We start from the raw sequence: 53,898 nt of genomic DNA on the forward strand, positions 1-53,898 counted from the left end.
CACTGCAATAAAATGTTACATCAATGTATATTTCATAGTGCTTTAACCTCAATGTGTGTGCCACATTTCGAGTAAAAGAAAGTGACAGATGAAGGCCTTATAAAGAATAGATTACAGAACAGAATAGGACTGAATGACATTCAGTGAGACCAATTTAAACATGCGGGCTTTCTCAGAGAGTGACTTATGATCCTTTCCTTTGTTTTTGATGCCATGAATTTTAATTATTACCAGAAATGAGACATGAGTGGAGCTGAGTCAGGGCTTTTTTTTTTGTTTTAAATAAATAACTCAAACTGGGTGTGAAGGCACAACAGTGCAGCTCAATAGTGCAGTTGAAGCTTCCTGCAGGCTTCATCACAGGCATGTAAAAAATATTGGAAGCTGCTGCACTCTTGTGGACGATATAGTGATGTACTCGACTGTATTTTTGCCCAGGATGAAGCTGGCCAGATGGACTAGTATAAAGTAAATGGATTGTACGTATATAGCACTTTTATCTACACCCTATTGTACTCAAAGCGCTTTACAAATGCTCACATTCACCTCGCCTCATGATAGTTTTTGCTGGAATGTATCATCACAAAAATTCTGTAATTCACATTGATCCAACGGACAGTAAAAGTGGAGGTTAACAAGGGTTGTCTGCAGACTATCGAAGCAGACAGACTGGTTATTTATTGATGCAAGAAAAGTAGGCCTATCTGAAAATTTAAAAGTTTTAAATTGGGTGATTTTTCAGAAAACTATAGCGCTGCTTTCAAAAATATTATTGGCAGACAAACTCAATTATAATAATTTAATTAAAATGTGTCAATAATTTAGACTACCGGTAATTGCTTTAAAGAACACCAAAACTGTGAGGGGAAAAAAAGCAAATAACACTATTAACTGTTGAAAAATAATACTGACAATGTGAGAAATTAACACTAAAAAGTACAAGTAAATAACAGATTTTAAAGTGTAAAAAGTTCACTTTTATGTGTCAATTAAATTTGTCATTTGTAGCCTTCAATCAACAACAGGGTATGCTAACGCTAACAAGTGTATTTAAATTAGTCATTTGTAGCCTTCAATCAACAACAGGGTATGCTAACGCTAACAAGTGTATTTAATTTTGTCATTTGTAGCCTTCAATCAACAACAAATGCTAACGCTAACAAGTGTATTTAAATTTGTCATTTGTAGCCTTCAATCAACAACAAATGCTAACGCTAACAAGTGTATTTAAATTTGTCATTTGTAGCCTTCAATCAACAACAAGTGCTAACGCTAACAAGTGTATTTAAATTTGTCATTTGTAGCCTTCAATCAACAACAGGGTATGCTAACGTTAACGTAACGAGATACTGAAAAAAAGTACCTGTCTTTGCTAATGGAAATGTGTCAGGAGTTAGAATCTTTAACATAACTGAACACATTAGTTGTCTCAAGCCAGGCCTTCCTTGTTATTGTGGCAAAAGTGAGGCATAAATTGTCTCGGCACTCTTGAAGGCCTCCAATACACACAAAGTGCAAATCAGCCATCTCTTCCACTCCAATTTGATATGTGTGCTAAACAAGCTAAGCCGCACATCATCGTCCGTGCCATTTTCTCCCTTTGACGCATCATCTTGTCCCGGCAGAGCTCAATTGCTATGATTGCTATGACGGGAAAAGGTATGACAGGCCAGGGGGCACAGCAAGACAGAGGGACGCTGCAATGTGCAATAAAAGTGTCATTTTTCAACTCCTCTGTAAACAGCTCGTAATGTTGAGATGAGCCATTGCCTATTATGGGCTCCGTCCAGCCGGTGCCATCAATAAACAGAGCAGGCGAGCTCGACATGAGCGACAGCTGAACCAATGAGGAGCGCCTCGTCTGGAGTCTGGACAAGCTCGGCCCTCCGTAACGCAGGTAAGACGACGCGTTTGTTATGGTTGAGCCTGGGAACAGACGCCGCTCCACAACACTTATCAAGCTGCCTTGTGAGGCACAAAACTTTGGGCTCAGGCCCGGGGAGGTTGGATCATGAATATTACAGAGGTTATGGGGGTTATGGGACAGCTTTATTACTTTGACAAACACCGTTTCTCCGCGGGGGCTTGCTTAGGTGGGAGGACAAGACAGCCGTATGCCTGCCTTGATTGCTGCGCTGAACTTTTTACTCCTCTGTGTGACTTTGGATTCACCCTTCCGAGTGTACATCTTCACCAAATGAGCGTTCATCTTCGGAACTCGCGGTTCAGCCAGCAGTCACATGTCCTTAAATTGAGCGGGTGTGAAATATTGTGACGCGGATGACATACGTTTGGACCTTTTTTGGCTACTCATTGACTACAAATACAAATTAATCTGGCCACTTTGTGCATAATTTGGGGCTTCATCACTTATCAAGAATGATTGTCGTCATTCACTATAGGCCCACTTTTTGTCAAAATGCTGAACCTCTCAATAGCTTTGCTTCACTTGTTTGTTAACCACGAGAACCAAAATAATAGAACCTCTCAGCTGCAGCATCACTAATTACAACCACAAGAATACTGTACACATATTGTTAAATTGGTATTTATCAGTATTCAGTACATGCTTGCCAAAGGGGGATATTTATTGTTAAAATACAATTCTTGGACTGAGATCTGACTGATTGTGCATTAGAAAGAAAGGCACTTACGCCCTCTTGTGGACAATGGGAACACTGCAATGTATATACAGTGCCATACAGCGCTTCTGCTTCAGCAATGTTTTTTGGGAGAAATACAAAATTGTGCACAGCCTAGCATTGGTGCCTTGATTGTAAATCAAAACAAAACATTTTTTTAATCCTTGCTTTCCCACTTTTTACCATCTCCCCTCTTCCTGGTGAGCTTGTGAAGTACATTTAATAAAGGCGAATGTAAATCCTCACCTGAAACATAATCAAATCATTGACCTGAGGGTCACCTTGTGAAATTTAATAAGTTTGTATCTAATTGTTTATTATTATTATTATTATTAAATATTCTAAGGATGTAGTGGCGTTATTATTAGGATTGGGGGAACGATTCACTGCACGATAAAATATTTTTATTCATAAAATGCCTTGTGATAACGGCACAGAAATGACAAGGCCAGAGTGTAGACAAAAAAAACCTCTATCTGCATAGTAACACTGCTACCTAGCGTTGTAATCAGGGAACACATGTATTATTTTGGCTTTTGCCATCAGTAGTGCAACAACAATAGTTAAACTAATCCCACCTCTACATCATAGTGGAAGAGTTGTGATTTAACCCTTACCGTTAGGCAAAACCAGGCAATTGCCTAAGCTCTCAAGTTACTATGGGACCCCATAAAATTCCACACACACTAATGGTCAATACAATTTTTACTTATTTGCGCACATTAATTATGTTTTTGATCAAAATCCTTTCGCTAAAATGCCATCACAATGCTTCCCGTATCGTGCGTGTCTTGCAACACCCCAGCTTCCACGCCATTGGATCAGTCCATTTTACTGCGCATGTGCAGAAAGTATCTCGAAAGTCGGCGGTAAAACAAAGCGAACTACGCGGAAGAGCGACAGAAGAAAGGAGAAAATAAACTAAAACCAACATAAAAAGAAGCTAACCGAGCGGGGTTCGAAAAGAGGAAGGAGGAGGAAAACAGTTTATTTCCAAGTTATTAAAAATGACTACATTCTTCACTGCGTCTGCGTCAGCGGCTAGTAGCAGCAACAACAGCAACGTCGACGCCTGTTGGCGACGCAAAACTTGTGAGTGTTGTATCAAAACTGCCCAGCAAGTAATATTTCCCCTGTATTGATAAATATTTATTTATCCCATTAAACTGATTTGAAATATGTAACCAGCAACATAATGTACAGTAGTGGAGTAGAGAGTGCAATATTTATTTTAATTTTAATTTTTTTGAAATGACCTGCTGCTTTGTGTGTTGTCTTTACAAAGGATGCCATGCTTACAAAGGGCTCCAAATTTCTTAAATCTGCCCCTAATTCTGGTCATGTGTGGATTGTCCATGGGGTGGCACTGCAAATTTTCCAACAATAAATAGCCCTTTTTTCTTTTTTACTGTTAAAACAACAGATCAGCTTGACTGGCTGCAGAAGTGAAGGCCGCTAATGTCCTTCGTCCTGCTGTTAGGAGAACAGAATGATGGATTCAAGCGGCCCGCTTGCCAAACTCACAATTCTGTTCCACATTGGTGAGTGCATCAAATCTGTCGTATCGTTTTAACTGCTTTTCAACTCAACCTTTTTCCATTGTGCTCCAATGTTGGATCTATCTCGTTCCATTCCGCAGCCCTTTGCTCATTTGATGCTAAACTGACATCATGCCCAACATCATGGACCGGAGGACAATGAAATGTTTCTTTCATTCCTTTTTTCCCCGCTTTTAAATAAGAAAGACAATCCTTTAGGGACATTGATGGATCCAATGAATATGACAGCTGATAAAATGCATCTTGGCTTGTTTATCCTCTTGAAAATGCAGACAGATTTTGTCAGTGCGAGGGAAGATTACATCATCACATCTGAGATTAATTACAAAAACAGTTTGGGAGGTAGCGACTAGCGAGAGTGATTTATCATCACTGATGATTTGTGTGCTTATTTGACGTAATATGTGTATTGTCCCCCTATTTATATCCCAGTGGGGTATACAGTATAATAAAAAAGGGGGGGATGTTCAATGTGACAAGTGCAGGGTATAAAGTGCTGCCTTCACAAGTGAAAATCAGGCACGGCTGCAGTTTTTTATTTTATTTATTTTTATTATTATTTTTTTTTAATCCTGAAGGCTAAAGGAGGGCTTGATCGATAAATATGGGCGCTAAAAAAATAATTTAAAAATATATTTTAAAATATATAAAATAAAATACTGGTGGGGCTTAACTCTACAGCGCCATCCCTGGTGACAATGCTGAATAATAATGATCGCTATTACAATAAAGCGTCAAATATTGAGAAAACGTTGACCCACCCGCCAGACTAACAGGGGCTCCCCCGTACGATCACACTGGGTGGCAGAGGTTTGGCACGCCACTGGAAAGCATGACTTCTTCATGGTGTTAATGGACTTACTTAACTCCTGGGCTTTGACGGGTGTTTTCCACCGAATTAAAGTGTCAGGGCCCACAAATCAGCGGGGATGACTGTAGGGCCTTGTGGGTTGTGTGTCCTTTCTTAATGGTTTGTTCACCGGACACATGAAATTGGAGACTTTAAACTGACCTGGTGCTACTGAGGCCCAGTTTGTACTTTTGTTTACGCACACATTCTCCTATGACAGCCATCTTGCAACAAACCCACAAATTGGGATTTTGTGCACGTTATACCTATTTCCTGACCGCTGATGAGTTTTTCTTGTGTATGTTATACAATCCCTAAATTGTGGTCACAATTGAGTATTTTGTGGCAACAGATTAGCATTGTGCAAACATATTATGTCTATATTGTGGCCACAATTTATTTATTGATTTTTGGGCCTGGGATTCAATTCGGAATTTATTTTTGATTCAAAAATGATTTTTGATTAAAAAAAATTAGATTGACAAGGAATTTCTGCTTCAACCTATAGATGTGCAAAAAATAGTGAAGAATAGTTACTTGGGTCTGCTTTGCAAAAACAGAATGACAAATGGAGAAATTAAAGTGTCATTTTTTTTAAACATTTATTACATTTTGAATTGTAAGGAAGTGCTTTTTTTCCGCAAAAACAGAATGTGGACCACAACTATAAATTTGATAGTTAATGTAATATAAATAAATCAATAAATATATAAATAAATAAAATCTATTCAGATTCGCAGTAAATGAGAATCTCGATTTTTATGTGAATCAATTTTTGACACATCTCTAATACTATATTTTATATTAATATATATATATATATATAAACACACTAAATTATCATAAACATTATTGTTAACCTGCACATATACCTTTGCCTCTTTCCCCCTTGTAGAATTTTGGCAAAACGGTAACATTTACTAAACAAATTGAGTAATCGAAAAATCCCTCAGCATCCGCGTTCCCGAAGAATTTCCATATTACAGCATGCGATACTCCCTGCTCACAGCGCTCCTACGCAGCCAAGCGGGCCCCGCAACCGGATAGCCAAAGGGATTCTACTGCAGCAGATGCAGCTCGGTGGTGGAAGAAGTGATGACCGCTGAATGTCTCCTGCTTTTTTTTTATTTGCGCTCATTAGGGCAGCACATAACTCAGTACTCCATTATCACTTCAGCAAAGAGCCACTGGAGGCTGGCAACTAGTGCAACTGCTCCAAGGCTTTGCTGGTAATCAACAGTTAGAGCTTTAAATATTTTAGTTCTGAATGGACGTCTACTGGCAGGAACATAATGATAGTAACGAATACAAGAGAGAATCTCAAAAGTGATTATGTGGTTTGATTTGGTGTTTAACCCCTTCAGTAACTTTGTATTCAGTGTTTTTAAGGCCCACTTGGAAGTGCTTCAATTTGTTGTTGTTCCATTTCGACCCTGCTAACCGCCAGAGGTGGTGCTCAGCAGAACGCAATGTCCCTTTGCAATTTGTTTTAAGACCACCCGAAAACCCCTTTGAGGGCCCAGAGGACGATGACCAAGGACAGAATGACATTGAGAAACCACATTGGTGACCTCTGTCCCAATTAGGGTACACGGGTTAAATAATTAAAATGATCTGATCTTACATGCAGGCTTCCAGGAGTCCAAAAAAATAATTAACTTGTCCTACAATCATTTTCCAAATTCAAAACGTAAACCGCAAAATAGACAGATGGGTGATGGTCATTTGCCAATATTTGAGACGTTTCATCATTTTGCATGTGGGCGGTGCATGACGGTGAAGTTTGATGACTGGCTATAAAAGACAAAAGTCCAATAACTCAACTCTACAATTTCAAAGCTCGAGCCAAACATATTGTGTCTGATGAACGTCCCACAGATGTGGTCCATTCGCATGTTGCTTCAAAACCAGTGATGCAAACTAAAGTCTTAAATTGATTTTGTGTATTCAGGCAGATTATGTAGCGTGGCAGATTAGCTTTAATTTCATCAACGTGATTGGCAATCAAAACAGTCTTGATGAGATGATGAGAATAACCATTCTGGTCACTTCACTGTCACCGCTACACACAGTGACACTTATTAAAAGCTACCTAGCTACCTATCTAGCATAGCACTAGCAGTGGCTATAAAGAAGCTGTAAAGCAAGGCTTTTAATATAACCTCCACAGGTGTTTATAAAGCTAGATAAGATAGCTAGCTACCTAGCATAGCGCTTTCAGTGCTATGCTAGGAACAGTTACAGCAGTGTCTTAGCTTTAAACAAGCTGTAAAGCAAGGCTTTTAATATAACCTCCACATGTGATTATAAGTATATAGTATATCGTATCGTATCGTATCGTATAAAGCTAGCTAGCTAGCTACCTAGCATAGCACTTACGGCTATAAGCAAACTGAGATTTAGTAAAAGCACGATTACAAGAATACACAAATAGACTTTTAGTCTATTATTCACGGTTGTTCTATGTACCCCTGTCGTGTTATATTGTTTATTATGTGGCAGTAAAGAGCCATGTGAGAAAACGAGAGGCCTTTCCTAACACAAGCGCAGGCTATTTTAATCTATTGACTCAAAGGGAAGGCAATATCGGAGCATAAGCACACAAGCATGTAAACACACACACACACAGGTCTCAAGATTATTTTGGCAAACGTTGAGTTTATTATTTCGTTTTATGGGGCTGGGAGGTGGGAGTGGGGCTTGTTTTGTGATACGGCGGCTCTGTTTGTGACTTTGTGAGAAAGGAAGCGCGAGCAAGATCAATACATCCTCTTCGTAGATTTCCAGCAGTGTGTGACGTGCGTGCGGGGAAGTGAGCCCGGCCGAGGATACTTTGCTTGTTATGGATTTGACATGAACTTGGCCCCCCGCCCCTCACAATGTGATGAATGTATTATTTAATCTTCCTGTCTTTGTTAACCTCTTTTTGGCAGCAGGCGCAGCGATTCTCTCGCTGTGAGTGGATGAAACAACATCTCCAGTTTGACCTTTAGATTCTGATGAAGTATAATAATAGACATTAAATAAAATAGAAGCTCTCACTACTGGAAATTGGTGTTTGTATTTCAGGCACACGTGGGTCACCTGGACAACAGGGATTTAAATGAACACACGGGGTGCGGCATCACTCAGACAGCTGCTACAATGAAAACCTGTAAGGGTCGCAGGAAGTGTAAGTGAGTCCCCGTAGTTCTGCTTTTGTGCAATGTACTCTCAAGCGAAATTAAAATGTTGCAATCATGAGCTCAAGACAACACAAGTGTCACTTGGCCCGAAAGAGTGAGTTCAACTGCAACACACTCTGCAAACATGGTGGACAGGTGCAAAAACACTATATTGTAAAGCCTTAGGGCCTTTCTGCTGGCCTAAATGTAAAGTGACTAGAACCTTGTGTCCCAAGTCCCGGAGGATTTTTCTGTTGTTTTGTTCCGCTTTTATGCAGGTCCCGTCCCTGCAGCCAGGTTTTGTTTGCTTTTTTAGTCTAGTCAGCGAGCCAATTGGTATGGAAGACCAATAATGTAAAAAAGAAAAAGAAAAAAAAGAAAATTAAAACAGATCTACAAAAATATAATTTAAACATTAAATTAAAAACTAAATTTAAGGGGAAATAAATGCAACAGAAAATACATATAAATGAATAAATAAATAGTAAATAAAAGAGACTCAAAAAATAAAAACAAATATAAAAATAATTATATAAATAGGATTGCTGACACTCACAGCATGAAATGCGCCACTAAGTGTTATTCAAAAAGGGTTGGAGGTTCAGTTTCCAGTTTTGAAAATCTGGTCACTTGAATTTTTGTCCAATCAGATTTCAGTCTCTGTGCTGCCATGTCAAGCAGGGCTTTAATGCGTCTCCCAAGTCATTAAACACAACATTACTTTATTGTGGTCACAAGACAAGCTAACAGCTAGCCTAGCTGTTAGCTTATCTTCTATCATCTTATTATCTTATCATCTACTACTACTATTCTGTGTTCCATGCCTTGTGGCACCAGGCTGCCTCCGACAGGTCAATATTGGTACTACAACAGACAGCTGGTGTGGGGAAGGAGACAAAGGAAACAAAAAAATAGGTGCAGTGAAGAAGAAATATGAACAGCAGAGACAAAATCAGAAATAGGAATAAAAACATAAAACTAGGTCACTAAATTCAAATTAGAAAATCACTGAGCTCAACACAACTTCCACGCAACATTTTAATGCAGTTCATTCATAAAACCACAAATCCTTTTTTAAAACAACCCCTAATAAGCGTTGCAATTTTCTTCAAGGGCCAACACGAAATCTATGGAAAACAGGCGTCTTAGTGTGTGGAGCTTATGATTACATTTTCCGTCTCGGTCAGGTTAATGCAAGACATCATATCATTTTTCTTCATCTCTATAATTTTCCCTGATTGTCTTCGGGTTAGTTCTTTATATTAATGTACCTCAGTGGAATTCTTATGATTTTGCAAGGCTTCATTCAGCCCATTGTTAAGAGCTCAACTGCGCCGAAAATTTTTTGGTTGAGGCCACAACAGGATTTTTTATTTATTTTTTTAAACTAGTATGCTAACTTATCAGTCAGCGATTCATATGCAATTGCCTGAAAGTCAAATGTGTTGCTATTTGTTTTATCTCATAATCTCACTTCATCGATAACAATCACATGATTATTAAAATGACAATTTGTGCTAATGTTTTTGAAAAAAACGTGTGATAGGTTAAAGTGTGTTTTGAGTGGACCTGCGTGCGGGAAGAAGTCAGCCTAAAAATAAACGTCTTGCCAGCGGCCTCAGACAATGACAATATTCTTTGCAGTTTAGAGACGTCAGAGCTTTTGGGCACGTGCCAGTTTGACATCCTTAAATGGGAACCATCTCGGTCATCTTTGGGTCAGAGACATTTCCTTGGACACAGAATTCCATTTATGAGTTTTCAGTTACTAAATGGCTACTTTAGAAACCGATGGGACGCGGGAGTTTTGACACGTCTCCAACAGCTGTATTTACCAGTATACAGTTTCGTATTGCCACTTTTTATTGACATTTAAAGAGAGACTATAAATGTGACTATTTTTGGTCACGTGAGGCAGTGATGTAATGCATGTATATATGTAATGCATGTAAACCTGTCAAGGACTAGTCCTTGACTAAAAGGCCAACATTCTGCTTTAAGGCTTGACATAACAGTGAAGGTTTGAGTTAGCTTTGAAAACCACTTGCGAGGTGAACATAACAAAATCCATCTGCCTCATCATTGAGCGTCGACCTCTTAAGACTGCAGTTGCCCCCACACCGCTGGAGACAATAGACCACAAACCGAGCCAGGAAGCTCAGGCCCTCAGATGATTTACTGCTTTCTCTCCTCGCTTACAGAACAAACCTCTGACAAATCCACTCAACCGACTAGAATCGAAATAATGACACATTTCTGTCTTTACAAGGTTGTCCATATTAAAAAGCATTTGGAAAGAATAATTGAGCAATGCCTACGGGCCAAGATCTGTTCGACACATTTCTGGGAAGGAAGTGAATGTCAATACATATGTTTCTGGTTCTTTCTGCCCTCAATGATCCATTATATGACAGTGGATCTGGAAGCCGGAGTTGAGCGGTCTCCAACGTCCCATCATGCGCATGCCTCAACAGCATGCCCCCATCTGGCCAGGATGCCGGAGGTTTGGAGTTGTGCTCAGACTCAGTGTTGGAGATGACTTAATAAAGAAGCTTGAAATCCCCCCCCCCCAAAACTCATCTTGCACGCACAGAGGAAACATTTTCAACCAATCGATCTGCACACTTGAGAATGTTTTGCTGAGTTTTGCGCTATCCTCCGCAGTGCTGGTTCTCCACGGCCCCCCGGGGGGAGGTTGAGATTAGCTAGAATGTGATGAGATGGTGACAAATAGACAACACTCCCTCACATTGACGATCCGGTACGCAAACCACAACGGAGGAGAGGACGACTCCGATTGGGCCGGAAAGTCAAACAAAACAAAAAAAAAAAAGAGACTCAGTCAGGAAGCAAGATATCCATTTCATGGCCCCGTCTGTTTAGCTGCCACCTGTTAGACATGATCATTACCACGGTGCAAGGGGCGGGAGGGGGCTCAGCCGGCCACATTTATATCAACAAGCCGGGATAAAACTGTCTAATTATCCCCCACGGCCCCCCCTGTTTGGCCCTCGCAACTCTCCTCGTGAGCTGGTACCATTTGCCTGCCGGGCTTGCGGCCAACTTGTGCAGGATGGCATGTTAAAGCCCGTCCTAATGACAGCTCTCTTTCAATGTCAGGTTGTTGTAAAATGCTTTGGGCAGCTTATGCACATTATTCCCAACTAGTCCAACTCAATGGAGGCTCAACAATTCGCAACTGGCAATAACACACACAAAAAAAGAGCACAGTATTTTATTTTATTTTTTTAGCCAACACAAAATCAATGACAGTTTTTTTCGGAATTAAATTTTAGGCCCAGATCAAAAATGTTAAATTTACACTTGATACAAGACTGGGTTAAAATTTGATATTGGTTGGGTCCTACTTTTTTAAGTCTAGCACAAAGCACAGTCTAACTTAACAGCTAAACGTAAGAGTCTAACGTTACACCACTTATGCCACCATTTAGACTTTTTTTTTTTTTTAACTAGTCTAAAATCTATTCTTCTTTTTGTTACCAAATTGCCAGATGCGGCGGCGGAATGGTGGCTCCGTTCTTGTGTGAAGATAGCGCGTCTACCAAATTCACAAACTGGATTTGCTCGGCACGAAACAGGTGCCTGTCTGCGAAAATACAGAACACGTATTTGCGTGATCAGGAAGTTTGATAAAAAAAAAAAAAATGTTAAAAGATAAGCTAACTTGTTAGCTGCCACATTCAGACATGCTACATAAATCGTTGAAAGACGAACAAAAATGAGGTGATTTGTCTCAAGTCCACTAGTCATGCAGTGTTTTATGTGGACATGAATAAGTAAAAAAACAACGCAATAGGACAAAGGGACCATGTTGAAAGTGGGTCTTCCATGTCAGACTGAGCATGAAGTCGATTACTGAGGGATACTTTCAAGTTCCATAAAACGAGTGGTGACTCACTTTGCAACATATCAATTCTCTGTATGAGCGTAATTAGCTTCTATCATTTTCATAAAGAAACCATCCTTCCACAGAATACAAAGGAGAGGCATGTTGTTTGTAGTATACCATTCGTGAAGAATCAAATTCATTGTATTGCTACGGTTAGACACGTTTTAGTCACAAACGTCATTTAAGACGAGCACCGGTAAATATGATGCTAACGACCAGAAATCATGAAAGCTTTGATTCTCAGTTGCAAACTGAGAGAAGACCAAACATAAACACTTTGCACCTGTGCAAAGCTGACAATGAGCATAACAGTTTTGATCGCCACAGATGGAATGTGGTGGGTAGCAGCGGGGAATCCGTGTTCTCCAGGGAGGTAGCATTAAGGTCTTAATTAGGACGCGGGGGGGGGAACCATTCAGAGTACTCTGGCATGACGAGGGACGCAGCAATGGGAAACCGGAGCGGATCGTCTTTCCTAGTTCAAGGCTAATTGCTGAAAAGGGATCTGACATAGATGTGCAGGCGGTATGTAGTGTGATCATGAGAGGTCACCGCCACTGCTTGTTGGACTAATCTGTTTGTTTTCGGTAGATCCTTGTTGTTCCAGACACTTCTGATCAGCAACATCGGAAACATATTCACCCAGCATTGACAAATACATGTTTTGTCGAGAGTAGGCTTTTGTATACTCAAGCAGATTTCTTATACACAACCGGGGGACAGAAATGTCACTCACCAGAAGCTGTCCCGTGGCGTGTTTACTTCCAGGAATCCGGTCATCCCAGGATCTCTGATAAAGCGGCAGCTGTGGCAGATATGATTACTGCAAATGGCCACAGTCTGGACACGGGCCTATAGTTGCAAGTGCTCTAGAGTTTGTAGGGCATAGTATTAACAGAGTGTTAAAAAAAAAAGGGATAAACTATACATATTAAACTCAATTTGAGGCAAAAGATGGAGAATTGCATTGCTCAGGCAGACATTTTGTGAAAACGTGTCCTTGCTAGCTGGCTAACGCTAACTACGTACGTATACTTGCATTACCAATTACGTGCCTCACCTCCACCTGTGTTTGACTTCTTTTTTTTTTTACAGTTATATTTCATTCGCCTTCATACACGTCAACGCCATTAATGGCAAAGCTCACAATCACCTTGAAAACTATAAGTTAGAAGCACAATGACGCAACGGGCATGTCTTAGCGCCTAGTTAGTATGATTATACACACGTTCAGTTGCAGTGTGAATATTCACTAAAAGAATAATCAACTTATAATATAATTATTTAATTTCATACCGAGCAGTTTAGCGCTCTAATTGATTAAGGCTACAAAATTCATACAGAGTCTTACAGCCCTTAGAATTGCTTCTTTGATTACTCGCAAAATTTTAGGGAAATTCGTCATTTGTGTAAAATTTTAGGATGAACCTAAAATTCTCTTTAGGTGTACTTAATTTGATATTCAAAACAATTGATTTCCTGGTTCACTTAGAATTTTTATTGAAATGGTCCTCTTTATCACATTTTGCCTTTACGAGACCAAGATGATGACACCTTTACAATTAATCAAACGTATCTCGTCAAGTCGCCATTGATAGGTTTCAAACAGGATGTTTTTTTAAAGGGAAGTGGCCACTGAGTTTACAGAAGAGCATAGAAATTGACATCCATGTGTTTCAAAGTAATATTAAAGCAAAAAAAAAAAAGTACTTAAAACCGTGAAAAAACGGACATGTGCATTGACAAGTTTAGAGGTCAAATGAAGTTCACCTGGGAACGATTACAATGCATTTGAGTTTCATTAACATTATTGTAAAAAAAAAGCGCATGTACACGGTTTGGTTGCCAACTGCCAATCAGCTCGTTACCTCCCTGCTTGTGCTGCTCAGCTGTTTCTTGTTTTGTGATTTGCCTGTATGAGTATTTCAGTCTCCTGGTTTTGGCTGCACTCTTTTTTTGGTTGCTTGTTCTAGTAAGGAATGTGTTGAGATACATTTTGAGTTTTATCAATTTTGAATCACAGAACAAAAATGAAAAATAAAATAAAAAGGTATGCCTCTTTTCAGCATATACCGGTAAATCAAAAACTGATTGATGCCGGGCGATTTGCACTTATGTTTCCGCCGCCATCCTGAGTTTATAGCTACCTAATATCCTTCTGTGAAATTGAGGTTATGGTGCGACTGTGAATATTTTATCTTAACTGGCTGAAGCAATTGTTATGGTTATCCAAAAGCCCTCCTGGGAATATTCCTAATAAACGACATTTGCAGACTTGCTGTGAAAAAGCTTTTCTCTCTTGGCCTTTTCATTGACTTCATTTTGAAAATTTTCTTCCACATAGCAAAATTCATGGCCAAATATTACAACGTGAGCCTGGAGAGATAATTCAGTCGACGACTTGACAATTGACAGCGTACAAACTTTACCGTGTAGCCTGTAATGAAAATACAAGTGCTCATCTTTCTCTTTCAAAGACAGTCACTTTAAATCAAATTAATTTCTGTTAAGGCCGATGCATGTATTATTTATCTCTCTGACTGATTTGTCTGAAGTTCCTGTTGGAAAGACAGCTTGCTTTTGGATCCAGAAATCAAAATGTTACCTTGTACTTACTGTTTCCCCAGTAGAAAGCAAAATATCCCCTGCTTTGAAGCAGTTAGTGCATAGAGATAAAAATCTATCTGAACTCGGAAGACAGGGCTCCACTGGGAGCAACTAAATTGAATCTAAGGCTGCACCCGACAGACCACAGGATATGCCTGCAAAACGTAGAACTATCAAAATGGTGAAAAGGTCTGTTAGTGCCCATTCATATAAACTGTCTTGTAATGTTCTCAGGCCCTTAGAGGATTACTTGGGGAAAAACTACAGGAAGGGGAGAATGGTTTTCACATAAGTTTTTTTTTTTTTTTTTTTTTTTACACACACTACAGCTTTTCTCTCCTCCCTGCAGTTAAATTTTGTATTCCACCGGGTCCCGGAAGGAAGCAGCCCAGTAAATCCCTGCTGCAAGACTTAAAACGGAAACAGTATCTTAGGACAGGTGAAAAACTTAAAGATAAGTATGTCCAGGCCCCTTGCCTTTTGTCTCCAGAGGGTAATCATCCAGCCACACAATGTAAAGGCGCAGGCGTGGAGTTTAAATTTAGCTAGGCAGGAAGCTATAATGATGAAATAACACTCGCTCGTTTTTGAAAACAGAGATCCTCCTGATGAAACATCTTGCACTCGCTGGGTTATAAGCCGCCGCCTGGTTTTTAAGACTTAGTTTTCGGGCCAATTTGCAACCTTAAGCGGTGCATGTGTAACATTTAAAACCAGGGGGTTCTCTTGAGGTGGATTAGGAAGCCTTCAGTTGGCTGTAATGGACTAAGCACTTGTAAGGTTTTCTTTGGAGGAAGGTAAACAATGAGAAGGCCGTCACAAAGGATACCCATATGGTTTAATGATTTCAATTCAAATATTATAATACTTGATTGGAGCGTTAAAATGTCAGGGTCACATTTTTTGGGAGTTGATTTTAACTCCTGAAGTGTAAAGTGTATTGTTGAAATTGACACTAGTATCTTCTTTTAATTAACTCTCTACCAGAGTAAAAATATTTAGTTATAGTATTAACATTTTTAGTAAAGAAACAACTCGTTTTGAGTGTTAAAAAGTACAACACTAGAAGGTGTAATTTTTTACACAGCACACTAGTGTAGTGTAAAATCAACAATGGCCATTATTGACTAGTGTTGAACTTCAAGTACCATCAGGGTTGTTTTAACTCCATTTCAGTGTAAAAAAAAAAAACACTTTCAAAAGACCTATATAGACTGTGAATATGAATAGTTACATTTTACTCTGTAGTATTTTTTGGGGCTCTCAACTAGTGTAAAATACTTAGTTAATATTAATATTTATAGTGTTAATGAAAGCAACTCGTTTTGTGTGTTAAAAAGTACAACACTAGATGGTGTATTATTTTTCCACTACACTAGCGTGTATGTAGTGTAATACAAACAATGACCATTATTGATTAGTGTTGAATTTCAATTACCGTCAAAGTTGTTTCAACTCTCTCTGTGTAAAAAAAAAAAACATTTTCAAAGTTGTTTTAACTGTATTTAGTGTGGACCAACGTAGATACTTTTGAATAATAAAATTTTTACTCAGTAGTATTTTTTCACTGTATACCAGACTCAAGTATTTAGATAATATTAACATTTCTAGTGTATATTTAGTGTGGACCAATATAGACACTTTTGAAGTGTTAAAATGAACACTAGGTGTTGAATAACCCTGATTTTGATCTTTTTAGAGCAGAGAACTTCGTTTTGACCTTAAATATCCCAATGCAAGTGTTCCCTGTGGCTCCAGGGGAAGATGCATTCACAGGACATGGCATTAAAAAAAGATTTGAAAATAAAATGAATGCTTGCGCCCTGACAGGCAAAAATGATGTGCCTTGAATTTAAACGATCTCGAGGGCTTTCCCTACATAGCCCCGTGTGGCTGCCATGCTGTAACTTAGTAATCACTGTCGGGGTGTGTCTGTTAAAGGGGATAAAACATCCACCATCTGCTGCACTCTAAGCGCTTGTCATGGCAAGATGAATACGAGTGTCATCAAGTGTTGATGGTATCCAAAACACCGCTGAGTGCCTCATGGAGCAAATTGCAAAAGTTATCTGCAAAATGGGTGTCAAAGTTTTCAAATCAACATTGTTTCCCTGCAGTCCCAAGCAAACAAAAATGTGAAAACCTCAATAGCAGTCGCATCATTATTTGGTAGTTAAAGGAAATCAGCGGGTCGCTGTGAGCCGATGAACACGTGTTTCACAATATTTACACATCTGCTTTAATCTGAGCAGTTCATTTATTTTAACTTTATTAAAACAAACACACTTGAGTGTTGGCAGCTGGCTAACCGAATGGAAAATAAAAGAAAGTGCAGCATAAACTCATATAGTCAATTGCTTCAGGATGAGGAATCTCAAAAACTTGAGTTCAAAGCAGGAAAATGGAGATGAAGCCATACAGTACATTTTTTCTTGGGTGTATGTTGTTACTGTTACAAGTCAGTTTTGTAGATGCCACCCATTTTTTTCAGAACGGAAACTTCAAAAAAACATTTAAAAAAACGCTGTTCCAATTGTTAATACCAAAACATGCCATGACCATCTGTTCTCCCTTCCCTCGCTTTGGGGAGGATAGAAGAGGTTTGCAGTGATGCGCAACCTCAATAAAATAGCCCTGATCCAGAGAGACATCCTTCCATTTGTCCACTGCTAATTCATTTGGGAACTAATAGTGAAAGACAGTGAAAGGGGTCATCTGAAAGACATCTGTAAACATGTCAGTAAATCACCCTCAGTGATGGCAGGGAAATTCCCCCCTCCTCCTCAGAATCATCTTGTGGCTGGATGACTACATGGCCAACGGAGGACATTAAGATTATTCCCAGATTGTTTTTTCGCTCCCAATAAATGATGGGAACCTTTTCAGAGATTTAAGTTATTTGAAAAAAACAAGCAAAACAGGTTCGCAAGTTGGTGTATCTTGGACACCGACTTGCACGGCTCATATCATCTAGGTCGGACCTATTTAAGAAAAGAAAGAATAACAAACAAGTTTGAAATATATGCAGTAAGGTTTGCGTGTCTCTGTGGAGGTGAGAGAGTAGCTTGCGATTGGTGGAGAACACGGAAGTGAGGGAAGCTAGCTTGTAGCTCCGGCCGTGGGACAAAAACTAGCCTGTTTTTGTTGTTCGGTTATGTTACGAGTTACGACCGACAGTAACCTGTTGTGCTTTCCAAATAAACCTTCTGGAAAGATGTGTCTCTTTTGGGACGCTGCAATAATTATATTATAATCCTTTTGCGTTTGATCGTCAGCGGCACAGCTGTACGGGAATACAAATGGAATAAACACAAGACAACGAACAGATAATCCTGATGTTTCTGCTCTTCCAGTTCCCTTCGATCAAATATCTTTTGCCTGAGGATCTGTCCAATTCACATAATGCTAGATATCCATCATCATGAAATCCAACAAAGGATTAAGCTAAATTGCTAATGAACTTCTAAACCTTAGCTATTATTAGCATTGTAATCTAAAATATTGTATTCCATGATGAATGGCTAGTAATTGTGTACAAGTCTTTTCTTATAAGATATGCACACAGTTTAACAAGAAAATTAACCACACAATTGACGTGACAATAATAATGATTTAAATTACACATATTGGTAAAGCACTGTAGATAAAATGTCCACAGACTGATCTGTGCTAATTTGTGGCCACAAAATACTAATCTGTGGTTTACTTGGCAGCTGGGTAGGAAAATCGAGCACTCCATTTTTTATAGAAATGGTAACATGAAGAGCTAAAGGCTAAAGCTACACAATGGACAAGGATAGTATGACTGAAGTTTATTTTACTTCACAAATCATATTATTTATACTTGAAAATGTGTATTATAACACAGTTTGTATTTTTAGGGAGGAAGGAAGGAAGGATGAAAATATATACGGTGTATATATATTTTTGTTTCATTACAGTCAACCTAGCAACCTAGTCAGCGTCACTTGTTGCTGCAAAGTGGCTACTAAACACAAACAGCAATTGAGAGCAGCCCCGTAGATCATTAATTTGAATTAAAGGATTATCTTGTTTTGTTGCTGTTTGTTTTTTAAAGAAAAAATAAATAAAGGATTATCTTGTTGATGGCGTTGGCAAAAATAGGATGGCAAAAAGTATAAAGTAAGCTAGTCACAATTTAGCTAGCAATGCAAAGACTGGTTTGGGACCAGTGAAGTCTGTGTGATAGTGAACATGTAAATACAGCTAAGTAACGTAACTTGGAGTTGCGTTGGCTGATGGAAAATGTCTGTTTGGTTCACAAAATTAACATAAAATAAGTGAAGCAGTGTTACTAGCTAGACGTGGAGATGTTTGCCTGTATGCTACGCTCTGTTTTCTTAGCCGGACATCCAAGTTGTCATGCGAATGATGTTCAGATCACTAATTTTCATTTTGTTTCTTCAAATTAGCATTTTGTAAACACTATTTGTCGATATTGTGGCCACAATTTAAACTCCTCCCACCCTTCCTCCCCCCACATGTCACGTCTGGGACTGAATACACTTGAAAAATTCACAATTGTCACATCAATCTGATTACTACGCTGGAATTTCACAATTTGTGTAACTCCAAAAAGTTGTGCCGTTTCTCAAATTTGAGAAGCCAAATACTGACACGTCTGACATGTCTGGTTATTGTTGAAAAGGCATGAAAGGCTCTTCAGTTTGTGCAGGCTTTCAACAAATGGTTACTCTGTGTATCCAAACTTCATTCCCACAGTTATTCTTGCAGATGTGTATCTGGATTTTTAGTAATATTTCTGTCAATATTTACACTTTTATGTCGTCTTTTTTTTTTTCAACTGACAGTTGCTTGTTCAACAGCAGACATAACACTTGTGCTGTAAACACGCATGAAAAACGCTAAACCGTATATCAACATCCATCTAATCCATATGCTCTGACAACTTTATTGTGCTCATAAAATAATCGCAACTGCCCTCAAGCACATTGTATTTTTAGTCGTTTTAAAAAAGGCTTAAATTACAGTCCGACGGCATCAAGATGAATTTATTGGCAGCGCTAATGTGAGTACACTTTTTTTTTCTTGGTGAAGAAAGGGAATTTTCCTTTGCGCGTCCGTGCCAAGAGCGGGAGGGGGAAATCAATTCCATTCAACTATTCGTCAACTCCCTTTAGAAGCATTTAATAGTGATAAAATTTATGGTTGTAGTTTCCAAAGGATATTGCCAATGAAGTTCATCTTTATGAAAGTGGTTGTAAAATGCTACCATTGTCTCACATTTTGGGTGATAGTTCAAACCTTGGCCACAGTTTGAAAGTAGAAAAGAGTTCAGAGAGGAGAATAAAGGCCGAGATGGATGCTTATATGTATTTATCGGCCGTCTGCCTGTCTATGCACACAACATATATAGAGTGCACACCAAGCTGTCCACATGGAATAGAAGAGAGATGAGCAATGACAGAAACAGATAACTTTCAGGAATCCACTGAAGCAAAGAGTGTCCAGAATGAAGTTTCCATATGTATTAAGCGCTTGTTGCCCCAAGACGCATGACAGCAAACTCTTGTAGCTTCTCTGTTGGCAATTAAAAATTATATGAAAATGTAAACACAATAGAAGACAGCGCCCCTCTGATCGTCTGCCATTTCCTAATTTTCATCATTTGCGCAACTTTCGTCTTGCCGTTTCACCTCGATTCCAATTACTGTATTCAACACATATTATAAAAAATCTGTGAGTCATAATATGTATCGCAATTCAGAGTGAAAGCCTTTTTATTTGACAGCGTAGAGTTGCCTATAATGAAGTCATTAAAACATGGAAAAGCGTTGCAGATCCAACATGGAAGAGAGGACAAGGGAGTTCTGGTCGGAGTGAGTTATGGATCATCTAGGAGCCGTTAAAGGCCAGCGATGAATTAACATGTACTTAACTTTTTTTTTTTCCTTTTCCTTTTTACATTGACACAAGGAAAGAAATGTTCCTGCTTTTCTTCAGGATGTGCCATTTTCTTCTCTTCATCTCTCTCGAATTCTCCCGCTGAGGCGTCAAGCCGTCAAATTGAGCGTTTAAAGGCCTTTACGGCTCCCTGCAGATGCTTCCTCATGATGCCCAGAGTCAACTCGCGGGGTCAGGGAGGAATATCAACTTGCAGGGAGGAGAGAAAATCTTCCCCCAAAAGAACCTTGGCAAAACTACTGTAATTTACTTTCATATGGCCCATCAATCAAACCCGCTGTTCTCATTTTGTTGTAATTGCTGGGAAATGGTGTAAATCATGGAGAGACTGTGAAATGAGCATTGAAAGGAAGGCGCGCGCGTGAGTCACTCAATAAGATCTCATTCATGTCTACACAGTTAAAACATTGGATTATGATGATTTTATATGTGATTGTCAAATAAAGAAAAACTAAATCATTTTAAAAAATCGTATTTTTGAAATAAATTGTTGATTATGGCACTTAGTGATTTTTTTCCTTTTAATTAATAATAATGAAAATGAAATAAATTCAAATAGCTGAGCAATTGACCACATAGTAAATTCAAACTGTAATTATGTGAACGGATAGTCTCCGAGTTCTCAGAATGGACTCGCGTCTGCATGGGACAACGCCATCAACATTAAAGCATGCATCTGTCATATCCCCGGTGAATAGGAAGATCCTTTGTGAGTCAGTTTAGTGATTCTGTTCAGCTGACAGGTGGCGGAAGTAATGTTAGAGGTGTGGAAACCCCAAAGCTAACAACAACAAAATGGACTTGATGGCTTTTCTCTTAATATCCTGTTGCTTAAGGGTGTGTTTTCCTACCTTTTGTGAGTCAAGGCACATATTTTAAATTAACATTTTTAATGGCAAACCACTAAGAAAAGATGTCAGAAAAAGTATACAGTATACGGTAATCCCCCTCTTATCACAGGGGTTACATTCCACATTAGCAGTGCAATAAGTGAAATCAATTATATAGAAATACCCTATTCAAATATTTTATAGGCATGTTGTTAATAGCATTTACGACACTTTTTTTTAGAGGACTTCAAACACAACACACAAAAATATACAAATCCCCGTTCCCCTCATACTAACAAACTTAGCATCTCAACAATATACTACATCAATAATCATGCCCAAAGAAACATGACATGAACCTACAGCCGTCATTTTCTGTAGGCGTAAAAAGCAGGATTACAGCAGATGACGCTCAATCATTTTCAACAAAAACTAAGCTGTTCGGAAATACTTCCTGTTTTGTTCTTTTTCTTTCAAATTTGTCTCAAACTAAATAAGTGTGCCACCATCTGTAGTGGTCAAAAGTGGAATTACACCCAATATGATTGAGAGTTAGAGAGTTAGATCATGTCAGATCATATCACGTCTGTCGTCATCAGTCCGTCAGTACTGAAGGACGGTCCATGGGACTTGGTTTCCCTGGCAGACTGATGATTGACGGTAACTTTGAAACACTGACGGATTAAGCGCTGACTGAAATGATTTTTGGGCGGTGAGGAAAGAGAAGCATTTAGAGTATAAATTATATATATATATATAAGGATGTACATTAAAATAAAGATGACGGAGTGATGGACTGGGGCTTCCTGAGATAATGACGGACTGACGATGACAGACTTCCGGGTCCACTGCTGGAGAATGATAGAAGTTCACTGACGCGCCCACCTCTGGTTATTAACTGTGGAAATAAATAAATATATAATTGCAAATTAGCAGGACCATAAACCTGGAACCTGACTGAGTACTAAAAACTAGCAATTTGGAACGTAGTTAACAATTCTTTAAATAAAAGAGAGAAAAAAAGATAATTGTTCATGTTGGCTACTCATTAAGTTTTTGTCCCCACCTGTACTCATCAGCCCTGTTCCTTGTGTCAAACAATCAGTCACTCGTACCTGCTTCTAGTTGTGCCACGTTAGTTAGCTTGTATCCACCCCCCCACCCCCCGCTTTTGTTCAGTCTGTCTTTGAGGTATGGCGTGGAATGAATAAAAATTGTATCTCAAGGCACCAATTTATGTACAAATACATTCACATATGTGCTACTCCTGGGATACAAAAGGAAATTCCCTCATAAATCGAGAACATTGTGGATACATAGACAGCCAAATGTGCTCCGTTGGTTGTGTTTTTGCCACTTTCAAAACATTGTATCTAAATACTTCAAATTTAGTTAATGATGCTCAAGGGAATAAAAGTAGTCACATTTAGATCAATCATATATTCTCCAAAACCAGGTGTGTTTCTTCCAGCTGTAAGCAGTTGACTATGTTACATTTTATCCTCCCCTCTATAGTCTGAGAGGACATTAGGTTAAGTGTCATAAGGTGTGACCGCTCGCAGGCCAAATGGGGAAAGTCGGGCTCCCAATAGGGTTCAGCAGTGTGAATTATGGGACCAGAGAGTAATTTTCTATTCCCACACTACGGGCATTCCAAGAAGGCTCAATAATTATGAGTTTTGCCTTCTTAACTGGCTGTATTTCCTGAAATTAAATCATTAAATCAAGTAGAACCGATGAGGTCACACATGACAGGAAATCCTGAGGTAACAAAAGCTCTGTCAGGCACATGGAAAATATTGTGGTGATAAATGATTAAAGTGGGCCTCATCTTTGTTACGTTGTTTAAAACTACGCATCCGAGGCTATGCCAGAACTTTACGTTGCAGCTTTCAATGTCGCACAGAGTCTAATAAACGTCAAGTGACATCACCTTCTCCTAACTTTTGTAGTCCCCTCCACTTTGATGCTAGCGAATATGACTAGCTGCTTTCATACAACCACGCTTGAATCGATACAACTACTTTTTACCTGTAAATTACGCTTTTGTGTAGATAAATATATTTTGAATCGATACACCTTTAAATATTTTTTTGTGCGTAGGTACAATAATATCGTTTTCAGGTAAAAGGGCATTGAAATGTAAAATGCTATAAAGCTATGCTAGCTAGCATACTGTATTTGCTAAAATAGCGGCTTCCTTTGGAGACGCTAAATCTGAATTACTCCTTACTCTTAGGCTCCCCCTACAGTTAAAAATAGGTTATTAATTTTTAAGCAGAGGCTAGAAAGCACCAAGCAGCATCATGAAGCAAAATCAACTGTCATGAGATTTTTTTTTTTGTGTGGTTAAACTGCGAAAACATTCTAAAAAAATGAATAAACAAATGTATGAAACATAATATGTATGTATAATACATTTTATGCAATGTTAAGTTTAGTAAAATTTCACTTTCTGTGTACTATATGTATAAAAAGTGTCCTTGAAGGCCTAAATAGTCAGAATGGTTCCGTTTAAACATCAAATCTGTGAAGTGAGAGCTCATTCAGCCACACACATTATTATTTTTTCAGCCTAAAAAGTCAGAGCTGTTCTTCTAGCTTGAGACAAGGTCAAAGAAATAATGTTTGATCTGTTATGGCACTCTAGTAATTATTTAGACCCTGGAGGAAGAACTTTTCTTTGGCTTGGCTACTGCTATCTAATATTTTACTTGGAAGATGTGAAAGGCCGCGGTGTGTTTGCGGCTAAACTTCTAAATTATCAATTATTCAAAAGGATTTTTTTTTTCAACTTGTATGGGGAACATGCATAAATTACATTTTGTTTTGTTTTGAATCATGAATAAATGTCTCAAATAAATTTAATTGGTAAATTAAACTTTTTAATTTTATTTCAATAACTATACCATGTGTAAATTAATATTTTACAATGAAATTGATAAGCTAACAAATAATTGTATAAATGTCAAATGTAAATACAAATGTATAAAAATCAGGTAGCCTCATTCTTTTCTTTGTTGTTTATATATATATATAAAAAAATATTTTATTTGATACACCGTATTAAAAACAAAGGTCTCAAAGGGAGGCAGAAATTTCTAATTGATAGTCTTTTTTGTACAAATATTTAATTCTTAGAGTATATTATTCACTCAAAAAGACCAATAATTTTTTTGGGGTGTACTATAAAGAGGTTAAATATAAAGTTATGCTCTATAGGGTGTATTTATCATACAATATAGTTTTGTTTTTTAGGGTAGCAAATTTTCCTTACAGACACTGAAATAACTTTGCTATAACATTAAAAAAATACTTCAGCTCACCATACTTTAGTATTTATTTAGCCATGCCATATCCATAAATTTACATTAAAGCAAAAGTCCTTCCAGGACAAATACATTCTACTGCATTAAAAAAGTGAACTTTTATCATACAGTATTAGGCCGTCAGCGAAGTGAGGGCCGAGCAGTGACCCCAACATGAGCGTAGGAGGAAACTGAAAAGTGCTGTTAAAACAATATACACCTATTCCTAAAAGCCAAGCTAAGAGTCAAGCCCGTGTTATTTCATTCAATAAATCTCCCACAAGAGGAAGAGCTGGAGGGAAACGTGCATGTCTCATAATCCCGTGAACCCCGGGTATTTCTTTACAAGTGCCGGCTTATAAGAAAGTTCAGCTGCTCTGTAAGACGTCCCTCACCCACGGGTCCACTTGAATTCACGGAGAGACGGGGTTCCGCCGCAGGTAGTCTGCTCCGAGGTGGGTGACCTCTCCATTGAGATGGAATTGTTGTGAATGCAGCTGGTGATGACTTACTGCATCCACGGACGGCAGAATGACAACATGGCAGGTTTATAGGGAGGAGGAAATGATAGTAAAAATATATATGCTTGTCCAAAATGGGAAAAAAATGAAATCACTGGCAGGGATGTTCCGAAATGTTTTAAAAACCTGTCCTGTGTGTCTGTTTTTATTGCGCATATGCTCATCACGTGGGATTTAACAACAAAAAAAGGACAAGGAAGAGAAGTGACCATCTATCTTTTTATGCAGACCTGCACTTTTGCAGATGGAAAATATGATGCTTAAAAGTAGTGACATAAAACCCTTTTGTACTATCAATCAAACTAGCTTTATTAATTGAATTAAAAACTAAACCAAACAAGTATTACACGCCTTGCGAATAGGGTTTCTTTGTTGCAAAGTTTTAATACAAAGCAACAGTTACCCTTCCTCAAAATGTTGATTGTGATTGAAGATGCTTTAAATTTACAAGAATAGCAACAACATCAGCAGTTTATTAAACTGATACCCTTAAACCTAGAAATGAGGTGAAGCGTCAGAAAAGACTGTGATGAAAAATATTCATTATTTATAATACTTAATACTTCTAGAAAGCTGCGACATTTACGCGGCCGCGTCAGCCCGAAGCCCCGATCCACATACTAGCTGTGAAGTCAGACTTAAAAAAATAAAAATGAAATAAATAAAATCCTTCCCCCTTCTTTCTCTTCTGCCTTTCGCTTGGTGAAGTGTGCGCTCTTATGGCCACCAACAAGGTGTTCTAAAGCGGCCATGCTAGTGGACTATCAGAAGGGAAGATATAGTATACCTAGCTTGCTAGCTAGCTAGCAGCTATAGCTAGCTAGCTAATTGCACTTTCCAATTGCGCTGGATAACTGTGAATGCGAACAAAGGTGGGCAAGTTCTCATTTTAGTGGTGGGAGGGGTGACTCGATTATAGGGCAAGTGACACACTTGGGCTCTAATTTAGTCAAAAAGTCAGGAAAATTGAAATGGTGAAAAACTGAACTAAATGCTATAGCTCTATATTTGAGTACTAGTATACGATAGCTATCCGTCCTTGCACACATTTCGCAATTATCTTCAAACATGTACAGTTTTATGTATTTAGAAACAAATTAATTTATTTTGTAGGGTTTTTCAGGGGGGTTGTTGTTGTTGAAAATGGGCATCATAACGTTAATAATAATATGCTATATGCACCCCCACTAGTCAAAACACGGTATTCTGATTAATATTATGTTTGTGGAACATGAATGAATCCACCCGTTTTTATGACCAAACCCAGAAAACTGGTGAGCCGTGATTGGTCGTTACCTGAACCATTAGGCACTGTGATGTCATTTTCAGTCAACAGCAAGTGGCAGTAATGTAAAGCAAAATAACCACTCCCCAAAATGGCTGCCTGCTGACATGGATTTTTCTACTTAATTCATATTCCACAAAACAATATTAATCAGAATACTGTGTTTAGACTGGCGGATGCACATAGAATACATTATTCGTGTTTTTTTTTTTCAAACATAAATTACAAAACTTTGTTGGAGAATAAACCTCTCTTCACACATATTCCCGTGAACAGATCTTCTTGTCGAAGCAAGTCATTCTTCATCAAAAGCAAGAGCTCATTTCAGCATTACAAAGCATGACTGACAAAGAAGTTTGACATATTGTATGTTTGCCGACCTTTGCCTACCATACGTATTACTACTGACGCGCATTGTAAGTTTGCTGCCAAGTAGCGACGAATGTAGTTGCATGGAAGAGATTATCCGTCGACGCATGCGACCCGCGAGAGTACAACTACACGTTTCTATCAATCAATTCAAGCTCGGAAAAGTACAGCACGGACATTTCGGAAAAGTTGAAGTGATTGAGCGTGCAAGATGCGATCACTCATCACAAATGGACCCGATTTGCTTCTCGCTGGCTCTCTCTCCATCAGATGCCGCGCATTCCTCTTTGTTTGCTCATGCTCGCTCCTCCCTGCGGATCCCGGGCCTGACTTTCCCAAAGCCGATATTAATATCACAGTCCATTGTAATGGAGTTATTTTCATGGAAGCCCCGGAGGAAGTCACGTGGCTATGATTAGTCCCTGGAGGACCCGGAGCCTCCATCAAGCTCGTTGTTTTAACTCCCATAACTATCAATGAAGTGGAAAAGCTGAGGAAGTAGCGATTGCTCCGGCCGGCTGGTGTGTTTTCTAAGCACCTATTTTGTTAATGGGGCCAGAATACCCCCCCTCGTTTGCCCCCCCCCCCCCTCACTTCTTTTTTTTTTTCTCCAGGAGGGGAATTATTCTTCAACTGCAGAAAGAGCATGCACATGTGTGCGTTTTACGTTGACCCACCTCCCATTAAGATTGATAGCAAAGGGATCTGGTGGTTAACACACTGTTTAAGCTTCGAGGGAGGGAGGGGGGGGACAACATAAGGAAAAGCACAAGGACTCACACACACTCAGCAACTACACGCAAGGCTGAGCTCCAATGCATCTGCCATCAGGAAGACAACTTGAGTTAAGATGGAAAAAAAGAAAAAAAAAAGGCGCTCTGGGATACGTTTGCTCTGTCAGGTTAACGCTTAAACACACATGAGTGAGAAAAGCAGACACTGCCACATGCATGCTTCCCCTCATAATTCTGTTCACCTTCTTCTTGACCCAAAAGCCACTGAGCCACTTTAGCACCGAGCCGCTTCCAAGGAAACAGGAAGAACTGGGCCGGCGAGGCAGTTGACAGCTTTCAGATGGACTATTGCTGATATCTGCCATGTACACGGAGGAAGTGAGGCCTGCTCACACTCTTGGCCTCATAATTGTCTTGACGCCAGCTAATTACAACAGTGACATGACATGTGCGGTGGAATTTATTTCCAGTTATTTATGGTTGGACGGACTTCACTTTTCACACAATTTTGAGGAAATTGTGTGTCAATTCTGTTTTTACGCATGCTCATTTGAGACACTATAAACACAACGTTCTTAAAATACTTGAGTTTTTAAAAATCATAGTGGGCCTTATTTTCATGCCCATTTTTTTGTGGGATGGAATGCAGTTAACTCCGAATTGGCTCCCCTCATTCCCATTAAAATCGTATGCAAAGTAGGTTTATACTGGTAAACTGCAAGTTCTCCCCTTGTGGATGATGTGAGTCATTCTGAACACGTTCAAGAAAGAGTCAAGGACGCATCTGTCGAGGAAGGACGCATGAATCAATGACTAACATAATTATTTGTGCATGACTGATGCGTTTAGTAGGAATCGATGGGGACAGGTTACTAATAATGCATGGCTTCTACCAGTCAGCCGTTCTTTCAGATGGTTATGTTGCAAATAATGTGACCGATGTAATCTGTTGTAATACTATGTCAGAAAGGAAAAATGAATAAAAACAAACAAATTATGATGGACATTATTGTCACAAAATAATCTAGATTGTATTTTGTAATTTTTTTTTACAGAGGATCATTAAAAAAAAAAATGTAGTTATGTTTATTTTAAAATCTTTTTTTTTCTGGGGACCCCATTGAGGAGTCCTCGAATGTGGACCTCTTAAAACTTCACTGTTGGATTTGTAAGGCCATGTTACTTTTAAACATGTCTCTTGTTTACAGATACAACTAAGACATAAAAAAGTGGATGCCTTTTTTTCCACCTTAAAAAAAAAAAAATCGATAAAGAATCAAATCGTTAAGCAGAATCAAAAACGGAATCAGAAACGTAAAAATCTTATCAATTCCCATCCCTAATGCTCTAGCATAAAAAACAAAAATATTTTTTGGGGACAATGGCAATATTTAAAATAGAACGTTTTTATATGTTTTTGGGAGCAAATGAGTTAATCACTACGTTCAATTTTTCCTTATTAATCTTAAAATGGCTTTACCTTAACCAGAAAACAGTTTACAAATGAAAATATTCACAAATGAAAACATGCGCTAGTAAATCTGCAATAACCAAGACACAAAGTAGCGAGGCAACACTGTAAAAAATGATTTCAAAAAGGATTCAGAGGGATTGTCCCAAGCAATTGTCGCATTTATGAATGAAATACGATGACATCCACCACACGTCCGCGTACCGTTACACCACCTGCTCCACCACTTGCGAGTCTAAAATGAAGTCTACTTTCTGTGAACAAATGTGCCAGATTGTCTTCAAAAATAGGGCCCAATGTCTTAATTATGTCTGTTAGGTCCATGTATTTACCAATTAATTATAACCCTAAAGAAAGCCAAAAGCCAACATAATTACACTACAGCTATATATATCTGTAGTGTTAAATTCCTTAACATTTTAGTAGAGGATGAGAAAGAATACATTTTCCAATAAATGACGGCTGCGTTGAAAGGGGATTAAAAGAGACCATCCCACTTGATGAATGACTAAAAACAAAAAATGAACTTAATGTCAAGCAAGCGTTGATGTATTAGTTATGCTGTCACGGGCTTCCCTAAATCACACAGCACCAGCCTTTCCAAGATACATTTAGTCTACCAACAAATAAATCTGGAGTTTGTTCCCCTTTTTTTTGGGGCATTTGACAAACAGCAAAGTCATCATCATGCAAATAAAATATGACATAGGCCTTCGCATTCATATTCTTGCACATCTGTATGTCATCTAAAATGACATAAGTTCCCATCACTTTCCCTTATTAATGTCAGCTTTGTGTTGGGCGCCGAGCTACATAAACACCCACACACATGTTCATTAGACACACGCAGCAGCGACTTGATGTGGGCCCCATTTGACCTGCGTGTGTTAAACACACACACGCACCGCACGCCATCGATCCCCTTTGGTTTTCCGGGGGAAAATGGAAGATCCACATGGAGCGTGTGACACGGCGGCCCTTTGCGTTTCCCCAGTCGCCGAGACCAGAGGAGGCCGCACATTAACTGGAGCAGGTGCAGCGAGCGCGGGCTTGTTTTTCTTCATCGGCTCCTCAGGAAATCATAAAGCAAATATATTGCTGGAGGACGGTTTCGGGGTGCCCTGTGAGCAAACTGAGAGGGGAAATGGATCAGCGAGTGGCCACTGGGGACAGTAAATCAACAGGCTAAAAGGAGGGCTGGATGTACTGTGGGGGCCCCGGGAGCCCAGCTCAGGGCCAGGGCCCCTGTCAGTCACAACCTGGTGTTAATGTCTAAGCCAGCTGGACCAGGACGCGCACGCCAACGAGGAAATCATTGAGCTGCCAGTGTCAGTTGCTGATGCACCATTTGCGGTCATGGTGCCACTACCCTACTTTTATTAGTATAGTGAATCACCTTTTTTTTTGTACTTTCCAGACACATATAAAATCAGCCACTTAGAGAGACCATATCAAGAATATTTATATACTGTATAAGTATATGTGCCGTACATCTCGCTGTAAACCTTAATACTGTAAAAGTTACCAAAATTTGACAGCAGTGATCCAGTAAAGGACAGTCATTTTCTACAGTATGTGACTGCATCTATGATTTAATTTATAATAGTGTAAATCTATATCCAGTTAATTATTGTATTTTTTTAATTGTCAATTATAAATATCATAAATTACAGTATTTTACTGGAATCAGTGATCTAGTAAAATACAGTAATTTTATATACCGTATTTTCCGCACTATAAGGCGCACCTAAAAGCCTTTAATTTTCTCAAAAACCGACACCTGGTGCGCTTTATAATCCGATGCACCTTATACGTGGCTCGCGCCTTATAATATGGTGCGCCTTATATATGGAAAACATTTTTAAACAGGCCATTTATTGAAGGTGCCCCTTATAATCCGATGCGCCTTATAGTGCGAAAAATGCGGTGTGTGTGCATATGTATGTACGTATGTATGTATGTGTGTATATATATATATATATATGTGTATATATATATATATATATATATATATATATATATATATATATATATATATGTGTGCAACTGTACTCACAAGCATACATTGAAGGTTGTTGAAATACATTACCTTATCATTTTATCAACATAAAACGAATAAGGGGTAGAACTAAATACGTTTTTAACTTCCTCCTACCCATTTTCAACATATAAACTATTTTCTTTCTTCCTATTCTTGTTTTCTTTTTTATTTCAGTTTATATATTAGACTTGTAATGTGTTTTCTTTATGTTTATATGTTCAATAAAACCGTAAAACCATATTCTCACTAAGACTATTACCGCAGCTCAGTAGAGGATTTTCTCTGCCGCTTCATCTTGCCCTTAATTGTGCTGCATCTCTTCTAGTAGAGCACAGTGCTGCCTGGCATGTTGTGGTAGAATGTGGTACTACACTAAAAGTGTGCAACAAAAAAAAAACTCCCTTAAAAAGAAGGTGCACGAATGGTGAACCACGATATAGCGAGGGAAGACTATTATTTTCAAACGTTCCATTTCAAATCTTTCCATTCGTGGGAAGATCCAATTTTTCCTGACAGTTCAAACTTAGCCAAAGTAAGCTGTATTTTTCGCAAACCGCAAGTACAAACAACACTCTCGGAGATAGTCATGCGTGTTCATTTTAAACGGATTTCCAAGCAACTTTCCAAGAGCGCTCTCGAGAATGTGCTCTTTTGTTGTCACGGGTCATCACTAATTGATATGTGCTGCCTGTCGGAAATCCAGTGAGGTTTTCCTCGTCACTGTCAAACGCCTCAATGCGTGTACACACGCACACACACACATACTTTCTACTACTGCATTTGATTCAGTCATCATCGGTTGGGAACATGGGGCCCTGTAAGGCCCGCCTCCCTGCCATATGTGCTGCCACACACACTTCATTCTTGGCCAGTTTACAAATTAGAGCAGCTGAGGTTTACTGCTACTTCATGCAGGGGGGTCGGGGAAGAGGGTGGGGGCGCTCAGGCTGGATACCTTCTCAATGGGGCATTCTTATGAGCCGGAGACACGAGCCGGTCCAGCCCAATTTTTCTGATTGAGTGTTTCAACACATCATATAAGGAAACAGCTGTGCTACAAATTAGTGTGTCGTGTGTGACATTGACTAATGCGCTGCGTTGATGCAGTTCGAAGCTCATGCGCTTTCCAACGCTCGCTCCAAACCACCACGCTCACACTTACACACACGCACTCTTCTCCAAATGATGCACTTGTCAGACGAGTGGAGCTTCCATGTGGGTTCGCTGCACTTAATCATCTGTCCGTCATCCTACTTTTTCCTGCCAAAGTACTGATATAGAGTCAAATCAAAATGCGGGAAAGAACTATATGGGCCTATGCCAATGTAGTAATTTTTTCTTAAAATTGCATGAAATTAATGGCAGTTTTCTATTATAATTTCTTATTCCTGATCATAAAACGGCCACAAGAGTGAGTGAAGAATGATATTAATTAGCATTGCAAAGCATTTTGTGCGTTAGAATCAAGAAAACAGTTTTGAATGGAGAAGTCCAAATGAGAATTTGTTTTAAAATATCTACATTTAACTTTTTTTTTTTTTTTGCATATTAAAAAAAATGTTTTTTTCTAGTATCAAACATCCTTACTTTCCCTATATTTTTCAATTTAGGCTTTCAAAGGCAGTTCCTTCCAGTTTTGCATTAGTGTGTCTCTCTTTTTTCACTTTTGTATTAGAATATATCCTAATAATGTGAGTAATTTAATTTATCAGTACGATAATTGTAAGGGAAAGCTGCTGAAAATTCCATTTTGAATCTCTACTGCCACCTGTGGCTAAAAGCTGAAACTACACACACACTTCTTTACGTAGACAATGCACACATGACGTCACATCTGCAGACGGGGGGCGGGAAATTCGAACCTGAATCCAGTCTGAAAAGGTGTCAAACTCATATTAGCTCGGGATCCATAAAATATATTTCCAAGTGGATCGGATTGGTAAAATCATGGTAGGCCTATATACCTTAAAATCAATTATACACAGATTTTCACTATTTGTGGGCCAGCCCTAAATTGCGGGGCACAACTGTAAATATACTGTCCCAAAAAATAACACAAATGCAAATGGAACATAGCATTTTTATGTTGGTCTATGTTTTATTTAATCTTTTTTTTTTTTAACAAACTGTAACTTACAGTAGAGTCGTGTGTCAAATAATGACATCCATAGCAATTCTGTGTACAAGTTGCATTGTTTGAATCTAGTCCTGTAAGGTGCATTTATTGCATATTCTTTTTTTTCTCATGTTCATTGACGCCCTAAGGTTGCTTGAGTGCTTGAGTTTTGTAACCGTTTGTGGCCGTTGAAACACCAACGTGAGTCATCGTTTTAGTGTGTGCAATGCAATAAACCTTTTAGTGTCGATATTGTTGCTTAACTCCACAACACATCTCTTGAGAAGCTCCACTTGGGATTAATTTACACTCCAAAAGTTGCAAAAGTCGTAGTGAAGGGATTGCTGAAATGGCACAAACTAATAAATAATCAACGGGGGGGGGGGGGGGGATTCTGCTCCACAGTTTTGCGAGGTCAAAGAGTCAAGATCAAGTGAGGGTTTGTGCTGCATAAAGACAGAAAAACAAGAACACACACACATGGTGGGGGAGTGGGAGCAAATATACAGAACTCTCCATGTATTTTGCAACTTAAACGACAATGTGGAGCCTTAGAGAAGTGAAACCATTTTGGCTCCTGGAGCATCTGGAGGGCCCAGGCTCCAAGGTTCATGTAACAGGGAATTAAAAATGGAACTTCCCCCTTTTCATACTGTACATATTTATAATTATTCTCTCACTAAATAAAAACATACATGTTGCAATATTATAGGATGGTGATGTCATCAGAGGCACACTGGCAGGTAAGAAATAATGTAATCAACAACGTGACTGCTTTGGATCATTGAACTGGTGGTTAGCCGCTCATAATTTCATCATATAGCTCTAATGATACCGCAGCATCTTTACTTCCCTATTTTGTCAATGACACATGTGAGCATTTCCTGTTTTAATAAGCCTATTACCAGCAGAGTGGCCCACCAAAGTCTACCGTAGAACAGTCTGTACTATATACGTTTCGTAAGTGTAAATCTTGGTAAAATCACCAATTGCCCTACAAAACAAATTGAAAAAAACTGATTTTGTAGACTACACATCATCAATTGTGGCTGTAAATGTGGCTTGACACCTTTGAAAGTACAAATAAGACGTAAAAAAAAGAAAAGGTTAAGGTAAAAGTAGAAGTGAACGGAATCTACCTGCTTTAATGAAAGTAAAAAAGGTTCAAAATATTTTTTAAAGTAAAATAAAGTACCCCAATATTTATACTTTTCAAACTATGAGCGATCTAGCAAGCATAGGCTCAGTCTTTTAAGCTATTAAAACAACATGCTAGCATATCTTGGTTAATGTGGTGACCAAACTCAGGGAAAAAATTTGCATGCTAAGCTCGCAGTAAAAAATACACCTTAGCTGAACGTGATACAATGGTGGGTTTTCCACCCTTTTTTGATTTTATTAACAAACTCAAGCTTTATATTTTGTCAATTAGACGTGGAAAAAAAAGCCATATTGACTATTTCTGCTTGTGTTGATGTTTATAATGTTTATTTTGAATGCATGTATATTGTATAAATATGCATCCCCTATCCTTATGATCAGTGTTCATAAATGTTGAAATATAATTGTTAATTTTTGTAAGTTAATTGTTTATTATAAATTACATTATGGTTTAGGGTTAAATAGAGTTTGGAAAAAAACAAAAAAAGGAAATGGAGGTTTTAGGTTAACACAAGGCACAGTACAAAATATTCTCTTAAATAAGGAAATGTAGTGAATATCTTCTCAGAATCTGTTGCATTCTTTTCTTAAGAGCTAAGTACCTAGCATCATACCTTTGCTAAAGAAGTGACTGAACTAACAACAACAAAATACTAATCTAGCTAACGATAAAAATAGCTTAGCTGCATGAGTTTTTTTTTTTAAATTATTAGATGAAGAATATCTGAACACCAGACAATTTGTTTTTTTAGGCTACCACAAAGCACAGCACAAAATATTTGCTTAAATAAGGAAATGTAGTGAACATTTTGCTTTTTCTTTTTTTAAAGAGCTAACTAACTAGCATGTTAGCATAGCTTTGCTAATGTGGTGACCGAATTAAAGATAAGGCAATATAGTGAATATCTTCCTTCTCAGAATCTGCTAACTGATAACTTTGAGTAAAACTACACGGAATGTCATAAAAATAAATACTGTAAATTTGATTTAAATACAATAACAAAGTATTTGTGTCATTACTATTGCTGCATTCTCAGCATAATTTGTGGCATGTTCCTTCAAGAAGAAACATCACATCTATGTTCAAGCAGCCATGTGGCCCAGTGTTATTTTTTCCTGGCTCTCAGGGTCCCACTAACAACCTTTCTAGTTTGCCGTACATTTGACCCCGCATAGGTTCAACTTCGGGCTGTGCATCACCTGACTTGTACCTCAACAAAGCCTGCGCTATGGTCACAGCACCTTGAAACCGAACACGATACAGCCGTGTTTTCAGATTGAATAAAAAAAAGAGAAACTCTACTGCCGTGTTGAAAGCATCGCATTTCCAAGCGGCTGCGTTATGATACATTGCCCACACTGACTAAAGGCAGACCATGTTGCCGTGTGCTCCGGCCAATCGAAATAAAGCTTTGATGGATTGACTGCAACTTTAACTGACAGAAATACCCATTATTGACCACAACTCCTGAGCTGTTCAAATGTTGAGAGAAAATGGTGATGATTAAAGGTTTATTTATAGTGCAACAATTTGACGGTTTAGTCCCGAGTGGGGGCTTTTCAAAGTGGGGAACCTGACACCGGCAAGGGCATTTGGGCTTGAATATAACTGGTTAGTTGTGCAGCTTTAAAAATAAATGGTTTTCATTATTTATTTATTTATTTATTTATTTTTTAGCTGCTTCGTCACCGCTGAGCGTCTCGCACATCGCAAGATAACATTTCAGACGGTTTGGTGGTTTTGTAATTTAGTATCACTTACAGTATTATGTTTTCGTGTTCTTAAGCAATAGCAATATTACTTCTGTAAGTGTGTGTGTGTGTGTGTGGGGGGGGGGGGGGCATCATCATATAGTAGTCAGATTCACCAAGTTAAACTCTGAAAAACAACATATTATAAAACAGTCAAATGTTCTGCCTTTAATTCGTATCTTTATTGTTGTAAGTGCTATTGGACCAAAAAATAAGTTCTTTTATTTGTTATATATTTTTAAAATTAATCGGACGGTTAATTAGTTATCAGAATTTTACTTTTGCCAAATATCGGAATTAGCATCCGCCTGAAAAACAAAACAAAACAATATAAGTACATTGCACTGTATTTATAAAAAGTCTACACACCCAAGTTCAAATAACATCTCTTGCTATGTAAAAAAAAAAAAAAAGACCAAGATGACTCATTCTGGAACTTCTTAATTAAATGTGAACTTTAATATACGGTGCTCCAAAAAATTAAAGGTGCAAATTGTTTAATTGTTTAGATTTTGTTTTAGCAGTTTACATATACACAGCATATACACTGCTAAAAACAATGAAGGAAACACTTTGTTCCTTAAATTTTTTTGAGCAATATATATAACAGCAACAAAACAGGCAGAATGGACAAGTATGCCCAACATAGGCGGGCATCGTGCCACTAATGATGTCAAGCGTGATAGAAAATGGAGAGATGGGAGCAGAATTAAATAAGCTAACCACTTGATTGCATAAATATGCAAAATGTTAAAGTTGTAACGACTCTTAACATGATAACAATAATGATAACAAGCCGGAGGTCTAACAGCATCTACCTTTAATTCAAATACGAGGTCAGGAACATCAACTTGAATAAATGTACGTGTGTTACAGCACAGCCCTGTGAGAGGTTCTGGGAGTCTTTTATCACCTTCCTGAGCTGTTGAGCAAAAATAATGTGCCCTCTGTTATTCTCATCAGCGACGCAATGAGCGAAGTCTGAGGGGATATCCTGTTGGCCACTGAAACACATTCATCCTGCTTGCCGCGGTTTTAGTGACACAAGATTTACAAAAGACTCCGCCGGCCCGCACGGCCCCCGCCACAACACTCCGTATTTAGAGCAATGGACCTTGAATCTTATGTTATTAGAGAAAACAAATAATGGAGGATCCACGCTGTCGGCTTTAGCACGTGCACAAGCCAAAACCACCCATTCTGTTCGCACTTACTTTAACAGCCTGGATTTGTTTGTCTTTTCTGGCACTTTTCCACTGTGAAATTACACTCAATCTAAGCTGCAGGTGATTGCGCATGAAGCAAATTTTGGGAAATGTTTACAGTGGAAGTTGTATGTGCTAAAGTTTTCTATAGCGCTAAAATCAACACATATATATACAAATAATAAACGCCGGGCAAATTTGAACCAAGAATATTTGACTGTGAAACAGACGTGCTAAACACGAGGACACCGTGACTTCTGACTTTAATTTATTGAACAGTGGTGACCAAACTGCGGGCCAGGGGCCATTTGTGGCCCAACATCCACTTTCTAATGGCCCTCAGCAAATATAAAAAAAATAACTTTTAACTACAACAGCTACAATTTCTACTTATATAGCTTTTCTATACACAAAAAGAATGAATTTTAAAAATAGTAACATTTCTCATTCTCATAATTTCATTTAATTATTCCTCATGAATGAGTTTCAGAAACAAAAATATTTTTCAACACTTTGTGCTGTCTGTGTCAAGGTCTCATTTGTGAACATATCTTCAAGTAAACACTGTTTTAAAACTTAAATATTATTACGCTCTTATTTTATAGATAGAGACGTCAATACAACTCAAGGAGAGTGAGAGACTTGCAAAGTCTCCATATAAACTGCAGTTAAGTGAGTCGCATCCACATCGAGAATACAGCAAGATTCTCTCCGCCTCTCCTGCAGGATTCATCACCCAAGTGAGATAAAAATCAAATTTTTGAAAACGGGATCAAGACACAATAATAAGTCGAGGAATGAATAGGCTTACTGTGTTAAACAAAAAAATATGGACCAGTTAGTCCCTGTGCGGTTTTTGCTCAACATATTCCTATAAATGGTGGTCGGCCTGGAGACGCCTCGAAAAATGGAGGATATAAAAAAATATTTAGTACTGAAGGGGGATTAGTTATTTGAGCCAAGCTACCGTTTAAGGTCGGTTGTCAAAATAAAAATCTCTATTGTGAGACAACTGCCCATGGCCAGAATTTCTACAGGCCCAAATGAGAGCGTATTGCACGTAACGGGTGATAAAAGAGGAAATCTTGGAGAAGTTGGAGGCACGGGGCAGAAATCATCATATATGAGACTGACCGTCGCTTCTCAAAACCACGCGAATGATTTAGTGCGCAGGGACGCCCGCCTGTGTAAAATCAAAATAGGAAAAAATGAAGGTAGTTTCATCCAGCATAACCTGGGTGGCCTGAGCAGGGTGTCCTCTGGTTTCTCATGTTAATGTCATCGCTTTGAAGCTTTGACATGACTTCACCGCAAGCATGCTTTAGGTCAGACGGAGCGTGATAACAGGATATGGCTCGCCATGTCAAAATACAAGACTGATCTGGGTACACTTTAACACTCTAGTTGTATTCAAATGTTGAACTGGTCCAGGAATTAGAAACCACACGATGAATAATGGTTAGTGGACGTTCTGAAATGCTCCGTTCCAACGTGATAGTTCCTCCTTCTGTAGCCCACAGACCTGTTTCATAGTGGTTTGAACACTTTGCTCACATAAGTGGCTTGTTAACGCTACTTGGATACAGTAAATACAATAAAATATAGATACAGTATATTGATGTAGGCGAAAGTTCCTTTACATGCTATTCTTTTTAGCCAGCTAGGTCTGGTCACGTTTGAAAGCAAATAGAAGCCATCCGTGTTGTAACAGGCTAGCTAGCGCACATTGTGCGTACATTTTTGTCTTTTCTTGATTATTGTTAAGTTAACTATATTGTTCAGAGATTTCATGAGACCGTATCATACTGAGCGACCATGTGGCTAATTTGTTTAGTACGCTACTTTAACCGGGACAGTCCCGTTTCTGTCTCGTTTGTTATTAGTCCGGTCAACAAGCTAATTGTTTGGGCCATCACACCGTTGTCATAGCAATCCACAACCAATTAAAAATAATTTTAGCTGTTAAATTCCTTCCTGTTTACTTTTACATTCACGTTTGCCTTCCCATTCTCATCTAATCGCTAGCAGGCGTCTCCTATTTTCGACACACCCGATCTACAACTACTTCCTGCTTCCGTGCCAAAGAATCATGGGAAACATAGTCCGAATTAGCAAAATGTTGCAGTCAGACCGAACGCGAGCTGATCATTTCCGATGGCGCGTTTCCAATAATTATAACGACACAGCCACTTCCAGTAGTTGTTATCAACAAAGATAGCATTTAGCATTAGCTAAAGTAATAACACAACTATACATTAATCAAGTCAATATATATATATTTTTTTACATTTTCATAAAATAGCATCACTTCTCTTTTTGTATGTGGTCTGCTTTCTCTTAAGTCCGAGTTGCACAAACCACGCAGACAATAAAAATTCCTTTTGCTTCAAACAACATCATTCAAGCCTTTGTGGGCTTTGTAGCCGGGAGAAAGTTCACTTTTAAATCCAGCTGCGCTCTAGTGGATGGGCCTGCTCGGAATGTGCCAGTAAAGTGGAGCTGTGTGAACGTGTTTAGATTCAGGACCTTGCGAGTGCATTAAGCACAACGTAAACATGGCAGAAGTTGACCAAAAGCAGCCGGGTTCAATGAACTTGTGGAAGAACAATCTAAATGAAGACCTTCTCAAATGTGTCCATCCGGGATGATAAAAAGATTACAAAGCTAAAGGGTTAAGAAGAGGCCCAACTTCAGCGCTCCGATCATCATTTCCCTCAATGGACAACTTAAGCGATGTGTAAACAAACTTGAAATCCATCATATCAAAACCATTTTCGGTTTTATTTGGACCTCTGGTATCTCTCGGGAACATGACAGTAATTACGGCCATCGAGGTGCTCGTCTGAGAGAGGAGACTGCTTCTCCTCAGCCCATCTGACATGGACTTGTGACATCATAACCCTGCTTGTTTGGACAAAGCTTGAAATATGTAACGGACAGACAAAGCAGATTTTTTGGGAGCTGTTATCCACAGGCCTAATTCACACATGAAGTTAACTATTACTGGGAGGATTAATCCTATAAACAAGCTAACATTGGAAGGAAGGAATGTGGAGAAAAAACTTGACAGTAATATGTTCTATGCAGCCCCACTAGTCTGAATACGGTTTTCTGGTTAATATTAGTTAGTGGAATATGAGTTAAGCAGCAAAATCCAGCATTTTTTTTTTTTAAATCAGAATACGACTGTCAAGTGAAAATGACATCACAGTTGTTCAGGTCTCAGGCAACAACCAATCACAGCTCATCTCCAGAAAACAGGTGAGCTATGATTAGTCGTTCCCTGAGCGACTGTGATGTCATCTTCAGTGGACAGCAAGTGGCAAAATGGCCGCCCCCTAAGATGGATAAAAATGGCTGGATTTTGCTTCATAACTCATATTCCACAAATGAATATCAATCAGATTGTCATGTTTAGACTAGTGTGGTCACATAACATATTATTGTCAAGAATAGGTCAGGCATATTTCGTTACAAATACGTAAGGCCGCATCCCACTAACGAATGTTGTTTCACATCAAGGTCCGTTCAACATCGCAGCGTTTCCTAAACATTCTCAAAACATTCTTAATGGTTCTCTAAAAGTCTTAAAGGTTTTTTTTTTTTTGTCACAAGTCAATTTTGAACCTACAACACAAATATTGCACATCAACTCAAGCATATACAATCCAATAATATGTTAAAAACGCATTTTTGCCGTTTCCAGACAATTTATCTTGGCGCTCTATATACGTCAGTTGCAGTAACACAGACACAACAGTCTCCGCCCTGTTCCACGAGCGGCGGCCTGCGCTCCAATTTCACGCTTGTTTAAGAGTGTTGTCACTCTTTTTTTAACTTGCAAGTATGAAACACTAAACACGTGCATGAAACCTGCGGTGATTTAACAGCTATCAAATGAAAAGACAAATTATTTCTCCTCATAAAAAAAAAAAAAAAAAAGAGAGTTGACTGATTTGCAGCGCTCATTACTTGGGTGTTACTCTCTTCGGTTACACGATGTTATGGCTCATGATGTCACCCGTTCCCACGTGTGCAAGCGCTCCGACGTTTATCCTGTCAAAGGGAAATGGCGCCGCTAAATCAAATATAAGCGCTTTATGATGTCCCAATAAAGCAAAGTCACGGTGAAGGAAAAAAAGAAATCTCTCGAGAGAAAAATGTGTATCACATCAACGGTGTCTGTGAAATGTAAAATGAAGAAAGTGACCTCTTGTCCCGTCGCTTTTGCCCCACTTCCATCCATCAGCTCGGAGTCTGCACTAAAAAGTAACGGTTGCACCCGGCTCGCCTTTTAAAATATACCCGACCGGATGGACACAAGTGTCGATGAGGTGGTATTTCTCAAACCACTTGTCTTTGCCTTATCACGGGGATTTGGGCTTTGAGACTGGAGCGTGGGGAGGACTGGAGCCTCAAACTATGATTTACTTGACCTTGCTGGTGCTGGAACTCACAGCCAGAGCCTCATTAATTCCCAGGGTCACTCCGTTTGGACATAAATTGGTTGGAGATCGCAATGCGTGGACGACTTCCAGACATACACGCGGAGTTATGAAATTGTTGGCCCCGCCCTTTCCGACACTTCTCACAGCAACACTTGGCTGCTGATTTCCTAAGCGTGACGGAGTAAATCACTCGCCTCTGCATGTTAGACGGGGAGGGGGAGGGGGGGGCGGTTGGGGGAGGCTTGTGGAACGTTTTGGGGTTATTAGGCGGCAAATGTACAGCACTGGAATAAAATCACATGAAAGTTATCATGTAATGTAGAACTTTTACAAACAATGAAATGAGATTAGAGTATGAACAATTTCATTCATGTGATCGTGGAAATGTATTTGATTATCTAACTAGACGTGTATTTAACAAATATTACGTTTAATTATGCAGTGGTACTTTGACTTAGGGCTGTGCAATTAATTTAAACTCAATTACAATTTCAATTATTGCACTGCACAATTACAAAATCGGCATAATCATAAAGAAAAAGAGAATAAGAATAAGATTATTAATACTAATTTTGGGTTGTTTAAATTTATATATAAGCATATATTTTTATATATATATTTTTTATTTTATATATTATATATATTTTATTTATTTATATATTTTTTTATTTTAAAATGACTAATTTAATAAATCTTGTCTGATCCAAAAAGAGCTTGCCTAATTAATGTTTCAAATAAATTTATTTATCCTAATATATTTTTTTATATTCTTTAAACTTTTTCTTGTTTTGTACCAAGACATATGATTGCCTTAATTGTAATTTCAATTATTACAAAATTAATTGTGATTAATGTTTTTTTTTTCATTATCAAGCAGCCTTACTTTGACTTACTAGTTTAATTATTTTAAGTCAATTTTCCTCGCTTAAATGCATTGAAATGACTTTCATTCTTACATATTCCCTCAAATTCACCACAATAATTTTGTACCAAAACATATAATTGCCTTAATTGTAATTTCAATTAATACAAAATTAATTGTGATTAATGTTTTTTTTTTTCATAATCAAGCAGCCTTACTTTGACTTACTAGTTTAATTATTTTAAGTCAATTTTCCTCGCTTAAATGCATTGAAATGACTTTCATTCTTACATATTCCCTCAAATTCACCACAATAATTAGGGGGGAATATCACTGAAATGTATTGTAAAACATTATTAGAAAATGTATAAAATGTAATTAATTGTAGAAATTATATGATTTTACATACAATAGTATTCATATGATGACCTTACTTTATTTGTGTGTCTCTCTCTCTCTCTCCCTCTCTCTCTCTCTCTCTCTTTTTTAAACTATGACAGTTTCCACATAATTTAACTGTTCCTCCCCAATACTCCTTTGCTCATTTATGAGATTATCAGGAGTGGTTGATCCTACTCTCCTTTGCTAAACCTTGGCCTGTTGTTTTTGTTGCTAGAAGACCAGAGAGCTGCAAGGGCCCAATAAATAACACTAATGCGCATATTTGAAGGAGTTCATATTGCCTCTGGCCTGTTATCAAGACTACTCCAGTGAGAATGTAAACTACCACCTCCCTCGGGCCAATATTTAATGTTATCAGCCTTTTAAACAACTCCGATGTTTATGTTATGACAAATAAAGGGCAGATTATTTCAGCCTTTTCTCACTGCTTCACACAGTCTCCACAAGACTCCCCTGCCTAATGGTACTGTTGGTCTCATTAATTCCAACAGAGATAGACCCAGATTAGTGTAAACACAGCGAAGTCAGAGGCTGGTGAATCACACCTCAGGTTTATAGTGACCCACCGAGGGGGAGGATCCTCCATACGAGCCCACACAAGTGAAGCCGCCGAAAGGAAAACAAGCCCTAATCCTGCTGATAAAAGGCGGATTGTTGCGGCGTTTATTTGGACACGCCGTGCCTGGCTGAGGCGAGAGTCTAATGAGACAGCGACCCGTCCAGAGTGGATTCATCACCACTGAATCGGGGTTATCACTCACCGCCGCGCTGCACTACTTTTAATCAGGCTCCTCGCTGGTTACTCCCTTTCTGCGCCGGTTCATCTAAAAACCCGCCGGCATCCATCAGGACCCGGTGACCGATTACCTTGCGTTGTTTAGTTTCATGATGACCCTTATGACGACAACCTTGATGACACACAGTCATGATATACGTCTGATTAGTTCAACTCTGAAGGTGATTTAGAACTGTTAATGTTACCCGCCAGCATGACACGACTCGACGCGCCCCCGCCACCACAAACAATCACGCTCAAGTCACGACACCCGTTTCGTCCTGTTGTCTGGTATCTTTGTGAGGATAAATAACGTGTGGTCTCTTAACACAGCGGGTTAAGTTAAATAAGCACACATTGGTGTCTGATAGGAGGCTTAAATCACTCGGTGTTGATGTTTAGGCCAGTTAGGTCTGTGATCCCATTTGTACCAAGATGATAAGCAATGTAGCATAGAGAGCCTTTGTTAGGACAACAGGAAGTTTGCCCATTTTTTTTTTGCAGTGCGGAAGCACGCCGAGAGTTAATCCAAGCACTTCCAAAACTTGAGGTTTAAAGATTTTATATATTGTGTTTTTTTTTGGTGTTTTTTTTAAGTGTAGGACATACGGCAAATTTCTCAACTTCTACCACGCAATACAACACATTATTATCATTATTATTATTTACCGTAGATCACCGTTTATGTTGCTAGCTACGAGTTAGCTAGCATTTTTTGTTATGGTCACCATTTTGAGTTTGTAAATTGTGTTGGTGCAACACCTACTGGTCAGTGCTGTTTGCATGTGTAAAAAATAGTAGTAGAAGAAGAAGTTCGAAACAGGAAGTGTATCGATCTCACAGAAACAAACCGACAACGGCGCTCTAAAACATTTTCTTGCGGTTCTTTCTTGTTCAAGCACCGTCTGTAACTAATTTGTACGTGTAATGAACATGCAAACTCAATTTTGTTGGCTTCAAGTGATAATCGCTGATCATGATCGCTAATTGTTAGCATATGTTAATTTAGTTGGGGTTTTATGATCATTCATTCATATGTGGAGAATATATTGTTTGTATTTTGTATTTCTTGTTGCATTTTCAGACCTCAGACTTATTGTCATTTAGTAAAAAAACATTGCAGATGTCACGGAACGAAATAAAATTAAAAACAGGATAACATTTAAAAACAGACTCAAAAAAACTTTATACAATAAATAAAATAAGACTATAAATTCAAAAAATAACAAAATATTGCACTTTCGGAGGAGTCCTTGCTTATTATAGATTGCACTTGTCCCTCTCAGTTTCTATTTAACAGTTTTATGCAGGTTGGATTAAAAACTTTCTTTTTTTAATCTGTCCATTTTGCACCTCAAGCTCCGATATTGTTCTTCGCAATAGAATTAGATAACTTCACTGCACACCTGGACTGTATGTTTATCTGTTTGGATAAGCTAGCTCCTCAACGAGCAAGGCCTTTAAATTTTTTCTACCTTGTCAACTGAGAAACACACTTTTGACATGCTAATTATTGCCTATTTTATGTGTGTACATGCGTGCGAGTGTGCTCCCCCCCTATTAAAAGTGCCCCCCTATACTTCTGATGCTAGAATCGCCCCTGGTGTATGGGCTACATTTTGGTCCTCTCCGATCGTGCATTCTTTCTCGACATGTAACAAGGCTCTGTATAAAAAATATCGCCGTGATATGTTTTATATTTTAGTGTGAAGGCTTTCGTCTGGAAGTTATTCGGCGTCTCTGTTGGACTTGCAGCTGTTTTTGTTTACAGATGGCAAAGGGATTCGAATGGTAAATGTGCTTCCCTGCTGCATTTTGTCCGTCACTCTCCGATTGTAATCCGCCGTGAAATGGGGAAAAAATGTCATCAACTTTTTGCAAACGGTTTTCATTTACACAAGCTGTACCACTTTTGGCGTCACCTATGAGGCAAAGGCACGGCATCTCGTCGGGGGTCTGGCGTATCCTAATGAAGTCGTTCAGTGGTTGGACAGTTTAAGATGAATTGGACAGTTGTCTGAAAATGGAAAATCCACAATAAACCTGTTTCCCTCTTTCCCTCCCTTCGGAGCATCCTCTAGATTACAGGCCGCCTAACGTGTCCGTGCGTCGTGGCTCCGACTCTGACGAGCGCTGCTTCCCGTCAAAATGCATAATGGAAGCCAGATGTCTCGCTGTCTGTTTAAGGCCCATAATCAATAGCCTCGCTGTCGAGTTTCTCTTCCTCTCAGACAGCTTGTTGGGAGAAAATCTGCGAGGGAGTGGCCCGCCCGTCTGTGTTGCAAACAATGCAAAGTGTGTCAAGAGCGAGATGAACTCATTAGATGTCCCACGTGGCTTGTTGGAGGAGAAGGTGTAGCTAAATGACACAGCAGGCATGTTTCTTCTCAGGGGGGGTTCGAGGAGTGATAGAGGAAGGGGATTCCCGTGAAGAAAAGAAAAAATGTGAATAAATAACCAGAAGTGGCAAATGAAGCGATTTCTTTGCTGTTTGCTGTTTCCTGCAGTCTGACATCTCAATTCCTGAGCTGCTATCAGGGGAAGCCTTGAGAATTTGAGTGTTAAGCGGATGAAGGAGTTCAGTTGCTGTGTGGATTGGAGTTTGCAGGTTGTCACCTCCAGCTAGCTGGTGATGAACGTTGTGAGCTGTGAGGTCAACCGGGTGTCAGAAGAGAGCAAGGAAAGGACGAGGAATGATAACTTGAAGTGTGTTGCTGATCCGAGTCCAGCACAGGCCCAACTTTTGCATGTTCTCAACAAGCCTATGCGAGTTATTTCATTTTCTTTTCACAACAACAACGGGTAGCCGAAATTATTAAAGTAAAGTAACTACAGATGTTTGATGACAGTTTTTCACCAATACCAATACCGAGTATTGATACCATTAGTACTTTTGAAATGTAAACATTTTTACCCAAAAAAGTGATGACAAACAATTTTCAAGAAAGACCTACATATCCCAATATATCATTTTCTTTAGAATTGCATGAAATCAATGGCAATTTTATTTCTATTTGTTCATAAAATCCATAAAATGTCATAGACCACACAATAAAATGAATTTTTAAAAATAAAATGAAACTAATAAATAATCCATTGGCCAAAAAAAAGTAACATTCAAGATACTGTCACGAGTACGCTACCTTGAAAATCGACATCTATTATTACTCACCCATCCCTAAAGAACATTAAAATTGAAAATAAAATCAGTTTAATTAAGGAAACAAAACAAACAATAACTAAAACTGTATCTTATGTTTATAAAGCTAACGACAGTTAACTAGAAAATATAGCTAAATGTCCTTCATTTTCCTCTTTGTTGATTAATATCATATTTGTTTGGAAATTGTAGTTTATTTTACTACACAATACTTAATTAACTAATTTTTGATCTTGCACTTGACAAATACTCCATATATAAAATTAACACTAGCTCTAAAACTAATAAAACAAAACTAAAAACACCATTTTCTATTAAAAAATAATGAAATAAAATAAAAAGAGAAAAATTTTACCACTTGGCAGCATGGTGCACCAGTGGTTATTACACGTGCCTCACAATGGAGCGATTCTGAGTTTAAATCCGGTTTACGGAGAGGCGACACATGATGCTTTTATCATATGTTGACTTAAGCGATAATAACCCGCAGGAAGGATTTTAATAACTTTATTTAGCTCAGACAATAGAAGAATTTCCTTAAATTCACACATTTTAGTTGATGATAGTCAAATTCAAAATCTACGCAGGAACCCCCCCCCCACCCCCACCCCACCCCCCAAATGACTGAATACGCCCCTGCTGGTGGGTGTACGGATGAAATGTGAAATGACTTCAACAACCAAGAACTCATGTGCTACTATGACTTGCACGACTGAGAAACCACACAGACATCTTTGTTTTATGCATTTTTTTTTTCCGGGCCTCTGTGTTGTTACAGGTGATTTTTACAGGTGTTTACAGTAGAGTGGATTAACGCCTTATTTAAAAACGGTACCATAAACAGCTGAGCACGCTGCGGATGGCCTGGGCTTTAAACACCGCCATAAAGTGTAACAGCCTGTACGCATTAAAGCGCAAACTGACGAAATATTCCTTACAGTAGAACAAGTGGACCGGTTCGCAACACTAGTGGGAATAACTTCATTTCCTCGGCTAAAGCAGCTGGCGATGCGGACGCTCTGTAAAGTTTAATAGTCAAATATGCACGGATGATAGTCCAGCTGTGCAGTGTCATGTATTCCTAAACAAACCCCAGGGAGACCTGAACTCTCACCCCTTGCACATGTCGGTTACGCAGCTCCCAGCAGGCCTTTTTACAGACACGGCGAATCCCAAGCGCTACCATTATGGTCTCGGCGTAACCGCACCGATGCAAATAAGGACGGTAATTATGATCTCCCGTCCGCGTCCGAAACTGCCGGCTATATCGGTTAAAAGGAAGTTGACTTGAAAGGATGTGAAACCCAGCAGCAACCTGTTCACTTTTTGCTTGGTTGCCGTGGCGATGGGTCGCTCGGCGTTGCGGTAGCCTCCATTGTTCCTGAGAAATACGCGGCGGTCGCGCTTGCAAGGCCTCTCGGAGTTCCCTGCGCTTGGCTGTGTTTATTTTGGAACAAGAACAAGACAAACCCAAGTGACGTCTTATTTATTTTCCAGCTCTTGCCCTCTCCTCCCCTAACAAGCAGAGCCGTGAAGAAGAATTTCCTGATAATCTGTCAGTATCAGTGCAGTGTGTGTCCTGTAGAGTGTTGACACCGTGCGCGTTCTACGGAATGGAGAGTGACCAGGTTGGAGACAATAACACAAAGCCTGATTAAAAAAAAAAAAAGGAGGAGGGGCAGGTTGGATGTCGGGGCACCATCAGATAACAGGGCAGGGGTTCATGAGCGATGAGCCAAATGACATACTTGATTGCATCAGTGGTCCTCAGGGTGGTCCAAATACAGCAGGTCAAGGAAACAACCATGACTTTAATAACAGCTTGTATGATACACTGTAAAAGAAAACAATGACAAATGTATGTCTAGAAATAAAAAAAATTAGTAGTAGTAATTTTTTTGTCTTTTTTTGGGGGGGGGGGGGGGCTATTAAACATGGGTGCGTGTTATATACGGGTGCATATTATACACGGAATTTCATGGTATTTTTTATTGGTTACATATAAATAAACATTTTGTAATCCTACTGCCCCCAAATTGCTTATGAATAGAGCTGGAAAAAAGTGTAATTAATATCATAATCAATAGGAAAATCAATTCCAAAAAGATTCATTTGTGACAGTCCTACTTATAAATGACGGTAAATTGTGAGGCGGGTTATGCGCTAAACATCCCCATGGAAAGTGGAACCTCTAAAATCGAACTCAAAATTCAAGAAATAAAAAAATGAGTAGTATAAATTTGTTTTGTCATTTTGGGGGGAGTGTGGGGGGGGTATTAAACATGGGTGCGTGTTATATACGGGTGCATATTATACACGGGATTTTATGGTGTTTTTTTATTGGTTACATATAAATAAACATTTTGTAATCCTACTGCCCCCAAATTGCTTATGAATAGAGCTGGAAAAAGTGTAATTAATATCATAATCAATAGGAAAATCAATTCCAAAAAGATTCATTTGTGACAGTCCTACTTATAAATGACGGTTAATTGTGAGGCGGGTTATGCGCTAAACATCCCCATGGAAAGTGGAACCTCTAAAATCGAACTTAAAATTCAAGAAATAAAAAAATGAGTAATATTAATTTGTTTTGTCTTTTTGGGGAGAGTGTGGGTATTAAACATGGGTGCGTGTTATATACGGGTGCGTGTTATATACGGGTGCATATTATACACGGGATTTTATGGTATTTTTTTATCAGTTACATATAAATAAACATTTTGTAATCCTTCTGCCCCCAAATTGCTTATGAATAGAGCTGGAAAAAAGTGTAATTAATATCATAATCAATAGGAAAATCAATTCCAAAAAGATTCATTTGTGACAGTCCTACTTATAAATGACGGTAAATTGTGAGGCGGGTTATGCGCTAAACATCCCCATGGAAAGTGGAACCTCTAAAATCGAACTCAAAATTCATTCCGGGATGTCTTGTCTTTTTTTTAAATTTTATTCCAAGAACACACTTGTAATCATAAGATCTTGCAAAAATGTACATTGTGGTGATCTAGTGGTTAGCACGTTTGCCCCAGAAAGTTGGAGTTAGCATCTTCTCAAATGTTTTTCTCGGTACTCGGGTTTCTCCCACAGTCCAAAAACATGCATATAAGATTCGTTGAATACTCTAAATTCTCCATAGGTATCAGTATAAATGGTTATCGACAGTCCAGGTTACCCCACATCTAAATTGAGCTCACCTGCAACCCGAATAGAAGAATAGTAGAAAATGGATTATTCAATGTTAATCATGATTAAAAAGCTTGAATCACAATTGTTAACTTCAAGGATACAATATAAATAAATAAAGACACAACATCCCTCAGGGAATGAACAGACAAAAAAAAAAGTCTAACATTTTATCTCAATGTTTTGTTTGGTGTTAAGCTTTAGCGAACATCTGTGAGCCTTGATAAGCACCAAAAAGGGGAAATATAGAAACCTCAGATGAAGCTCGTCAGTCTTGACCTTTGTCGCATGCAGGTGACTGCTGTTGCATCACACCTCAGGTTGTGAAAGACTGCAACACATTTAGCTAATAAAGACTCTTTTTTTTTTCAAAGTTAGAACACAAACATTGGTTTGAATCAGTTAGTTAATGTCAGTGGCCTACAAAAAGCTAAGCACTGACTTATATTTACAAACTGAATTCTAATATCAGTTCCATGAAATTGTATTAATTTATTTACAACAGTATATCCTCTTCGTTTCATAACGTTCCACTGAGCTACATTAATTCAAGCACAGGTGTGTAAATCTCACCAAATGTGAATACCTTTTGATTTAAGGATTATTAAACCAGGAAAAAAAGACAACAGAAAAACATGTAAGGTTCGAAACTCGAATAAAAGAGCCACAACAGCTACGATATTTACTTTCATCCGTCAGACGCAAGCTAGCTGTGTGAACCGTTAAGCGAAGCTAGCTAGGTTAGCTCGACAGTTTAGCTCACCTAAAGCGGATCAAATATGAACTAAACTTGTTGTCGGTTATACATTTAATTGAGAAGAAAATAATAGTAGATTAGGCACCATGGAGTGTAATCTTGACATTTTTGAGTGAGCATTATTTAAACATAGACATCTGTACATAGAATCCATTTTGAGTATTTAGCTTCATAAAGTGACAACCTACAAAGTGTGCAAAGTTAATTTTGCTAATTCACCTATTTTCGCACTGATTGTCTTAGTTAAACATATTGACACCAAAAACGTATAACCTCTAGAAAAACATAATTGCACACCCTAAAAACAGTTTGGTCAAAAAATAACCCAATTAGGGTTAAAAATGGACTGATCCACTACTTGGATCGAACCCAACTTTCTGTGTTGTTTTGTTAAAACAACACAATCTTCTGGACTGTTTTTTACAAAATGACTCAATTTTATGGGTGGTTTTATACAAAATGACCCAAATAGTCGAGTCAAGCTGCCCCAAGTATTGAATCGGTCCATTTTGACCCAAATTGGGTTACTTGTTGGAGTTTTTAGAGTGTGCAAGTTTACTCTCACATTCAGCATATTTCAATTTTTTACCATCACAATAACAGTGTGACATTCATACATACGTTAGCAACTTTTTTGTGTTTTTATCAGTGAACAAAATATTTTAGTATCGCACCGATATATGTTGTGGCTGAGCAAGATTTTATGACTTGATTTATGACTTGCTTGACCCAAGTTATGACTTGCTTGAAATGCGGTGGCACATACACGTGAATCTCCTCGATTTTGCCATTGCCTTTGGGCCTTTTCCAGGAATAACTTTCTTCACTAAATTGCCTTATGATTTGGGGGTTATAGCCCCACCTGTTGCTCTGGCATGCTCTTTACAGCCTGCCAATGTGTTTTCATGTGGACAGAGCTGTCTTTAAAAAGTAATCGAGTTGGAAAATATTCTTCTTCTTTTTTTTTTTTATACTTTGAACATGTGGACTGCACATCACACCGCAGGCAGTCCACCGGTTCACAAAACTGAGTGAAAATGTGCTGTTGATGACAGGTCACGTGAAAATTAAAGAGCTTTTCTACATTCCCTCTTTTGTGTTTGCTTCTCTGTGGGCAGCCAGAGGGCGGCCATAATCCCCCTCGCTGCATGTTCATCACTCAGTAAATTTTGGCCTCAATGGAAAAGAGCGGGCGGGCCTAATTAATACCAAACCAATCCACAAATTACAACCTTTACCGCACAGAGTTGGCGCAAGTCAACAGTCTGAAGGCAGCAATAAAACGGTTCCTTCATGCACGCCACATTAAAATGCAGAGCGGTGGGTCAGACGACTTGTAGCGTATAACACAGGGGTCTGCAAGCTGCGGCTCTGGAACCACATGTGGCTCTTTAGTCCCTCCCCTGTGGCTCCGTGTGGATCTCTTTAAAAAAAAAAAAAAAGAGTAGAAATTAATATTTTTAAAAAGAATTATCTGTATTTTTTAGATAAAATATTCTTTAAAAGAATTATTGATTTAGATTAAAAATTAACAATTAAATATTCAAAAATTGTCAATCCATTTTTAAGGTGTCTGAAAAAGAGAGATGAAAAAGTTTTAAAAGTTACCTAGTAAATATGTCAAAAAAAGTGACCATAAAATATCCAAAAAGGAAGAGGAAAAGCAAAAAATTATCATAAAATTTCCCTTAAATTGCCAAAAATGTCAGAGGGAATTTAATTTAAAAAAAAAAAAGTACAACAGAAAATATTCAAAAACAAAAGAAAGGCAAAAATTACCATAAAATAGCTTTGGAACTACCAAAAAAAAGTTTCTTTCTTTTTTAAAGCAGAAAAGTAAACATTTAAAAAGTAACTACAAAATGTCAAAAACAAAAGAAGAAATCTAAGAAATTACCTTAAAATGTACACCAAATTGAAGAAAAAACTGCCAAAAAGAAAACTATAAAATATCAAACAACAACAAAATAATTAACATGAAATGTCCACAAAATTAGCACACAAAAAAGGCAGAAAATTTATTTAAGAAATTTAAAGAAAGGCTGGTAAGAAAATGTTCAAAAAGAAAAATAACCGTAAAAGGCAAAAAAAAAAAAGTCCAAAAAAGGAAGATTGACAGAAAACATAAATAAAAAACAAAGTATGAAAAATTATGAAAAAAAAAGTTTTAATAAATCCAAAAACTGAAGAAGAAGAAAGGTAGAAAAAATTAACCTGAAAGTATTAGATGCTGCATATTCTTGTGTTAGGGTGCAGCTCTAATTAGCTCTTGAACCCTCAGCACATTAGACGAACACTAACACACAGTTTCGCTCATCACAATGTTTCTTGTTATCTATTTGGCCTAAAATGTCTCTTTTGGCAGTAAAGTCTGCTGACCCCTGATATAATGCGTGTGTTTATTGTGTGTGTGTTTTTAGGCTGCGCAATATGTGAGAAGCGCGTTGAAAGAGGCCTCAAGTAGCGCCGTCCAGGTGGCGGCTTCTCCGAGGGATTCACCCCCCACCCACGTGAGAGCCATCCAAGGAAAACCAGAAGCATCTGGAGCAGGCCACCCCGCAGCGCCCTTCCCCCCCCCCCCCCCCCCCCCCACACACTTGACGTCGCTGGCCTCGGCGGCCGGTGCAGCAGCAGTTAGGTGAGTCCCGGAGCCAAGGTGGAGCGGGGAGAGAGGAAGGGAGGAAACTCTAAGAGAAACCATGAAAAATGTGGAGCATGAAAATGTCTCCCTTGGTTTATGGCGGTGCAGCCGGCCTTCCAAGAGCAACACATCTTTAAATTTAACTTGAGATGCTTTTTTTATTTTTTTTGTTTCCACTCCCAACTCTTTTTTT

General features: G+C 38.6%; 1 long non-coding RNA gene across 1 annotated transcript; it reads left to right on the top strand.

Annotated features, from left to right (window-relative positions):
- Positions 1–3,473: 3,473 nt before the first annotated feature.
- LOC144039687 (uncharacterized) lies at positions 3,474–53,625 on the top strand. The gene is made up of 4 exons (XR_013289513.1): positions 3,474–3,734; positions 4,066–4,183; positions 8,121–8,223; positions 53,485–53,625. It is a non-coding gene; the product is annotated as an uncharacterized LOC144039687 (long non-coding RNA).
- Positions 53,626–53,898: the final 273 nt, after the last annotated feature.

Source organism: Vanacampus margaritifer, chromosome 19 (genome assembly GCF_051991255.1).
Source record: "Vanacampus margaritifer isolate UIUO_Vmar chromosome 19, RoL_Vmar_1.0, whole genome shotgun sequence".
Taxonomy (NCBI): Eukaryota; Metazoa; Chordata; class Actinopteri; order Syngnathiformes; family Syngnathidae; genus Vanacampus; species Vanacampus margaritifer.